The sequence below is a fragment of the Amblyomma americanum genome, chromosome 1, assembly GCF_052857255.1.
Source record: "Amblyomma americanum isolate KBUSLIRL-KWMA chromosome 1, ASM5285725v1, whole genome shotgun sequence".
In the NCBI taxonomy this organism is placed as follows: Eukaryota; Metazoa; Arthropoda; class Arachnida; order Ixodida; family Ixodidae; genus Amblyomma; species Amblyomma americanum.
Genome location: NC_135497.1, coordinates 21,083,541 through 21,155,629, shown reverse-complemented (window position 1 = coordinate 21,155,629; position 72,089 = coordinate 21,083,541). Strand labels below are relative to the sequence as shown.

Genomic DNA, 72,089 nt, shown 5'->3' with positions numbered 1-72,089 from the left:
ATATATCGTTGGATACCTGAACCGCGCTGTAAGGGAAGGAATAAGGGAGGGACTAAGAGAAGAAAGGAAGAAAGAGATGCCGTTGTGGAGGAGGTCTGAATAATTTCAGCCACCTGAGGATCTTTAACGTGCGCTGACATCGCACAGCACACGGGCGCCTTTTGCGTTTCGCCTCCATCGAAACGATGCCGCCGCGGTACGGTTGGAACCCGGATACTCCGATTTGTGTTAGTGAGCTGAATTCGCTCAAGGCTGTTGTGATCGGGTCTGCGGGAGTCGCCTCAGTGCAGCCGCAAAACAGTAACAACGCCACTCTGAACGAGCGACGGCGTTGGTGGAGTACACGACAGCGTTTCATCAAACGGTCATCGTAAGGAGCTGGCTCTGTACGGACCACGTGCCAACGGCGAGGCGTCGATCGAGAGCCAAAAGATCTCCCAATCCCCCTCACCCGCGAGCTCATTGTTTCCCCACCGGCACTGTTTGGACGCTGTGATTGGGCGCTGTGATTTGCACGCTGCGCCGCTGAGCCGGGATACCCGGTTTCGAACCTGGCTGCGGCGGGCGCGTTTCGTTGGAGGCGGAACACAAAAGGCATCCGTGTACTGTGCGATGTAAGTGCGAGTTAAAGGTCTTCAGATGGCTTAAATTATTCCGGAGCCCTCCACCTGGGTACCTCTATCTATTTCTTCATTCGCTAGCACCTTCGTGCTTTCCCTCATGGCGGAGTTGAGCAGTCCACCGAGGAGTGAGACAGTTACTGTGCCTTCTGTTCCCTCAAAAACTAAATGTACTCAACGCTTTCCCCCTCTCCTCTGCTGACTCGAAGCTTTAAACTTGCAACGGCGGTAAATATTTGATGGCAGTTCTAATGATAAAGCACGAAAACTGTCAAGACTGTTACCACTGTATAATGCGAGATTCGGGGTGATATGTTGAGATACTCTGTTTTCGTAATGTACTGAAGAAACGAAATTGAGAAGGCCATGCATATCTGTAGAGTTATAGACCACTCTTTATTTTTCAGGCATACTCGCTCTCGTAGCGCTTCTATCTCAGTCCTTGATAGTCACAAAGGAAGCGTCGCGATCTGAGAAGTGGCAAGAGATGTGTTCGAGTTGTCGGACCAATGTATAGTTATGCGAGACGAAGTTTATGATGCGTGTCGGGAGGTCATCACGGCAGTTATAGGAGTTACGAGGGAGAGGAACTACGATGTCACACGTCACGTCAGTGGGTTAGGACCACTCAGTGGAGCCAGTTGCCATGCGCATCCTACTGACGTTAGGGCAATTTCCTCTTCCTTCCCTATGGTAACCACCCTCCGGTTACGCCGACTGCTACTACTGACAGTGCTAGTACTACTACTACGACGGCGCTAAACCTAGGGAACGAGCCTCTAACTGCTGTCGTTTTAAACTAAGAAAGGGGACTGTTCACTAAACTGCAGTCAATGCTTACATCCCGCATACAGGACAAGAGTAGAAAATGCTTGGTGTGTGCAGTAATGCATCCTAGGGTTTGCAGGTCCGGCTTCCCCGGCAGCAGTTTTTCGTCAGCACTGCAGATCAGCAGTTGAACAACAAAAGTGGTCTAACCTCAGCTAGATAATGATAAATTCCTTGTGTTTCTTTGTAAGCGCACATTGTGTACATGGCCATCTTTAGCTCATAACTACGTGCACAACCACATAGTTAAGAGATTATGTATGTCACCTCAATGACTTCAAAAGGATAGAAAGATAACCAGAAAAATAACAAGAAGGCATTTCTTATAGAATAGAGAGGCTGCTGCAATAGCAGCTCCCGTTAGCAGAATACTTTCCTGTAAATATCTTTTGCACAATATTTTTTCTGTTGCTTTTTCCCCTTCAAGTCACCTTCACTACGCAGACCAGTATGTCCGTGGTTTTAAATGCATTCTAAAAAAATAGTCTTGTCAACAAGACGCCTTTCTCATTCTCTCTTTCCCTTTCTCTCTTTCCCAGTTACGCTCACCTTCCAAGTGGCCTGGGCGCCCATATCCACGAAGCGGTAGAACGGGAACTTGTTCCTGCTCATTCGTGAGACAGGTAAGAGAGAACACCTAAATGACGAGGGACGATTCAGAGTAACTTCAGTTATCGAGCTGCATGATGTGTTGCTCATATTACTCGTTTTGAGAAGCGCAGGTCGTTTAGGAAGTTTTAAGCTGGGCACATCTTGATAAGAGCCGCTCACACGCGAGACAAAATGCGATGTAACCTGAAGTGCACGTCATGTGGGGTCCTCCCGGACTGCTGCCTCCTAGAGTCTCCGTGACGCGGCGCAGTCCGTCAGGACCCCACGTGACCATACTGAGCCGGGGGAGACCAAAAACTTAGCAAGAGAAAGTGCGGGAGTGGGGCACAGGAAAGGTCTGATTTCGTCATTTCTGCCTAGTTTATAAGCATTCAAAAGCTTAGGAGAGGGTGGTGCAACCTAAGGTCTTCGCGATCAGGCAAGATACCTTCTAGATCATGCGTGCGAAGAGGGGCTTACCTCAGTGCCTCGTAGATTTGTGACACGCGCAACATTTGCCTCGGACTCTTGTGGATACCGTTAGCGATGTGCTGCACCAAGAAGCCTGGCGGCCTCCGAAGGCAGGTGCCCGTGGACAGCAGTTCTCCCAGGGGATCAGGTGGCGCCATGGCCACCGTGCATGTGTCCTCAATACTCGGTTGCTTCCGCCGTCTGACGGTCGACTGCAAGGCAGCTCCTGCGACGGACGGCCAACCGCAACGAATGGTGGCGCCATCCAGCAGTACCGTTCTTTTAAGCTACGCCATTTGTTTCCTGCACAGCTCTTCTAAATTGCGCCCGTTTTCTCCTTTACTATTCCTTTGAGCTGCGCCATTTCCCCCGAGTACCGCTTTTTTAGCACCGGCAATGACTGAACCGCGCACAAACAACTCAAGTCGACATCCAGCAATAGGCGCCGTGGCGTCTCCCTGCCAAGTATTGACCAAACCCAATGTGGCAAAGGAAGTAATTCAGAGTTCAATTTGATGGAAAAGGGTCTGCAATATGAAGTAGATTTTAAAATACGCGTTCAATCACATGCTAATCTAGAGGCTTCGTGTTGGAGGTCATTTTTTTGGTTGTTCTTTCCAGTCCAGATATAAAGACAAAAGCCAGCTACTGCTTCGTGGTAAAAGTTACGATGCTAAACTTCTTCACGGAGAACGAAAAGCGTTTATTACTCTTTTTATCTTAGCTCAAGTACTCACAACGTGGGAAACATAATGCTAGCGGCTCTACCTCACACGATTTATAAATGATTTATTACTTATAATGATTTATAACTATTTTTCCTGCCTATCCGCAGTTACGCGTGGATGAGATCCCGATATTTTAAAAAAGCAGGAAAACATGATGTGCTGCTTCTATCAAAACCCCTCGGTAGTCTTAACGTTTCCGGCGGACATATATGGGATTTAGTACAGGATATGGAGGGGCAAGGGGAGGGCTGCCCAGCGGTGCCAAATTCGCCTTGTCAGCATAGGGGACGACTTGGCAAATCACTCATGCGTCAGATGCTCAGAAAATAAGGAGTGTCGTTTCTGTTAGAGCGAGAAAGACGACCACAATCTTATCACTTATTAGAAGACACAACCCGATACCCAGAGTGTAGGGCTAAATTCGTTAGTGCATTAAAACTGGCCGGCCGCAGCCACCACAGCGCTAACAACGAAAAGTACAGGGTCGTGGGGCAATTCGTTAATTAATATGAAGTAAATAACACGCAAGAACCACGGCAACCTCACTCCAATGCCGCGTGACGTCGCGGAGACTGTACCTGCGCACGCTTTGTGCTGCACTTGTTAAGTGGGTGGGATAAAAGACGCAACCAGTATAACAACACAGCCGAATAATGTCTGCCATCACAGCAGATATCTGCAGTGTTTTGGCCGTGAAATTTAGTAACAGAAAATTTTTTAGTGACAATGAAATTTTCAGTATATTGTGCTGTCCTTTGTCGTACCGCAAAGAACTACATCATCATCATCATAGTCACCACCACAACCACCATCATCATCAGTCTGACTACACCCACCGCAGGGCAAAGGCCTCTCCCATGTATCTCCAATTAACCCTGTCCTTTGCCAGCTGCGTCCACCCTATGCCTGCAAACTTCCTAGTCTAATCCGCCCACCTAACCTTCGGCCGCCCCTGCTACGCTTGCCTTCTCTTGGAATCCACTCCGTTACTCTTAAAGACCAGCGGTTATCTTGCCTTCGCAGTACATGCCCTGCCCTAGCCCATTTCTTCCTCTTGATTTTGACTAGGATGTCATTAACACGCGTTTGTTTCCTCACCCACTCTGCCCGCTTCCGGTCTCTTAACGTTACACCTATTTTCCTTTCCATGGCTCACTGTGTTGTCCTTAACTTAAGCTGAGCCTTTTCCGTAAGCCTCTACGTTTCTGCCCAGTAGGTGAGTACCGGTAAGGTACAGCTGTTGAACGCTTTTCTCTTCAGGGATATTGGTAACCTGCCATTCATGGTCTGAGAGAACCTGCCATATGCATTCCACCCCATTCTTATGCTTCTAGTTATTTCCTTCTCATGATACATATCAGCGGTCACTACCTGCCCAATGTAGACGTCTTTACCACTTCCAGCCCCTCGCTGCCAATTGTGAACTGCTGTTCTCTTGCTAGACTGTTGAACGTTACTTTGGTTTTCTGCATGTCAACTTTTAGACCGAGCACTCTGCTCTGCCTGTTTAACTCATTGATCATGATTTGCGGTTCATCTCCTGAGGTGCTCAGCAAGGCAATTTCATCAGCGAATCGCAGATAACGTATTCTCCATTAACTCTTATCCTGAGCTGTTCCCAGTTCAAGCCTCGGAATACCTCCTGTAAACAGGCGGTGAATAGCATCGGCGAGACCGCGTCTCTTTGCCTGACGCCTTTCGTTATTGGAATTTTATTCCTGACGTTATGGAGGACTACGGTAACTGCACAGTTCCTATACATATCTTCCAGTATTTTGACATAAGGCTCACCTACACCCTGATTCCGCAATGCTTGTATGACTTCCGAGGTTTCCACTGAGTCAAATGCTTTCTCATAATCAATGAAATCTATATATAGGGGTTAGTTATATTCTGCTCATTTATCTATGATCTGATTGATAGTGTGGATATGATACATTGTGGAATATTCTTTACGAAAGCCTGCCTGATCATTTTGTTGATTAAAGTCTAAGGTTGCCCTTACTCTATTAGCGATTGCCTTAGTAGATACCTTGTAGGCAACGGACAGTAAGCTGATCGGTCTGTAATTTTTCAAGTCTTTGGCGTCTCCTTTCTTCAGAATTAAGATTATATTTGCGTTCTTCCAAGATTCTGGTACGGACGAGGTCATAAGGCATTGCGTGTACAGGATGGATAGTTTTTCTAGAAAAATCTCCCTGCTGTCTTTCAACAGATCTGTCGTTGCCTGATCCTCACCAGCTGCTTTTCCCTTTTGCATTGCTCCTAAGACTTTCTTTATTTTCTTTTTCGTTACTGGCGGGATGACGCATTGCTGTGCGCTACTGTCTCCATGATTAACGTCCTGAATGCATACAGATTTGTGTAGAACTCCTCGGTTGCTTGAATTATATTATCCATATTGCTGATGCCATTGCCCTCCTTATGTCTTAACGCATACATCTCTTTTTACCTGTGCCTAGTTTCCCCTTCACCGCTTTTAGGCTACCTCCGTTCTTTAGAGCATGCTCGATTTTCTCCACATTAAACTTCCTTATGTCGGCTACATTGCGCTTATTTATTAACTTGGATAGCTCTGCTAGTTCTATTCGGTCTGTAGTGTTAGACGCCCTCATGCCTTGACGTTTCTTAATAAGATCTTTCGTCTCCTGAGATAGCTTGCCGGTATCCTGTCAAGCCGTCCTACCGCCTACTTCTACTGCGCACTCCGTAATGATATCTGTCAGAATATAGTTCACTGTATCAACTTTAAGATCGTCTTCCTCAGTTAAAGCTGAATATCTTATCTGCAGCAATATCCTGAATTTCTCTATTTTCGCTCTTACCGCTAGCTCGTTAATGGAACTCCTCTTTACTATCTTCTTCCGTTCCTTCTTCAAGTCTAAGCTAACCCGAAACCTTACTGTTGTGTGGTAACTACAACGCACCTTTTCTAGGACTTCCGCATCCTGCAAAATACCAGGTTGAGCACATAGTATGAAGTCACTTTCATTTTTAGCCTCATCATTAGGGCTCTTCCAGGTCCAGTTTCTGTTCTCTCGTTTGCGGAAAAAGGTATTCATGATGCGTAAATTATTTCTATCTGCGAACTCTACTAATAGCTATCCCCTTCTAGTGCTATAACCTATCCCATAGTCGCCTACCGTCTCGTCGCCAGCCTGCTTCTTGCCCACTTTCGCATTGAAGTCGCCTATCGATACACTGTACCATGTTTTTACTGTGTTCATTGTTTGAAAGAACTCCCTAATAGTATCAGATATAACTACTAAAGTGCTACAGAAAAATAGTACAATACTACAGAAAAATCATCTGTTGTTGCTACAAACCTACAGAACATACTGTCGTATTGTGGGCACGATTCGGTAAGTTTTTTCGACTGGGCATTCCTTTATTGGCGCTATGACACTGCGCACTTCCATGGTGGCCACTCTGGCGTGAGCATGAGCTAAGCATACATGTCCGCACACATACGGGACTCTGCGTCAGGGCATTCGGTTGCGGGCGTTTGGCTGGTGCTGATCACAGCTTTATTGCAGGTAGCACCTACACAGCGGCCCCAGATCTACAAGCCAGACGCGATCTACAAGGACGAAGCGGACGGTATCACCTGCGATACGTGTCACCTTTGATGCAAGACGGAGCATGCCTGGAAAACCACTGCGCAGCGTGGTCACTATCACCAGGGCATCGTGCTGAGCGCTTCCTGCCCCGCCCCCGCCAAATTCCAGGAGGATAAAAGACGCCGTCAACGAGCACTGCGCGCAGTCGGTGGCGGGCGGTTGGCTGGTGCTGATCACAGCTTTATTGCAGGTAGCACCTACACAGCGGCCCCAGATCTACAAGCCAGACGCGATCTACAAGGACGAAGCGGACGGTATCACCTGCGATACGTGTCACCTTTGATGCAAGACGGAGCATGCCTGGAAAACCACTGCGCAGCGTGGTCACTATCACCAGGGCATCGTGCTGAGCGCTTCCTGCCCCGCCCCCGCCAAATTCCAGGAGGATAAAAGACGCCGTCAACGAGCACTGCGCGCAGTCGGTGGCGGGCGTTTGGCTGGTGCTGATCACAACTTTATTGCAGGTAGCACCTACACAGCGGCCCCAGATCTACAAGCCAGACGCGATCTACAAGGACGAAGCGGACGGTATCACCTGCGATACGTGTCACCTTTGATGCAAGACGGAGAATGCCTGGAAAACCACTGCGCAGCGTGGTCACTATCACCAGGGCATCGTGCTGAGCGCTTCCTGCCCCGCCCCCGCCAAATTCCAGGAGGATAAAAGACGCCGTCAACGAGCACTGCGCGCAGTCGGTGGCGGGCGTTTGGCTGGTGCTGATCACAACTTTATTGCAGGTAGCACCTACACAGCGGCCCCAGATCTACAAGCCAGACGCGATCTACAAGGACGAAGCGGACGGTATCACCTGCGATACGTGTCACCTTTGATGCAAGACGGAGAATGCCTGGAAAACCACTGCGCAGCGTGGTCACTATCACCAGGGCATCGTGCTGAGCGCTTCCTGCCCCGCCCCCGCCAAATTCCAGGAGGATAAAAGGCGCCGTCAACGAGCACTGCGCGCAGTCGGTGGCGGGCGTTTGGCTGGTGCTGATCACAACTTTATTGCAGGTAGCATCTACACAGCGGCCCCAGATCTACAAGCCAGACGCGATCTACAAGGACGAAGCGGACGGTATCACCTGCGATACGTGTCACCTTTGATGCAAGACGGAGCATGCCTGGAAAACCACTGCGCAGCGTGGTCACTATCACCAGGGCATCGTGCTGAGCGCTTCCTGCCCCGCCCCCGCCAAATTCCAGGAGGATAAAAGGCGCCGTCAACGAGCACTGCGCGCAGTCGGTGGCGGGCGTTTGGCTGGTGCTGATCACAGCTTTATTGCAGGTGAGAGTTGTATTTTTTTGCACTCCCGATTTTGCCTTTTGCCCACCACCGACTGCGTTTCTGTTTCATCGTGTTATTTGTGACTATGTCAACTTGCTGCAAATGTTCGGAAGCATTGCCCTCCGCAGGGAATTACTTAACATGTTCTGGTTGTAACAAGTTGTTTCATTTGAAAAAAAAATGTTCAGGGGTTACTGCAAAGTCTGCTGCCAGCAGAGGGTTTGAAGCGTACGCCGACTGGTGCTGTCTGCAGTGTGGTTCACAGAGTAGTACGGATTCAGAAAATGAAAAGGCGAGCTCATCAAGAACTCTTGAGGAGCTCTTCGACAAGATTGAGAGCTTGTTGCCAATTAAGGACGCCATCAGCTCACTTTCTCGAAGAGTGGATGAGTTGTTGCTGAAAACTAATGTTGCGTCGCTAGAAGAATCAGTAAAAAGTATACACGCGTCTATTTCTTTCTTCTCGGAGAAATATGACGACTTAGTTAAATCCACTGCTAACCAACAGACCACGATCCAGAAGCTTCAAGATGAAGTGCTTACTCTGAACACCACAGTGGCGGGCCAAAATGAACAACTACGACACCTTCAGAAAGAGATTAACGACATGGAGCAATATAGCAGGCTGCAGAACTTAGAAATACAGGGGTTCTCTTAAGCAAGGTGAGCAGGTGTCTGACGCACTAAAAAACTTAGCTCAACTTTCAGCTTCTCTGCTAACTGACTCAGATATTGAAGCAGCTCATTGCCTCCCGCAGAAAAAAGACAAAAAACCAATTCTGCGGGTGAGATTCACTTCTGTCGCTGCGAAAGAAAAATGGATGAGTCATCAAAGCCAGATCATGCCCCTAGTGGAAAAAGGGGAGCTATCTGAAATACACTTTAACGACAACCTCATCACATCAAACAGGAAACTACTTTGGGAGGCTAAGCAGAAAGGCAAGGCAAATAATTTTAAATTTGTTTGGGTCAAACATGGAAGAAATTTTGCTAGGAAGACCGAAGTCTCTTCTATTTTTAGAATCCATGATTCTACCGATTTAGATAAACTAGTTTGAATCATGAACTCTACCTTTTCCCATTGCGCCAATATTGATGAATTTTGTAACTTAGTCTCGCCAAAGGCGGACACGTTCAGTGTATTTCATGTAAACATACGTAGCTTGCGAAAACATTGGAATGAATTTTTGGCTGTTGTTTACCACTCTAAAAATACTATTGATGCATTTGTACTTACCGAAATTAACATCCCTTCCACACTACTCTCCTCTTTTTCGTTACCCAGCTACTCTAGTTTCACTTTAACACGCTCAAATCGGCCAGGTGGTGGAATTCTTGTTTTTGTTCACAGCAAATGGAATGCCTACCCTTTAAAATCCAAATTCTGCTTTGCTGAGTGCGTTGCATTGCAGATACCATTCGTAAGTTCGGAGGTTACTCTACTAAGATTTTACAGGCCTCCTTCCCAAAATGAGAAAGAATTTCTTTCTGAGCTCGACAATTTTTTGAGCTCCCTATTGCCAAATTATTCTATATGCCTCATAGGAGACTTCAATATTGACACCTTGTCACCAGCACGTTCATATGTTTGCGAGTACCTAAATATCTTGGCAAAACATGGTATTGAACCAGCGATAAAAGACTACACAAGAGAAGAGTACCTGGGACATCATTTCGTAGCTTCTTGTATTGATCACATCAATATAAGAGCTCCGTTTGCCCAGTCTTTCTCTTCGGTAATTACATATAAACTTTCAGATCATTACTTTGTAGGTTCTGATATTCTTTTTCCTTCTTTAAATAAATCATACCCCAATAAGGAGCGAATTTCATATACAGACATTGCCACATTTGATAACCTTATAGCCAATTTTAACTGGGTCTCTTTCCTCGAGGAAGTTAATTCTTTTAACGTGTATGACAGGTTTGTGCACGTTGTCAGTTCTATAATAGCCTCATCACAAAAGGTCAAAGTGATCAAAAAACGCAACCCAAACCTTCCTTGGTTAACAAGTGACATTCTGAAGGCCATTGCAGAAAAAGACGCCCTTTGGACACGTTGCAAGCATAGTCCCAAAAACACACTCCTCAAAGATAATTTCAGATTGCTTAGAAATAAAGTCACTGCCATGATTCGAGATTCGAAACGTAACTATTTCAATTCGGCTTTTCGTAACAACCAACACTCTTCACGTAAAACTGGGTCAACTATCAATTGCCTTATCGGACGAAACCCGAAACAATCCATTAGCGATTCATTTGCCAAATCCTTCAAAGATTTGCCCTCTGCGGCATCTGAGTTTAATGCATTTTTCTCTCAGGTTTCCAGAAAGTTTCCTTTATCCCACTATGAGGTTCCACGGTCTTTGTATTGCACAGCTTATTCAGCTTTTCTCCCGACTATTACACCCCAGGACCTTCATAGCATAATCTTTAGCTTCAATTCGAAGAAAGCTGCAGGTATTGACAATACAAGAATGAGTGACCTCCAACGGAATTTTACGAATTTGCAGTCGGTACTTCTTATTATGTTGAACGGTTTCATTACTGAGTGCTTCATTCCACACAATTTAAAAGTTGCCATAGTTAAACCATTACATAAAAGTTGTTCTTTAAAAGATATTGAAAATTACAGGCCTATTTCAATTCTACCTGCGATTGCGCAGATTCTTGAAAAGCACCTATTCCAAGTTATGTACAGTTTTGTTTTCACGAATAATATCCTATCAGAGGCACAGTTTAGTCTCATTGCAGGTAAAGGAACTGTTTTGTTATTAGAAACTTTTACTTATAATATTTACTCATGTTTTGATAATAACCAACTCGCATGTGGTCTGTTTTTGGACGCTAGCAAAGCTTTTGATTGTGTTCGGCATGACCTACTGCTTGAAAAACTTGATGTCATGGGGTTTAGGGGTCCTTTTAATAATTTGCTGAAAGTCTATTTTTCTAATCGGACTCAAGTTGTTGAAATCAGCGGGCATCGAAGTTCTGAATCATTTCTATCGGCAGGTGTTCCACAGGGCTCTGTTTTATCGCCTTTGCTTTTCAATTTATTTGTAAATGATTTATCAAATGCTGTGACAGAATGTTATGTTTTTCAATACGCCGATGACACGTTAATGTTGTCAACAAATGCTTCGTTGCTTCTGGCCATGGAGGCTCTTAGAACAGATGTGGTGCATGTTATCGACTGGTTTTTAAATAATTCGATTTCAAGTAATCAACAAAAACTAAACTCATTTGTTTTCATAATCCTCATAAAAAGATTTTGTCTGTTGAACCATTGTTCTTAGATTCTTCGCATTGTCTTAATTGTTGTTGCATTCCTATTAATTTTTCAAATAGTGTTCAGTACCTTGGTATACTTTATGACAGAGATATGTCTTGGAACAGTCACCTTACTGTAGTATGTAACAAGCTTCGTGGTTTATCATGTGTACTATACAATGTTCGATGTTTATTACCTTTTCAGACTCGCAAGCTTGTTGCGCATGCTCTTATTTATGGTATCCTCAGATATGGAGTCACTGTATATTATCATTGCTCAAAAACTTGGCGAATGAAATTAAATGCCATACTAAGAAACATCCTTCGATCCGTGGCATACAACACGGATGCTTCACCTGACTGCAATTTGTTTTCGCTTTTACAGCTGCCCTCTTTTGATGCCCTCTTCCATCATGTAGTTATTCGTGCTCACTTTTGGGAGAGCGAATTTTTGGTTCCTTTCATTCCTGTTCGTTCTTTTCGACATCACCCCCGTTTTACGGCACCTCGCTGCTACACTCATTATGGCCACTTCACTCGTAATTATTACATACCCACAATTTTTAATTCTTTGCCTGATTCGATCTTTTCAGTTTCTTCGCTGTCACAATTAAGGAACTTCTTAAAAACCCATATGTCGGTTATTTAATCTGTTTTCTTTTTCTTGTTTGCTTTTCATATTAAGGTTTATCATTGTTTGCTTGCTTGTCACACCTGTTTTTCATATGTCATTCTCCGACTGCCGAGTACTGCCCGACAAGCCTTTATGGCTTGGGCAGACTTCTCCTAAGAATTGTAAATGTGCTGTCTGAAAATAAAGGTGTTTAATAATAATAATCAATCAATCAATCAATCAATCTTTATTTTTTCGGTGCCCAGGAACAACCCAAAGGTCTTGGTGCTGGTACATCATTCACACGCACAAAATGTACATTTATTTCACTACAAAGGAAGACACTCAGGGGAGGTAATGCAGCAGTCAAGGCGATAGAAAAAAAAGACACATAAACTAGGCGCGACAGCAAGCATGAAACAAAAAAGCGAGAACAAGGAAACAGCGAGAACAGCGGTAAATGAAAACAGCTAGAACAGGCAACAGACATATAAATAACTAATAAAACAATAAACAAAGAGAATGAACACAAGAACGACCGATAACAGCCAAGTACAGCATATATCAAAATACAAACAAGAATAAAGCCAATACTAATATGAACGAATAAGGGATCTCTGAAATACAAGCTAGAAATACAATCATACACAATAAGAAATGTAATTAGTGAACGCGTTACAGACAATCAGGCGTGAGTACACAGTATTAAAGAAATAATATTAATGAAAACAAGTACACGTGATGTACAATTAAGGAGAGAAAAAAACAATATAATACCGGTGCAAACGCACAAGTGTAGTAAAGACAAAATGCATGAAAGGGGAAGTTATGTATGAGAAAGAGTGCTCAAAGTGGAACGTCACGGACATTCAATATAAAGGAAGGGAGAGAATTTTCGAACATATCAAGGTGAGGACAAAGAGAATTAAACAACTTTTGCATTCTGTCCAGAGGGGAGAGGGAGTGCAGGAGCGCAGAAACTTGAAATGGTCTGAATTCCCTTATGCTCTTTCGCGGTACACGCAAAAGGATACGCGCTAGGAGCTGAGGGCATAGAATGTGACCATGCAGAAGTTTATACAAGAAAATTATATCTGCCCTCACGCGACGGCAGCTAAGAGAAGGAAGCTGCAGTGAGTTACTCCGTCTGAGATGAGAGCTAGAAGTTTTGCAAGAAAACCGATGTTGAAATATGCGTAAAAACTTTATCTGAACTCTGTCGATTTTTTCACAGTTCGACTGGCAAGTGCCGCTCCAAACAACAGACGCATATTCCAAAAGCGGCAAGCATATGGAGAGGTAGAGCTTTAAGAAAGGGAGTTGGGATCGAAACTCTCTCGAAAGCCTGCAGATGAAGCCGAGTGTACGCATAGCCCGTAGAGCAATGCGTTTTGTATGAGAGGAGAAGCTGAGGCTACGGTCGAAAAGTACGCCGAGGTCATTAATTTAATCAACCCTGGGCAGCGGCCTACCATTCACAAAATAAGAGTAGAGAAGACTGTGCGTTTTACGCGTAAATGAGACAACCTTGGTTTTAGATGAATGGAGAGTGAGCCCATTCTTCAAGCACCAATCAGAGAAGGCGGATATGTCCGATTGAAATGACAAGCAATCATGAAGGGTATGTATTGCTTTGAACATTTTTATATCGTCCGCATAAAGGAGAAACTAGGAGTTAATAATAATAATAATAATAATAATAATAATAATAATAATAATAATAATAATAATAATAATAATAATAATAATAATAATATTAATAATAATAATAATAATAATAATAATAATAATAATAATAATAATAATAATAATAATAATAATAATAATCAATCAATCAATCTTTATTTTTTCGGTGCCCAGGAACAACCCAAAGGTCTTGGTGCTGGTACACCATTCACACGCACAAAATGTACATTTATTTCACTACAAAGGAAGACACTCAGGGGAGGTAATGCAGCAGTCAAGGCGATAGAAAAAAAAGACACATAAACTAGGCGCGACAGCAAGCATGAAACAAAAAAGCGAGAACAAGGAAACAGCGAGAACAGCGGTAAATGAAAACAGCTAGAACAGGCAACAGACATATAAATAACTAATAAAACAATAAACAAAGAGAATGAACACAAGAACGACCGATAACAGCTAAGTACAGCATATATCAAAATACAAACAAGAATAAAGCCAATACTAATATGAACGAATAAGAGATCTCTGAAATACAAGCTAGAAATACAATCATACACAATAAGGAATGTAATTAGTGAACGCGTTACAGACAATCAGGCGTGAGTACACAGTATTAAAGAAATAATATTAATGAAAACAAGTACACGTGATGTACAATAATAATAATAATAATAATAATAATAATAATAATAATAATAATAATAATAATAATAATAATAATAATAATAATAATAATAATAATAATAATATAACTTCCCCTTTCATGCATTTTGTCTTTACTACACTTGTGCGTTTGCACCGGTATTATATTGTTTTTCTCTCCTTAATTGTACATCACGTGTGCTTGTTTTCGTTAATATTATTTCTTTAATACTGTGTACTCACGCCTGATTGTCTGTAACGCGTTCACTGATTACATTTCTTATTGTGTATGATTGTATTTCTAGCTTGTATTTCAGAGATCTCTTATTCGTTCATATTAGTATTGGCTTTATTCTTGTTTGTATTTTGATATATGCTGTACTTAGCTGTTATCGGTCGTTCTTGTGTTCATTCTCTTTGTTTATTGTTTTATTAGTTATTTATATGTCTGTTGCCTGTTCTAGCTGTTTTCATTTACCCCTGTTCTCGCTGTTTCCTTGTTTTCGCTTTTTTGCTTCATGCTTGCTGTCACGCCTAGTTTATGTGTCTTTTTTTTCTATCGCCTTGACTGCTGCATTACCTCCCCTGAGTGTCTTCCTTTGTAGTGAAATAAATGTACATTTTGTGCGTGTGAATGGTGTACCAGCACCAAGACCTTTGGGTTGTTCCTGGGCACCGAAAAAATAGATTGATTATTATTATTATTATTATTATTATTATTATTATTATTATTATTATTATTATTATTATTATTATTATTATTATTATTATTATTATTATTATTATTATTATTATTATTATTATTATTATTATTATTATTATTATATACAACCCCACAACCGTAAGCATTTGCTCTTTTCGCTGATTCTCAGTGAAGGACACGGACATTGACTGCTGCATCCCCTATCTGTGGGCCAGGTTTGCTGTGCACAGCCACTAATTTCGCGAGGGATCCAGCACTAACTGCTCAAGTGCAAACACACACACACACCCATGCGCGCACTTTGACGACCATCAGAGCGGGAATCGTCAGTATAGTTCTAGGATTGCGTGTACCTGTGCTTCCGGGGGAGTAAATGGCTCACCAGGTTAAAGGCAATCCGGTAAACCGGATTACCAGCTGCATGTTATGCACGTGAAGTTGTGGCTATGTGGTTAGGTCGAGAGAGCATCTGCGGGGGCAAGTGCACAGTAGACATTCGATATTCCGGTTTACGCCCACGCTGATACGTCTCCGCTGTTCTAAAGCTATCTAATTCGAGCAGCCGCTAGCCGTTACTACCGGCAGAACTTGGAAGCTTTCCGCGTCTACATAAAGGGACCGCTATGGGTTCTGTTCGAGGCACACATCGTTTTCATAACGGGACCTAAGCTGAGGGGTTTTACCATCCTGTTTTCATGGTAACGAATCCGTTCTGCCGACGTCCCTTACCTATATTGGTTCAAAGACTACATGTTGCTCACCTTGGAGACTTGATGCGGATATGTGTATGATCGGTAACACTGCCTAAATGGGATTTTAAATGGCCGGCACGAGTCCACCGGACAGCGCCAGTGGCGCACTGCTCTCACTCACCACGGCGTCTCTTCTTCGTGCTTGGTTCGTCGCAGCGGTGTTGGCGGCCAGGACAAGAAGGAACGTCGCTCGCTGCTTGCACTACGGCGCTCATGTCCGGCATGATGCTGGACACGTAGGCTTTGGAGAGCGCCTCGGTCTCCTGTTCCACCTGTGGCAGGGACGACGAGGACAGGTCACAATGCTCTAGTCTCTGCAAAACCGCAGCTGCAAAGAGAAACTCTACTAACGGAGCTATAAATTAAGCCTACTAATGAAGCCTCACCGAGTAGCCGAAAATGAGAGTAGTATTCGTGAACTCCCCTCAGCACGAGTACTTCTCTGTAACAGACTCCTTTTAAAACTGAAAAAAAAAACAGAGATCGGTCGAAAATCACTTACTATTGTTGCTACAGCACGGAGGAAGGTCTCAGAGCGGAATGACCTGGAAATTGCAATATGTCTCAACCGAAAAAAAACGCTCTTCTACTGCCAGAAAACACGCTGGATATGTGGGCCAAGGCTGCAAGACACGTGGACGGACGCTGTAGATAGCGTCAGCATGTCACGTTATTTTCGGCTATGTAATTATCTTACCACAGATCACGTGACACAATGACGTCGCCTAGAGGGTTCACTCCCCAGCCTGTGCATCTCTTAAGGCGTAACCAGGCCCACCAAGACGACTCTTCGGCCTCTGTCCTCTCGGGTCCTGTGAGGCGAAATGAGCAGAAGCTGGAGTCGAGGATGCCGAGATTGGAGCGCCCTGCATACAGCCAAGCTCGCTCGCCTACTTGTCTTTTAGCTCCCGACCAGATTCCAAGAGCCAGCCATTGTGCTTCGAGAGCGCTCATTTTTGTGAGGCCTTCTTTCATACTGATTGAATTTCTGCAGCCACAACCGTTCATGGCTGTTCCGATGCCGTCCGTAGCCTGCCGCCCCGTGTTGCGTTAAGCCGGCGGAAAAGCGGTGAAGGACACTACTCGGGGCACCGGAGTCTTATATGAGTATCGGTCCCAACGGCCTCCGACTGCAACCTTGCGCTATACTCTATCGGCGCACATGCGAGCCAAAAATGTCTCAGCCGGCCACTGAGCTGTGACAAGCGGTGAGGACCGATACAGCTAGCCCTCGGGGCGGACATATTATGTCAGTTCTGCACCAACCCCACAACAAGATTTGATGTGTAGCAAGTTGGCGTTCATGCGACATGTGCTTGAGGCGGAACAGAGAATGTGCAGGAAATCCAACTGCCATTCGCTTTATTTGTGTTCACTCAGTGTTTACAGGGACACCTACGGCATCGCTGTAAAACGGTACAACGGAGTATACTGAGGGGCCAGTTGGTCAGAAATATTAAACAAAAACGTAGCATATAAGGATGGGACGAAGAAGGGCGAAGACAGGATGGTTGCTACACTTACAACTGAATAGAATGAAATGCGATAGTAAACCGCTCCCCATCCCAGAGCAACAACACGCATGCGCATAACATAAAACAAGGTAAAAACAAACTGATAATCTTAAAACGGGTGTAAAAAGATAAAAAAAGAAGAAAAGAGAAAGAGCGATAGATAATAAAAGGTGCTCAGAAAACTCAAGTGCGATTTAAAAACTTCAATTCCTTCTCCATCATATACACAGATGGGGTGCTAAAGCACGTGCCTTCACTACATTTCGAAATTTCCTGGGCTTCCAAGATTTCCCTAGCCATTTGGGTTTTACCACGCCCTACAATCTTAGTACGATTAAGCAGGGGAAAACAACCATTGCACTTCTTGTAATGCACTGATACGTGCTCCCCAGTTTGTTGGCGAAGTGAAGAGGCATGTTCACCCAGCCTCACGTTTAGACACCTGCCCGTCTGCCCAACGTGCACAGACCCACATCGGAGAGGGAACTGATAAACAATATCTGTTGCGCATGATACGTACGGTTTTCTATGTTTTGTGCCACAACCTGGTTCTCCTTCCCTCTATTGATCTGCTAAAGCACATAGCATTGCTAGCTTCAGGGGCGTAGAAAACACGACGTCAACCCCAAATTTCGCTGCCACTCTCTTCAAGTTGTGGGAGAGCCTGGGTACATATGGCATAACCTCAAACTTCCTATTCTTTTGGTCACCCGGTGTGATATGACGTAACAGGAGCTCTTGTTTTTCTTTTAGCAGTTTCTTTCTGAGAGCAACTGCCACAAAAATCTGCAACTGCCACGAATCCCACCAAGGTGGGCTTGGTGGCTGTACCATGAAGCAGACCACTAATCCGCTTCTGCTCATAATGCAGGTGCTCGCAGCAGTCGTCACACACGCGCTGCTTCCCGCCCTGGTTTCGGCTGGGGTGGAATGCGTGCCGTCAGACCTGCCTGGATACCCCTGCAGTGATACGCATGTCCGTTGTCTCAACGCCATCAGCGCTTCAAACCTGCCAGCGTCATCGCTGGAACCCTGGACACTTCCGGAACCTTGGACACACCCATCGTCATCGACGGCACCTGGCACACCGTGTATAAAAGAGCGGCAATCACCGGCTGCGCTCTGTGGGCTTGGTGGCTGTACCATGAAGCAGACCACTAATCCGCTTCTGCTCATAATGCAGTTCAGTAACCCATACGCCTTATCTGCTAAGAAAACTAGTAATTACTGCCTGGTGCAGCTTCCGAACCCACAGTGTTGTGTCGATGTTGCTATTGAATGTTTAGAAACGATTCGCATCTTGCTACTATTGTCCAAGGACATAGAAACGAATCCGGGACCTGCCAGTGCAGAGGCAGTACTTGCTGAATTGCAGAAGTTGTCCTCAGGTCAGGCTACAATAATTAGTGACGCCCAAGACATCAAAAACACGTTACCAACTACAGAGAAAACCATTACAGATCTAATTCAGAGGATTGCCGATTTAGAGAGCCACTACCAGAACCTGGCTACTTTGAAAACAGATGTCGAATGTATGCAATGCAACACAGAAAAGGCTACTCAACTGGTGCGTGATCTGGAAGACCGATTCGATTACGCCGAAAACCGCTCACGAAGATGCAATCTGATTTTTTACGGCCTTTCCGATCCTACACCATCCGAGTCATTTGCCGATTCCGAAGAAGTCATAATCCGCCACTGCTCCGATCAGCTCGATTTGTCGTTAGATAGTAAAGATATCGAACGTGCACACCGTCTTGGGCGTCACAACACAGAACGCCAGCGTCCCATAATTGTAAAGTTTGCGTCTTTTAAGACTAAACAAATGATCCTCTCAAATGGCCGCAAACTAAAAGATACTGATTTCAGCATTGGTGAAGATTTCTCCCGTCGAGTTCAAAATATAAGAAAGCAACTTGTCGTGTTTGCCAAATCAAAAACAACTAAATTTTCTTTGCGGTACAAAACCCTCCATATAGGCCCCAAACGCTATTTTTTTTATGAGTCTGAGCAAACAGTAAAATAAATCTTCTAGCCACCACGGCGACGCAAGTCGGCACTACACCGTTCCCAAACATGTCCTCGTCCTAATCTTACGTTTTCGGCATTCTTTACCAATATACGCAGTTTCATCCCGAAGCGAGAGCTCGTGTCAAACCTGGTGTTATCATCTGATAGCAACTTGCTTATATTAACTGAAACGTGGCTAACAAATGACATTAGTGATAGCGAGGTGCTTGCTGATCTGCCTAATTTTTCTCTTTCGTTCAGATCGTAAAAACGCACGTGGTGGTGGTGTTCTGATTGCGGCAAGCAACCACTTATCATGCACTGCTTTAAACATTTCATCCGACCTTGAATTAATTTGGCTTATCTGGCGATCCGCACCACATTCCGTGCTGCTGGGTGTCTGCTACAGGCCGCCACACAACACTCCCCGTTTTTGCCGCCAGCTGAACGCAACCTTGTCTAAATTAACCTCGCGGTATCTGAACGCTCACATTCTCCTCTTCGGAGATTTTAATTACCCGACTATTAACTGGCATAACCCGGTGCACTCCATAGATAATCAAGCGGATACAAGAGAATTACTTGATATCTGTTCGAATTTTAATCTTGCCCAACTTGTACTAGAACCTACGCGTGTAGTAAACGACACTGCAAATATTTTAGATTTAGTATTAACAAGCCATCCTGAAAGTTTCTCCTCCATGACTTACTTGCGGGAAATTAGTGACCATAAAGTCATCCACACAGTCTTTAATTTCAAACCAATTCCTCGCCACAGTCCGGGAAAGACAATCCGGCTGTACGATAAAGGCAACTATGAAGAAATAAATAGCGAGCTGCACGCCTTCTTTCCATCTTTTAACGCAACTTTTCAAAGCAGATCTATCCAGGAAAACTGGTCAATATTTAAACAAAAGCTTAACTCTCTGGCAGGTAAATACATCCCGAAGACTACTTTTCATGACACTCGAAACCAGCCGTGGTTCACGAAGTCACTGAAAAAACTCGAAAATAAAAAGAAACGCCTATTCCGCGCAGCTAAAGCCAATCACAGTACCTGCTCATGGGTTAACTATTATGCCGCCGAGAGCTCGTATTTATCAGCTGTGAAAAAACGCTAAGCAACACTTTTATCACGACGACTTGTCGAGAATCCTAAAAAGTAACACAAAAAAGTTCTGGCAAATTATAAATCCTACTAATACGCATTCAGTTACCCTGAATAAAGATTCAGGAGAGCCATTCAGCGATACTGAATGTGCTAATATCTTTTCAGTTGCTTTTTCCTCTGTCTTCACAAGCGAGCCCGATGCGCCCTTACCTATTCTGCCTACAACCATTCCGCACACCATGCCTGTAACCAATGTTTCTGCTAATGGAATAATGTCCTTAATAGATAAAATTAAACTTTCATCTGCAGCAGGCATGGACGAAATAAATTCTAAACTTCTAAAAAACACAAAGTGCATTTCTGCCGAATGTTTATTGTTACTGTTTGCTCAGTCACTTTCCACAGGCACCATACGTGATGATTGGAAGAAGGGAAAGGTCGTTCCAGTCTACAAATCCGGTAACAAAAATTCACCATTAAATTACCGTCCTATCTCGCTCACAAGTGTACCGTGTAAAATCATGGAGCATATCATCTACTCAGAAATCATGCAGTTCCTGGATGGTAACAAATTATTTCATCCTGCACAACATGGATTTCGCAAAAACTATTCCTGTAACACACAATTAGCACTCTTTCTTCACGATCTGCATGCGAACCTCGACTTAAAAATCCAGACTGACGCAATTTTTTTAGACTTTGCTAAAGCCTTCGACAAGGTTTCCCACCGACGTTTGATGCTAAAACTTTCGCAGCTGAACTTGCATCCTAACATCTTAAAATGGATTGAAGCATTTCTAACGTGTCGCTTTCAGTCAGTTGCTGTTAACAACCAGTCATCCCCTTCTGCCCCCGCAACCTCAGGCGTACATCAGGGCTCGGTCCTAGGTCCTCTTTTCTTCTTAATATACATAAATGACTTGCCAGAACACCTATCATGCAATATCCGTTTATTCGCCGACGACTGCGTTATCTACCACTCAATAACTAACACTTCCGACCAAAAAGCCCTTCAGGATGATCTTAACCGCATTGAAAAATGGTGCGATGATTGGCTAATGACACAACCCTAACAAATGCAAGCTTATTTCGTTTCACCGCAGACTTAATCGGTTGTCCTTTTCCTATAGAATTTCTAACAATCCAATAGAGCACATTCATTCATACAAATACTTAGGTATCACTGTGTGTCATGATCTAACTTGGCGGGAACATGTTACTAATGTTATTTCATCTGCAAACAGAACCCTTGGCTATCTGAAGCGCCATTTAGGTCACGCAACAAAAGAGGTCAAATTACTCGCTTACACATCATTGGTAAGACCAAAACTAGAATACGCATCCCCCATTTGGAGCCCCCATCAAGCATATCTAATCGATGCACTTGAAGCCGTGCAAAATCGCGCCGCCCGTTTCATTCACTCCCAATATTCATACGAGGTCAGTGTGACATCCCTGAAATCACTGTCCAACTTACGAAGTCTTTCTTGCCGTCGTCGCGTCGCAACCCTATCTCTTTTTCATAGATTTTATTACAGCTCACTCGGCCATGAACCATACATCTGCGCACCTCTGCCGCGCCTATCACATCGCACTGGTCACCCCCTTCAAGTTACTCGTCCACGTGCCCGTACTGTAACCTTCTCCACCTCTTTCTTTCCACGAGCCGCGTCAGACTGGAACGGCCTCTCCCACTCCGCTGCTGCTATCACCTGCCCGTCGCTCTTCAACACCAATATTGAACTTCATATGTCATCGTGAAAAAATGTACCAATTTTTGATTACCCCACCCCTTATGTAATACCCCGAAAGGGGCCTTTAAGGTAAATAAATGAAATGAAATGAAATATCGGCAGGGAAGCCTGCTTCCTTTGGTCTCTCGGCCTGAATGTCAAAACTTTTTCCCAGTGTGTGAGGGCATGACTTTAGAAGTGCTGACCTAATACATGTAGCTGCTATGCCTCGCTTTATGAGCTTCGAATGGGAAGAGCACTTGAGTTTTCTTAGCACCTTTTATTATCTATCGCTCTTCCTCTTTTCTCCTTTTTTATCTTTTCACACGTTTTAAGATTATCAGTTTGTTTTTACCTTTTTTTATGATATGCGCATGCGTGTTGTTGCTCTGGGATAGGGAGTGGTTTACTATCGCATTTCATTCTATTCAGTTGTAAGTGTAGCAACCGTCCTGTCTTCGCCCTTCTTCGTCCCGTCCATATGCTACATTTTTGTTTATAATATGTCTGACCAACTGGCCCCTCAGTATACTCTGTTAAATTTCATTTCTTCTACATTGGGCTCTGATATTTGTTCTCGTCCCATCAATGAGCAATGTGCGCTATGTGCAACCCTTATTGCAACCACGTCGTGCCGAGCTCGACTCTTCAATTACTGCCTACGGAAACATTGGTGTCCTCCTGATGTCACCGGCATGTTCGGTGTGGTTGGTCCTTCCACAGGCCACTGGAAGCGGATAGCAAAAATCATAAAATCAGAGTGTTGGAGACAAGTTGGTCTTCAGGACTGGCTGCGGTTGCTGTGCCTGAACTCGCGAGGAGGTGGTTCGGCAGGCTTCAAGATGCTCCGAGACTTTCAAGGCAATGCACCAAATTGACGGAGTGGTTGTGGCAGAACAACTTCAAGACCTTCCGAAGAAGTCCAAGAAGCAGGTAGGCAAGGTTCCAGTTACGTCCTTGGGGGCTAGTTCTGTACCAAGCGAAGTTCAGCTGGTTCTAGAAAAAGGCCCCAAGTTTGGCCTTGAGGTAACTGTTCCCAAGCATAAAATCCTTGCTTCAGTTCACAGAATGGCCGACAAGGCGAACCGTGAGGAGAGAGCACATTGCATTTCGGAGGGTTTGACACAATTGACAAGGCGTACAAGCTTGGCAAAAAGAGCCTCACACAGGTGAAGAGTATTGTTGGGCACTTTCGTGATTCAAATTTGACTTTGATGCTGGCAGATAAGAATGGAGGCTTTGTCGTTCTTCCTCGTGAGATGTATGAAGCAAAGGTGGTCAACGCTATTGCGAAGAACTTCAGGCGCTCGCTTCTTAAGCCGGCTAAGGCTAGGACCAGAGCGTTGAAGTTGCTGCAAGAGTGTAAGCTGGACAAGCTGGAGAGCGAAGCGAGCAACTGCAAGGGCAATGCTTTGAAGGTTTTTTCAATGCAAAAACGCACAAGCCGGACTGTCCCTTCAGAGCCATCATCACAGAGACACAGCTGGCAAGCTCGACTAGCCAAGTTCCTCCTGGGTCACTTGAGCAGGCTTGTTACTGTGGACCCTTTCAAAGTCGCCAGCTCGGCTGTGCTAGTTGACATCCTGCGATGTGATTTGTGCGGTGCTAATTCGGCTATTTCTGTAGACACTGAGGAACTTTTTTACTCGGTGCCGCACGACGAACTGTTTATTGCGGTGAGGGAGTGCATTGAAGAGAAGGGACCAGTGTCCTATCAGAATTCTTGTGGTGTCAGCATTGATTCTTTTTTGGAACTCCTGTCTATGTACAACCGGTGACAGAATAAGTCGGGGCACGCGAAAGGCGACCGGAATCAGATAAAACTGCATCGCCGCGCCATCTGACGTGGCACTTCTGGTGTCGAGACATCACAGTGGCCGTTCGCCTCCTTTATTGCTCACAGCCCTGTCTTTTTTCTCGCCTGCAGGGGACTATCTGATTACACCCACCTTTTGGCGTTAGGCATCGCTTTCTTCATTCACAGCGTGCCGTTCGCAGTTCGGCGTGCGCACGGCGAGGGAGAAGCGTGTGCTGCCCTACTTTGGCCGGATAACATATCTTAACGTTTCTGGCTGACAAACCGGTACCTCACACAGGATTACTCCGCTTCTTTGCATTTTTGTGCGAAAGCATTTTTCCGATGGGCGCTAACCCCGAGGGAGATGTTGCGGTCTTTGTGTGTGCCAAGGCAACAGCAACTGCGTCAGAGTAACGCTATAACATAAGTGAGTGTGCGGCGATTCAACTTTAGAAAAGGGCAACGCAGCGCTCAGTTCGGTGGCCATCACCAAAGTATGCTCGGGCCACCCCCAAAATTTGGCCCTAGCTACCTGAATATTGACGTCGGCCAAATTAATATCTAGTTATAATTAACCGAGCTCAGTTCGATGGTCGCACCCAAATTTGGCCTGGGCCACTCGAAAGTTTACCAATATAAATGCACCGAGTGAACCATGCTTCCGCTCGAGTTACCGGTGTATGCACGCTCAGCCGCTACAATTTTTCTTTTTTGGTTTAAACATTCTGTGGTGTGTTGAAATAGGAACGAGCGCACACAAACCGAAGAGTGAGCCGAAATATCGTTTCATTTATTGCCGTCAGATGAAACGGGATAGGCAGGTCACTTTGCACATAGAATAAAATAAGTAAGTAGACACGTAATAAATTCCAGGAGGTATCGCCGTAGCCATAAGTTCGACGTGAGAGAACAAAATGAAATCAAGGCAGAAGTCAAGCAAAAAAAATAGCATCGCCGCTAAATGTGTCCTTTGTGTCCCCTGGTCATTATACAGACTTAGTAGCGGGTGAAGTTACCGTCCGCTGAAATGTTGAGAAAACGAAGCAGCACGAAAAAACGGGGACGAAAAAGACACACATACGACAGGACGAATGCTGCACTTCCAACTGATTTTTATTGAGAATACCAAGCTTAAGTACAGCGCTACTATCGCCTCGTGGCAATCAACCGCAATGATTCAAAAACGCCATTTCATTATCAAGAAGAGACAAGGAAGCGGTGCTGACACACTGACCACCTACTTTTATGATGTGATATGCTTCAATAATCTCTTTCCATCCGATCTCTTCCACGCCCAAGAATTTTAGCTTTCCGAAATATGGGTTTACACTAAGAGATCGGATGGAAAGAGAGATTATTGAAGCATATCACATCAGAAAAGCAGGTGGTCAGTGTGTCAGCACCGCTTCCTTGTCTCTTCTTGATAATGAAATGGCGTTTTTGAATCATTGCGGTTGATTGCCACGAGGCGATAGTAGCGCTGTACTTAAGCTTGGTATTCTCAATAAAAATCAGTTGGAAGTGCAGCATTCGTCCTGTCGTATGTGTGTCTTTTTCGTCCCCGTTTTTTCGTGCTGCTTCGTTTTCTCAAGATGGATCATTACCAACTGGCCCAAACTTCGGTGCTTCCGCTGAAATGATTTCCGCCATCCGCATTGGCATCGAGTCGTACAATGAGACTACATATTCGCGATCAGTTCGAAGAACTTCCCACTCTTCGTGAATGGCGTTCCACAGCACATCTGCTGTTGCTCTGGACAAGTTTCGTGTGGACAGGCACGACTTCATGCGCGCCCACACATTTTCAATGGGATTTGCGTCCGCGCCATTCGGAGTCCACATCAACGTGCGCACGCCAAAGTCTTCGAGAAGGGCTGTCACCTGACGAGCCATGTGCACGGGGCTTTTGTCCTACTGGAACACGAAGCACCCGTCAGGAAAGGGCCCATCCAGCTCATAAGGAAGCATGGTATCCTGTAGTAGAGCACTGTAACAGGAGGCCGTGAACCTCCCATCAATGCGCACAAGAGGCCCTAGCCCATCTTTGCTCATGGCCCCCCAAACGGAGACTGCACACCGGCCACTTGAAAGAACACTCTTTGTATAGCCAGGGCGGTATCTGCAGTTGTAAAAGAAGCACAATGGACGGGTAAAGATGTAGAAAAGTCATTGTGCGAACGGTAAATTAGTCTTCAATGCGTTTTTTTTGGCTTATACATCATTGCATTGTGCAAAATCTTTCAAATATGTGTATTCGACCTAGTGCTAATAAGAAGTTATTGATGCACATTGCTCTGACTTCTAGTGCCCTTAGTTCTTTATTAAGGTTTTCAGATAAATACACTGATGTTAATATTTTGATAATTCCTGAAATATCAGATACACAAAAGCTTTAGGCTTATGCAAAAGCAGAAATTTAGCCAATGTCACCAAAATGTGAAGGCAGTGGTTACCTGGAATTCATGGGCCGCCACACCTGCCTGTGTTGATCCCACCTTGTGCAAAATGTGGACTCATCCGAAGAAATAACATTGTGCCATTCATCTAAGGTCCAGTGCCGATGCTCCTGTGCGAAGCTCAGGCGTTGCTGGCGCTGTCGTTGAGTCAGGAAAGAATTTTGTGCAGCGGCACAATTTAAAATTCCAGCTTCTTTCAAACGGCGGCGCACAGTGGTAGCAGAAATATCCAGTGACAGCTCGTCGCGGATTTCTTTAGCGTTCATGAAAGGGTCAACGACAGCTGCGGCAACAATCAATATGTCGTCCTCATGGTTCGTGACTCTTGGACGGCCAGACTGCTTCGCATCCGCAAGTGTTCCCTCATCTCGAAAGGCGCGGATAATCCTGCTCACCGACGTCTTCTCACCTACCAGTTCTTCGGCATATCTCACGCTGCGGTACACTCTCCACAAAAAGCCTGGCGATTAATCTCCGGTCTTCAATCGGAACACGTGGTGCCATTTCGGTAGACGACGTATCTTTGTTCGGCCTTACACGCTTTTATACCTTTAAGAGGTATCACTGGCCAATGAGAAGTCCGAATACATGACGAGGGGAAAAGGTAAAGGAATGGCGTGACAGCCGCATTCGGGTGGGACCAGTGAAAACTAGCTCGGTCACTGCATAGATGAATTTTCATGCTGCTTCGGTGCCCTCCTTCAGAGCCTTTATATGTTTTGTTTTGTTTTGTTCTGCTGCTATGCGCTGTCTGTTTCATGAGGGCAACGCGAGCAGCGAACGCTTCACCCTTTCCATGCGCCCGCCGAAGTGCAAGCGTGACGTCGGGAATAAAGGAAGCGACGCCTAACGCCAAAAGGTGGATGTAATCAGATAGTCCCCTGCAGGCAAGAAAAAAAGACAGGGCTGTGAGCATGAAAGGAGGCGAACGTCCACTGCGATGTCTCGACACCAGAAGTGCCACGTCAGATGGCGCGGCGATGCAGTTTTATCTGATTCCGGTCGCCTGTCGCGTGCCACGACTTATTTTGTCGCCGGTTGTACCTAAATTCCACGATTGTTAACCATATACAGGATTTCTACACTCAGAAACATGGCATTTGTATCGGGTCAAATGTCGCCCCTGTGCTTTGTGAAATTTTTCTAGCTAAGTTTGGACGTTGCTTCAGTCTCAGTTGAGTGACGAGCACATTGTGCGTATTTTTAGATATGTCGATGATTTTCTTGTTGTCCTCAAACTTTCTCCTAGAGATGACTTCGTTTTAGTAACAGACTCGATCCTAACTCGTTTCAAAGGACTCATGAATTCATTGAACTTCTCCATTGAACTACCGGCTCATGATTCCATTCAGTTTTTAGATATTCACGTGTATTTTAATACTGGTGGGCAAATTTGCTGGGCTTACGAACCTCGATCCAAAAAGGCGCTTCTGCCTTACGACTCTTCCCTTTCGAAGCTCATAAAGCGAGACATAGCAGCTACAAGTTTTAGGCCAGCACTTCTAAAGTCATGCCCTCACAGAGTGGGAAAAAGTTTTGACATTCAGGTCGAGAGACTTAAGGAAGCAGGCTTCCCTGCCGATGTTCTTGTGGCAGTTGCAGATGCTCTCAAAAGAAACTGCTAAAAGAAAAACAAGAGCTCCTGTTACGTCATATCACACCGGGTGACCAAAAGAACAGGAAGTTTGAGGTTATGCCATATGTACACAGGCTCTCCCACAACTTGAGGAGAGTGGCAGCGAAATTTGGGGTTGACGCCGTGTTTTCTACGCCCCTCAAGCTGGCAATGCTATGTGCTTTAGCAGATCGAGAGAGGGAAAGAGAAACAGGTTGTGGCACAAAACATAGAAAACCGTACGTCTCATGCGCAATCGATATTGTTTATCAGTTCCCTCTCCGATGTGGGTCTGTGTACGTTGGGCAGGCGGGCAGGTGTCTAAACGTGAGGCTGGGTGAACATGCCTCTTCACTTCGCCAACAAACTGGGGAGCACGTATCAGTGCATTACAAGAAGTGCAATGGTTGTTTTCCCCTGCTTAATCGTACTAAGATTGTAGGGCGTGGTAAAACCCAAATGGCTAGGGAAATCTTGGAAGCCCAGGAAATTTCGAAATGTAGTGAAGGCACGTGCTTTAGCACCCCATCTGTGTATATGATGGAGAAGGAATTGAAGTTTTTAAAACGCCCGAGTTTTCTTAGCACCTTTTATTATCTATCGCTCTTTCTCTTTTCTCCTTTTTTATCTTTTTCCGCACGTTTTAAGATTATCAGTCTATTTTTACCTTGTTTTATGATATGCGCATGCGTGTTGTTGCTCTGGGATGGGGAGTGGTTTATTATCGCATTTCATTCTATTCAGTTGTAAGTGTAGCAACCATCCTGTCTTCGCCCTTCTTCGTCCCGTCCATATGCTACGTTTTTGTTTATAATTGGTACAACCCCTTGTTGCGAAGCAAGAATGCACTTTCTGCTGAGCGCAAAGACGGCAGCACGTAGACATTGCAAGCGAAGGAAGGAAACGCTAGGAGTACGCGGGAAACGACTGATTAAGTATCCGCAAAAGTCATGTCTGTCATGACTGTCATTCTGTCATGCAAATGAAGAAAGCCATGTCATGCAGAATGCTTCTCTGTCAGACTCCTGTAAATCTCGTAGGAGTGAACGCGGATTTGATTTAGTGAATATCATAGAGGTAAGAATAATACAAAAAAGGCCCATCTCGTATTCTTGTACATCACACAGACCTCGATTATTCATATAAACAGGAGACATAACTCACGAGAAGTTCGAATAGAGTGATCGACAAATCGATTACCGAGGTGAAATGATTCTTAGATATGAAAAACTGCCAAGCTTGAAAGGCAAGGTACAATAGCCGTTTATTCTCAGCTAGTTTTCTTTCCTCAAGCTCAATCGATTCATTCAACAGCATTTCACTTTGGCTACGTCGGACCGCATTCTGTTCGGTTCGAATGCTCTCTTTCAGAGAAAAGAATGCAGGAAAAAATGTTCAGTCGAGCCCGGATATCTCTAATCCGGATATTTAGTGTTATGGGCTGTATCGAACAGACAAATTATTTCCTTGAAAATCACGTGTGAAGGTATAGGAAAGTCGCGCATCATATTTAACTTTCCGGTCGCTCCATATATCGAACGGCGCACCGCGCCCCTGCAAGTGGCGCTTCTCCTAAAGACGCTCTTCAATAATTTTTTTTTTCGGGCGCAGGAATGAGTCAGCGTCGTGTTCTTGGGCGCCTACTTACAGCTGTGAAAGTGTGTATCGAGGTGAAAGGAGGGGGGGGGGAGGGTAGAGGTTGGCTTTCGGTCTCTTGTATTCCTTTTCAACGCCTGTTCACGTCCGCGCGGTGAAGCCGTCCTAACTAATGGCTAGCAGCGGCTCTCGTCTTGCATGCTACCATGTCTTCGCTGACAAAGGCGTTGCGGAATCCAACTGCACCTTCATTTTACCGAACGATGATTCTATAAACTGGGTACTGGTAACAGGGTTAGACATCTTATATGCAGTTCCAAACAACTGTCCGCTGCGGCTTAGGTGCGAAGCAGGTTATGCAGTTGCGCTGCCAGTGCACCGGCGAGCAGAGCGTCAGTGCAAGGAGCGCTTTACTAGCGTGGGCGCAATGTACTCTTGCTTCTAGTCTGTAGATAAGCTTATCTTTTGACATCTTTTAAATATCGAAGCATGGATACATCGAAATATTTTGCGATCCCCTTCGAGTTCGGTTGAGTAGGGTTCGACGTTATAAAAACTCAGTTTCAATTCGTTGCAGACATTTTTTGACATCAAATATTTGCGCTAGTTCCAAGACTACGCCACGACGGTTGCAATAGCACACTCTTCAAACTGGTTTGTGCACAGAGTACACGTCAATCGGCCAATGTGTCAACATTATACAACACTTGCGACTTGATAGGTTTCGTCACAAAATCTGGTCCTTACTTTCTCGAATAAAATCAATCAAGCGTCTTTGTGGACGTCACTTTCTGACCATATAAAACGACTCCGCTTTTAGTTGTTGTAGTGCGTGTGGTGCTACATTGCCACGGATTATAACCAACTCTTATTTTGTCACCCGGATTAAGAATGCACTTCTAGAAAAATGTTACAGTGGCGCATGCGGACACAGAATGAATATTCTGTTAATTTCGGCTACTTCTGACTCCATATTGCTGCTCACCCAAAACTTCTTTCTCATAGAATCAAGGAAGGCTTTCGTAACATGAAGATTCGACGGCGAGGGGATTCGGAAAGCGCGCTGGCCCCGACACTACGTTTTTGCTGGACAACGAAGACTTCGATCCAATGGATTACAAGTAAGAATGACTAATGTGGTTAGCGTGGCACTGTGAGGCCCTTAAAGCTTGATATGTACAAGAAATACAAAGTGCTGTTCTTTTCCGACAGTCTATTCGGGTAACAGAGTGAGCACCAGTTTTGCACAAATTTTCGCCTTCTCGGTAAGTGGCTTACCCGCAAACCTACTTTTACGACAACGGTGCACACTTTACAGGCAGCTGTGATTATTCAAGGCAGCACGAGCGGTCCCGAATCTGGTGCTACATCAGAGGTTGTTTATCTGGGTTCCGGATAGTGTCTGTGCTCAACACGGTGGATGTCCTGTGTAATTTTCCTAGGATGCAATGCGGTGCCAACCAGTTAACGTTACTGTGTAAAGCATGGTCTCAGTGCCGCCGGCACATCACTCGCGGCCCTTTATATGCGTGTGGTTTCATTTTGAACAGGCGGGAAAAAATTCTCGGCGCCTCTTAAAATATTTTCTGATAATATGTTCAGGAGGCAAAAATCGGCGCTTGCTAGGCTTTATTTAGTTTCGGTAGCTCTTATAAAATGGAAAGTTTAACGACGTGTTTCAAAGAAGCCGCTGTGCCGAGTTCTTAACTCATCTCGACTCACGCACGGCGTGGATCGTTTATTGCCAGATAGGGCGATACCTGCAATAATCACCAGTGTATCTAATGAGGGCTGTCAAAAATCTGATATGCATAAGGAGTTTGGGACGCTGACAGAGCTTACGTCGTAGCTTGTCGTAGTCCTTGTCACATTGAGTCTTTGTCCTTGCCTTGAGTTCTTGTCACAAAGGGATCCAAATATACGCTCCAGCTTTCTTTCTTCCTTTCTATCTTTCTTTGTTTCTTTCTTGGTTTCTCTCTATCTTTCTTTCTTTCTTTAGGTTTTTCTGCCTTTCTTCCATCCTTCCTTTCTTCCTTTCCTTTTTTCTTTCTTTCTTTCGTCCTTTCCTTCCCTCGTTCTTTCCTTCTTTCTTTCTTGCTTTCTTTCTTTCTTTCTTTCTTCCTTTCTTTCTGAAATGACGATTATGAGAAAACTGAAATGATATTATGAAAACATTATGCTCAGAATGGCACTACTCGTGCTTAATGTCACGCAGAAATAAGAAATTTAATTATAAGCTATTTACGCAGGAACCTAGGTCGCTTTGCCGAAATAGCTGTTTGTCCGTACCTCTACGAGCCAACTGCCTCTTCCGCAAAAGCGTTTCCTTGATTCAGTTCAAACAGGCACCATTGTAATTCATGGTGCTTCGAAATGAGAATAAATATCAGTTTTCTGGAAAGAAAAAGATTTTATCATTTCTAGGTGGACGTAATAACCACGCCGTGAGGAAAGGAGGAAGTGAAGAAACAAGACACGCATACACCCGTGGTGCAGGGCTCCGGTTAAATTTCGACCACCTGGGTTTCTTTAATGGTGCTACGAGTACTTAAATTTTGTAGATTTATCAGAGATATTGAAAACGGTGCTAGAAAAACACAACACAAATTATAAGGACAGCACGCGAGTTCTAGCCTTGAAACTCAAATGAGCAGGCCGGGTCGCTAATATTCCGTGTTACCCCAAGAAGTACAATTTCTCCGCATTAAAGAAACAAAGAAAGAATAGGGGCAAAATGAGAGGTTGGTATCGGGTTCTGTCGTCTCTTACAGCATTAATATTTATTGTAGCTTCCCATCTAACTTCGTGCCTATTTTCGAGTTGGGGCACATGTTACCCGAAAATTCGACGAAAACATCAAACCTTGAAGGCGGAAATGTTCACCATCCCGCCCGGTGGTTCGGCGGCCGGACAGCATTTACTTATGAACGTCCTTGCCAAACCGTACACGACTGCCAGTGTGTAGAAAAGTTGCACTCCCAAGAAACTGATTTGCTCAAGTAGCGTATAGACAACAGCAGTTAGAAAGACATCCTAGGCATTCACAAACAACCCCTTGTTCACAAACATTGCTTGTAGTTATCGTTTGCCTCTTTTTGTTTATTTCAGCCTCGGCGCGATTCAGAGAGAAGCCTAGTACTCTTTCGTGACTATTTCCCTGTTTTATTGCCATCAAAGGGAAGTGCTCCTTAAAGCATCTCGACCTTCCTTGATGCCTTCCTTGTTCCCAAAACGACAGCCGATGATTGCCTCTTCTTGAGGCCGGTCGATTTCATGGCACGCGATAAAGAAATGGTGAGTGCTGCCACGCAAACGTATCAATTTCAGGACAGATTTGCTACATGTCTCGAGCATTTGCTTTCACACTGGCTCGTACTTCACGAGATACCGGTGCGCTTGTCTGCGTGTCTTCAGATGGTAGTAGGGGGCCCCTTTCCGAAACATGACTGGACGCGGGCGTACTAATAAGGCATTCTTTGAATTTACATGCGCGCTATAATTAGGCGCGCTCGATGTGAGGCAACAAGACGGTTAGAAGGAATCGCTGTTCTTATTTTGTCCAGGAGTAAAAGGGACATCCGTGGGATCAGCTTATCTACGGCCAGAAGATTCGGCAAGAGATTAAGCCCCGGTTTATCTGACGAATCCTACCAATCTGCTGCGTAAGCGACGCTTGATTTTCCGGCTTTTATGGTTTAGTATTAAATAATTTTTTTAGTAACGAACTTGTATTCTTTAAAGAAATAAAATTATTCTACAACAGTCAATTCTAAGCACAGCATTAATTTAAATGCAAGCTATGCAAAGCATTCAAAGCACACCAGCCTGAAATGTAATTCATGTTCAAAAATAATGAGAATGTCAACTGCTGTGTTCACACTCGCAAATGCTGAGAACGCAATTTGGGAACTCAGAATTCATACTCGTACAGTGCCCCAAAGCTACACTTTAGCACCAAATCTCCGCCTTTTGAAGGTGCGCAGACAAGAACTTTCGAACGCAAGAAAACGGCATGATTTGCTTTATAGGCGTAACGCGGTGCCTTCTAGCAAGTTTCAGTTGCCGGCATTGAGCGGAACATACAAGTAGTTTAATGGTATTTTGAATGTTGTCCAAGGAGCCGCTTGGCATTCCCACCCGCATCTTTTGACGCCAAGGTGCACTTTCCCCAATTATTGTGACGTCACCAGGCACACTTGTTGTTCACAGAAACAGCCAGTTCTTGCCCGCGAAGGCAACGTCATCACAAATGTGATAGTCCAGGTTAGCCGCTACACTGTGAGAACTGGCGCCGACCGAGACCGAAATTGCCGGTACAAAATCGTGTTTAATTCATTGTTCACGCTGCGCAATGATGTTCTGGGCTCATTTTCGTGATCATTAGGCCCCTAGACCTCCTTTGGGGCGAAAAAACGAACACCTTAAAACTTTGTGTCTGCATCCCGTTAACCTTTTACTTGTGCCCAACGACATAGTAAAAATGTGCTCCACAGGATAATTCGCCGAAGTGGCGCTCCTCATACACAAAATTAGCGATGAAATTTGAAGCACGAGATCAGGTGACGTGTGAATATATCTCTGCTTACCTGTCGTCTGCGCACGAAGGTGCCTTCTTGAAACGTGTGAAAGTCAACAGATCCCGGAAGGCTTCGTGCGAAAAAATGAGCTTCATGTGCCTTGCTGGTGCGCTTCTCGCAGGCAGCCAGCCGGCACTTGGCTAGCAGAGGAGGTGGCCAAGGCAGACTTAAATGGTGAGTGTCCCGGAGATTCTTCACCAAACTTTGGTTGGTAAATTGTATGGCATAAATATAAACAAAATGAAATTCCAAAAAACAGCAGTATCGTACCATGAACAACGAAAAAATAAAAGAAAAGCCAGCCGTTGAGCTGAAGTCCTTGCACTCAAGCCTATATAGCAACGTGTATTCGGGGCTCTTCGTTTTTCGGTTTATTTTTTCCAGAATTTGGGGGTAAAACTCGGGGAATATTTTTCGAGCTCAAAAAGAGAGGTGTTCAATTCTTGTTCAAGTACTAATGGCGGAAAAATGTGAATACGTCCTAGGCAGGTGAGCGACCAATGACTCGTATAGAACCTCATTTAGTAAAGCTTGGCAAATCGCTTCAAAAATTACTTTGACGTTATAGATAAAGTCCGATGGGTAGTACCAGCACTAAAAGACGCTTCGGGTTGCTTATAGTCCACAACGACACGGAAACAAGCCTAGTGTTCAGTGGGTTAAGCGCTGGCGCCAGACAAGGTTTTATTGTTTTATTCTATCGTCTACGAACCAGGGACTGCCGTAATACCGCGGTTCATCCGAAGGGAGCCCTTGAGAAAGGCTGCTTCTGAGAGCTGCACGAGATGCAAGTGCAGCAGCCAGCTTTTCATCAGACGTGGACTCCGAACCACGCCGGTCAGCTTTTTGCTTTGGTTTATTTCTCATATGAATAATACTTGTTTGCCTCAGGACCGCGGCTAATAATCAGGGAACCTGAAATGCTATAAAACTCAAACTAAAAGGTCTTTCATAATTCTACAAGCCCTCCGAAAAAGTACCATTGTCGTTAGCCCATTTTATGCCGGGTTCGAGGAATCGCGACATGCCAACGTTTGCCATGTATTGATTTACGCATGGAGCTTTGACGCAGGTTTCGGTGTCAATATGTTCCCGGTAGGCAGTGCTTTGTAAACATATGAATGGCACCACTGCGAAGATATTGAGCGCTGGAAAACGAGGCGCGCATTTACGAGTGTTAACCAGTGCTCAAAGGCAGTTGCGGATAAGAGTTAATGGAGAATGCCTAAATAATCTGCGATTCGCTGATGACAATGGCTTAGTAAGTCACTCGGGTGATGAAGTGTAAGGCATGATCAGACTTATACCCTTGTCACACGGCGCGTGTAATGTCATTCACAAGAAATGACAGGCAAAGTGAATGTCATTGCGATCTGACGTTTCCTGTCTACACGGCCCTAGGGAATGGGTTTCACTGTATTTTCAATTGATGACGATGTTCATCGGCAAACTAAGATGATAACAAAACGTTACAAATTATGCTTTTTCCTTACGCATGCTCTGTTTATTGTGAGCAATATATTGCTTAAGATTGACAGGCTATTAAAGAATATATTAGAATGCTAAAGGTCAGCAATAGTTCATGACAGAGCCGCTTAACCATCCAAAGCAAGACAGGCTGAAAGCCGCTTGTGATACCTCCTGTAGTCAGCAATATGGGGAGGTGTGGAAGTTTTGGCGAAATTTATTTATTTTTTATTTATTTATTTATTTATTTATTTATTTATTTATTTATTTATTTATTTATTTATTTATTTATTTATTTATTTATTTATTTATTTATTTATTTATTTATTTATTTATTTATTTATTTATTTATTTATTTATTTATTTATTTATTTATTTATACATACTGCAGCGCAATTATATGCGCTATGGCAGGAGTCGGAAAACACATAAAAATGCAAGTAAACAAAATGCAGCAAAATGTACAAAGTGAGCACTACAAAAAGTTAAAATCACAAATGAAATATCAAACAAGAAAGGAACTGTTAACGACAGGGTAAGAATACACAGCTATTATGCGTCTTCAACGGCAGTTACAAAGTTTTGAAATGGACAAGAACGAATGGACCCGGGTAGAGAATTCCAGGCTTCTATTGAACGGGGAAAAAAACTTAATTTGAACGAATTAGCATGCGCAAAATACGGTATCAAATTAAGCTCGTGATGACTTCTTGTAGATGATAATGGTGCAAAGTTAATGTAGTGGTTAGCTGACAGCCTTACTGAGGAATGGACGACACAATGTAAGAATTTTAATGATTCAGTGTGGCGATGAGAGAAGTGTGATGAGAGAAGTGTAGAAGAGGGTGAGAAATCGCGATCATAGCGATGACATATAAAACGCACAGCTTTCTTCTGGACTGCTTCTAACATGTTAATTTCGAATTGCTTGTACGGGTTCCACACTACAGCTGCGTAATCAAGAACAGGGCGGATTAGAGATTTATACAACAGTAGCTTTGTGTCTTTTGGTGAATTGGGTAGCGTGCGTCGTAGATAACCTAGTTTTTTTAGTGCTTTATTACATACGTATTCAATGTGTTTAGACCAAGACATGTTATGCGTGAATATGACACCAAGATATTTGTACTGCGAGACCCTATCCACCACACGGCCATTGAAAGAGTAACTAAAGTGGGAAACGGAAGATTTGTTACAAAAAGACATGAGGACGGTTTTGTCAAAATTAATTCTCATTTGCCAGGTACTACACCAACTACAAAACATAGCAAATGACTCTTGGAGGTGACGATGATCATTAGGGCCATTAATTACTTCGTATAAAACGCAGCCATCCGCGTAAAGACGAATGTTAGAAGAAATGTTTTGCGGCAAGTCATTTATATATATTAAAAAGAGTAGTGGTCCAAGGACGGAGCCTTGAGGCACACCTGACGTTACATCAACAGCAGTAGAATGAGAAGAATTATAGGATACGAACTGGGAACGAGATGAGAGAAAGCTAGAAGTCCAATCAACCAAGTGAGGATTGTTTAGTATAGCATTTAGTTTAGCAAGAAGCTTGGAATGTAGAACAGTATCGAATGCTTTCGAGAAGTCTATAAAAATGGCATCAACTTGGTTACCGACATCGAGGTTATGTAATATATCATGAGCAAATTCTGTTAATTGTGTTACCGTACTAAAACCGCGCCTAAACCCATGCTGAAAGTTAGATAGCAAATTATTGGATTCAAGAAAAAGCATGTGACCGTGATGAATGATGAGCAGTTCAAGAGAGCATTAATTGTTCTCCAGCTACTGAAAATTAAACGTCGGAACCGGCTGATGCGAGTGAGGCTTGCTATTGGTGAATCCGCGAAGACTACGAGGGATTTGGAACAGCGTCTGCTGGCCATTACTTTTACGTCGGCCGCTGTTTGCGCTTCTAATTCGTCAGGAATTATCCGAGAAAGATGGGCATTTCCAAGAAATGAAAACTGGTTTGAGGACCCTCTGCCTAACCTGGGTGACCATCATTTTAAACAGGCCTTCCGCGTGAGCCCTGCCATGTTCAGGTACGTGGTGGAATCGCTGCAGTCAGTCCTGCAGCGCCAGGTCACGAACATGCGCAAGCCCATTACTGTGGAGAAACGCGTTGCCGTGGGATTTTGCCGCCGGTGTTCCAGCGCTGAGGACAGGACAATTGCACATGTTTTTGGCATTGGCCGGTCCACTGTGAATACTGTATTCAGAGAATTCTGTCAAGCAGTCGTCAATAACCTTGATAGCACCTGGCTGCACATGCCACGGCAGATGGCCGAGCACATGCGGTAGTGCTACGCCGTCACTGGTTTTCCGCAGGCCATCGGCGCGCTATACGGGTGCCACTTCGCCATATCACCGCCCAAGAAAGATGCAGCAGACTATTACAACTATAAGGGCTGCTACGTTCTTTTATATTACCTTTCAGTTTGTTAATAGCAGTGCAGGGACAAAACAGTAAATGATTGAATTGAAAACGGCATTAACCAAAAAATTCTTGTTTATAAGGTACCATGACATTAAAGGGGCTCTGAAACGCCTTCCGAGGAGAGCACATTAACTCACTTAATCACTGCACTGTGTTGCCATGAAAACCAGAGCCAAATAATACTCTTCTACACGTAGCAGACGACCCACAATCACGCGTCAAAGTTGGCGAGCCCTTCCCGGCGACTTTTTCATGCTCGCGCCCTTCTCCGTCCCCCGCATCTGCGTGGACGAGGTGAGAGGTGGCCATTGGTTAGATTCTTTCAGACTTCAGGCAGCTACCGTGGCCGCGGCCAATAAGCCTCTTATCTCCGGCGGATCGGGAAGCTGCGCTCCCAGAGGGGAGCCGGCGAAGGAGCGCCTACCTTCCAGCGTACAAAAAGTGACGAGAGGAGAGAGAAAGGCGCGAAGACGCTGAAATTTAAATTTTAACTACAGGTAACTCAGCTTCTACAAAGAGCATTTAAAAAATCCTTGCTGGACACTTTTCGTGAAGTGGCGTGCTTCAATATCGCATGCATGCCGTAACTTTATTAGAGCCCCCTTCACAGTTTCTTTAAGGTTTCCTTTTAAAAAAATGTCGATTTTCATGCAGAATCATATGCAGTATGTCTACTCAAATGCATAATGCTGTATCAGCTCTTTCACTGACAGATGAGCATTTTTTTTCTGCGCATGATAAATAGAACACACATCCTCATTTTTTTGTTTTGCCTGATAAAAGCTAGCATTTGTGCCTTTTTCTCCTTCAAAGTAATGCAGTAACCATTTTCGATAGACCTACCAACCCAAAGTGAAATACTAGTTGCTTGAGGTGGACATTTCGCTCACAAAAGAAAGCGTCGACAGGAGAAGCATCATTCATTATTTTTCAGGTAGTAAAATACATTGCCTAGGAGGAAACCGCTGTAAATCCAAATATTTCTGTATATACACTCTTGTTCTCACTATTTCTAAACTTGATGTTGACAAAATGATCAAAACTTTTTAATTCACTTCGGACAGTTTCTGCACCATGCTGATAAACACTTCTTACATGCAGGCCCAGCATCATACTGCTGGCGATTGTCGATCACCAGTACCGGTTCCTCTGCTTGAGCGTGGGAAGTCCAGGCAGATGCCATGACGCCCATGTGTATGGGCGGTCCAAGCTGAAGAAAATTGTGGACAGTGACCGCTTCTATTTTACAGTCTCCGTCATTGAAGGGACACCTGTTGCACCAATTATTCTGTGCGACCAAGCCTTTCCACTCACATAGCATTTGCTGAAGCCGTTTTCAAATGCCCCATGCTGTTCAAAACAAGCTCTCTTCAACTATAACCTATCCAGGTTGAGGAGAATTGTGGAAAATACATTTGGGCGAGTGAAGGCACGCTTCAGGTTCGTTATGAAGAAAATGGAGTGTAAACCGTCAAATGAAAAGCAGGTCATTAAGGCGTCCTGTACTTTGCACAACATCTGCGAAGCCTCTCGAAACAACTTGGACGAGCAGTGGGTACAAGACCTGCACACACTCAATGCACTGTACCCGCAGCCGTCTCACAACAGTGATGCATGTACTGGAGACGGCCAGGACGTGAGGGCTAGACTTGCAGAGTATTTCTGGAAGCGGGCCCAGTAAATTTAGTGACCCATGAGGAGCTCAAGAACATACTTTATTTCTAATAAGGGAGTAATTACTCATTGGCATCCACCCAAGTGCAGCCATATGGCATTGGGTGGATGCCAGTGAGGAATCCCCCAAGGTGGAGTAGGATTGTAATAAGGGAGTAATTACTCATTGGCATCCACCCAAGTGCAGCCATATGGCATTGGGTGGATGCCAGTGAGGAATCCCACAAGGTGGAGTAGGATTGTAATAAGGGAGTAATTACTCATTGGCATCCACCCAAGCGCAGTCATACGGCATTGCGGGATACCAATGAGTAATTACTTCGTTATTACAATTCTACTCCACCTTGGGTGATTCCCCTAATAGTTCCCCTAATAATTCTAATAATTTTAAATGGATATAAAGATATATATAACCCTACTATGGAAGCATTGCGTGAATTATTTCTTCAGAAAAAATTCCTGACTTCTTCGTGCCCAAGTACAGCTGTTCCCTTGTATGTTTTTGCAAATTTGATTTTTGCATTTCCGTATTTTTAATTATGATGATTTTGTGCCTTTTGACTGTCCTGTTTTTGTGAAAACTGCAACCTGACTATGTGTTCGCTTTTTTATTTTGTGTATGTAAAGATTTTCAAGTGTATCTGCTCGTTTTTTTTCTGTGCATGTAACGATTTTGAACTGAGTCTGCCGCTGCTTCTTGTAACGGCTGCCTGGGCCTCGTCAAGCTGTATACCTACAGATTTTAGTCCAGGCAGCCAGCAAGAATGTTCTGGGAAATAAATGGAATTGAATTGAATATGACCGTACTTTATTTCTCCAGGAATTTGAAGAGTGCATCTATCAACCGTTTCTCGGTGGCTGTTGATTCCCAGAGAATTTCCATCTCCATTCTGCTCAACTATATTTCTTCTCTCCGGCTTCTTCTGAGGTCGGCGCACAACTCGCGATTTGGGTTCACAAGGTCTTGTAAGAGACTTTTGTGTGGCATGCCTGCTTGGCTTCACTGTTTGGTGGGTCTTTGTGGTGGTTTTTGGTGGTGGCTGTTTGGTGGTGGTGTTCGATGGCTTCGCTGTTTGGTGATGCGGTTTGTAATCTGTGGTCTGTGCTGGGTGCTGCCGGTAAAGGTGAAGAGGGTGAGGGCAGGGCTCACGGTTGGCATCTCGAATCATGTGGTGGTGGCGAAGGTGGCTCGGAGACTGCAGCCTGAGTTATCGACAACTCATCATCAGCTGGTGACGGTGGCTCCTGCTGCATGCTGTCTATTCGCTGAAAAAGAGAAAAAAATATATATGTGTGAAAAGGCGGCTTGCAATGACTCTCCTGGATGTTACTAAGGAAGTGAAACACAGCTACGTGTTGCATGCATTCCTTCACCTCAGCACGCATAGTGTGCGCATTTCAGTATCGAATATTCTATCTTACCCTGGCATTATGTGGCTGTGACATTTCCCTTATGCTCTTACCATGACCAATTTGAATTCATGTGCACAGTTTTACCCAGCCACAAGAGGTGCTGAGGGTGATGAATCAATAAACAAGCCATGTTTATCATGTGCCATGCCACCAGACGAACACTATAGATCAATGTGTCATATACCTGAGAAATATCTCTTACTGGGTTTGCAGAAGCCCTGCACTATTCTACAGATGTACTTAACATTTCAACAGAAACATTTTTGTCATCCCCTGTTTCATCCATCAGGCTGCTGTCGTTGACGGGCAGGCGACCAAGAAAGCGGGCAATTTTTTTGTAATAGCGCCATGTAATGGCACCTTGACCAGTTGTCTTGAAAGTTTGAAAGTTTATTGAAAAAGATGCATAGGTAAGATGTACATAAATTGATTATTACAGAAGGAGGTCCCAAAGTGGAAACTGTCAGGGGGACCTCCTGTAATTAATTGCATATTTGAAGTAGGATAAATATATGGCAGATAGAAATTACATAGCGGAACACAGGTGCAATGAAAAGTAAGATCTGAAATAACAGTTCAGTCATGCTAAATTTTAAAAACACATTTTGCAAACACAAAAAGAGAACATAGAACAAGCACTTAGGCAATAGAAGTACACAATACTAACAGGTTTCACTGGTGTGGCAATTGAAGGCAATTATACTGTACATAGTTTTTCAAGTTTTTATGGAATTGTGCTTCGGTGCGGAATGATTTGATGGTTACGGGTAGCGAGTTCCAGACAGTGATTGCTGAAAATAAAGCGGACTGTTTGCCATAATTAGTTTTGACATTCGTAAGCAAAAGATTATGTTGTTCAGCGAATCTAGTATTATTAACGTTACACAAACAGCAACCTGTAAATATAGGGAGAGTAGTGCTATTGTGACGGGCGCGATAAATTAATAAACCTAGTTTCAGTTGGAGTGAACAAAGGAGAGGTAAGATATTGAGCCGGCGGTAAAGGGGAGCACTGGATGCGGTGTATGAGCTGAATGTCATTATTCTAACAGATTGGTTTTGAAGATGACACAAAGAAGAAAGATGGGTATAGTAAGTGTTACCCCTACGATGATAAACAGTAATTGAGGTGGCTATGAATGAATGCATAATAAAGTGAGCGAAGAATATGCTGTTGGAAATAATAACGCGTTCTAATTAGTATACGTATACCGAGTGCAACTTTTTTGCTAATAGATTTGGTGTGAAGGTTAAATTTTAAATTTGAATCAAGCGTCACACCGAGAAATGTTACAGAACTTGATGGGAGAATAATGTGATTATTTAGGTATACATCTGGAACGCTGACAAGTCGTTTGTGTTCTGAGTGAAATATCATTAGCTTTGTTTTAATTGGGTTTATTTGTAAAAGATTGCTGTGGCACCATTGCATTACATGTATAAGGTCGGCATTAATTTTTGATGTTAGGTCACTTAAGTTATCGCTAGAAGAAAATATGGTAGTGTCATCTGCATACAGAATGCAGTCAGTGTTATTGAGGCATTTTTGCAGATCATTAATGTAAATTAAGAATAGAAAGGGGCCTAAAACAGATCCTTGCGGAACTCCTTGATTAATTGTAATTGGTTGGGATAAAGTATTCGATATTTGTACAGACTGAGTTCTGTTAGCGAGGTAATTACGTAGTAAAGAAAGGTATGCAATTTCTGCCATGTCATTTATATTCTTGAGAGGGCTCTACAACATCCCTAGTACTAGAAAAGCATTTACCCATTATTGGTATGCTGTCTAGTAGTGATATTTGCACAGCAATGTATTGCATTCATGCTTTTTTCACAAGAACTAGTCAAGTGCAGCTTTTCACATATTTCGACACTTCAGCAGTTTCGAATAAGATTAATTTGCCCGAGTCATGAGAAAAGGGTGGTCGTCGGACGCACAATGCAAAACTAGAAACACTGGGAAAGGAACTAGTACTTCGGAATCAGTCAAATTAACGGAGGTCTTGTAATAAAAAATTAAAAGCAAATGCAATAACGATGCGTTTGCATACCCAGATGTAGTAAATGTATCACTAGAAAGTAGCGGCGCATGTGCTGGCGTGACAAAAGGAATATACGGAGTGATTACATCACAGATTATTTTTAATAACCACCGTGTGAACGGCGAGGCACATGCCCATTGTTCTTCAGTGCCTCTTTTAAAGCGTGTGCGCGTGGTACCGTACATTGTCCCGACCGCTGAAAACGGCATGAACACGGTGACGGCGCCTTGTAATGTAGATGGTTTGGTTTGGTTTATGGGGTTTAATGTTACAAAGCGACTCCGGCTATGAGAAACGCCGCGGAGGAGGGCTCCGGAATTTCGAGAACCTAGGGTTCTTTAACGCGCACTGACATCGCATAGCCCACAGGCAACACGGGCCCTGCCATTTCCGAAAGCCTCCATTGAAATGCGACCGCCGCGGCCAGGATCAAACCCGCGTCTTTCAGCAGCTGAGCACTTGTAATGTAGGACGTAAGTTTTCACTTACCGGTACCCGTTTCCGAGGTTTTCGATCTTCGATTTTATTTCTTTGACTGATTTTTGCACACCTTGCGCGCGCAGACATTCGGCCATGGCGACGTACACCTGCAGGTTGCGCTTCGCGCGGCGCAGATCGCCGATATGATCTTCCCAGACTTAGAGGAATGCGCGCGTTTCCTGATCGGTCCAATGCGCCTTCTGCTTGCGATTTTGCGCTGACGAAGCTGTACAGCTGTCTTCCATGGTAGATGGCGCGTGAAAATCCAATACAAAAACGTCCTATGGGCGTGTGTGGAAACATTTATGTCCGTCAATGACCTTTTATGAACGTCTATAAGCACCCTAAGAGGTGCTTATTGCCAGCTATTGAAAAATCTGTGCCACTAAAGCTATAGCTTTGGAACCATACAACTGTCTTAAGCTCTGTATAGAAAAATATATCAGCCTGTATATACAGCTATAGACAGAAATAGGAAAGGTTTATAGCTATTTGGGCCAAAATCCTATAGACGGCCATAGGACATTTTTGTATGGGATGTAGTCACGCCACCCACGCTTCGTGAGCACTGTCAAAACCGAGAACGAGTTGTAAACAAACATCGTCGACAGGGACAGTCGGTGACTGGGAAGAAGAATATAGTTGTACAAATTTCTTCAGACATCCTCCTGTACGTCAAAAAAATTTTCAAACAGAATATAAGTGCAAACAGTAAAAAGTTTTTATTGTTTATATTATGTTTTCATTATTAGTTTCGTAATTTTTTATCAAGTCGCTGTCGTCGAGATTACACAGGTCGCGTGTGCACGAGTTCGGGAAACTCATTCACTGGGCGAATATCGTTAGCTATGAATCCCATTGACTGTGCCCGTGTAGCAGCAAAAAAAAACGCATTTCAAATGTAACGTCATTCGCTGCGAATGACATTCAACGTCTCGTGTGACAGGGGTATTAGACAATCAGAGGAGAACGGTGGGTCTAAAAATATACATGCAGAAAACCAAAGCAGCCTTCAAAAACGAGCTATTCGTATGATAACTTATTCAAACAATACACACCCCAGCAGGCCACTCTTTCAGCAGCTTCGTATCTTACCCCTATCAATGGCATATAAACTGAAGATAGCTGAAATAGTAAACAATGTAATAAAATCTAACAACCCCCTGCCCCTTAGTTTATTTAGATTACCAATGAAACAAACAAGAGCTGCAACTAACAATCTATTTAATTTACCACCTTGTTACAATATGTACGGCCGGAGACTCCTAGAATACAGTGGAGCCCATGTGTGGAATGAAATCCCGAATGAAGTTAAAGAAAAAAATAACTTTTCAACATCTTTAAAACACTATTTAAATTCCATGAAAATGTAGGAATCAATTGTGTGTGTTAATCTTGAAGTTTTTTATTTTACACGGTCTGCGGTAGTATTGTGCTTGTGTTGTATTTGGACCCCTCACTAGCCGTAAAGGCTATGGGTCCAACCAACAGTTTGTGTACTGTTTCTGAGAATAAAGAAAGAATAAAGAAAGAAAAAAAAATGTTCAAGAGTATTGCAAGAGAACATCAGTTCACAATTGGCAGCGAGGTGCTGGCAGTGGTAAAGGAATCTACTTAGGGCAGGTAGTGACCGCTGATCTGGATCATGAGAGGGAAATAACTAGAAGGATAAGAATGGGTGGAGCGCATTTGGCAGGTTTTCTCATATCATGAAAAGCAGGTTACCAATATCCATCAAGCGAAAAGTATACAACAGCTGTATCTTACCAGTACTCACGTTTGGGGCAGAAAGGTAGAGGCTAACGAAAAGAATTCAGCTTGTTTAAGGACAACGCAGCGAGCTATGGAAAACATGATAGGTGTAACATTAAGAGAAAGGAAGAGGGAATAGTGGGTGAGGAAACAAAAGCAGGTTAATGACACCCGAGTCGAAATCAAGAGGAAGAAATGGGCTTAGACAGGGCATGTAATGCGGAGGCAAGATAACCGATGGTTCTTAAGGACAACAGACTGGACTACAAGAGAAGGCAAGCGTAGCAGGGGCGTCAGAAAGTTAGGTTGGGGGATGAGATTAAGAAGTTGGGCCACAGCGGCACAGGACAGAGTTAATTGGTGACATGGAAGAGGCCTTTGTCTTGCAGTGGGCGTTGTCAGGCTGGTGATTATGATTATGACGATTATGCTGATGATTATGATGGGTTCTTTAACGTTCACTAACATCGCACAGTACACAGGCCTCTAGAATTTCGCCTCCATCGAAATTCGACCGCCACGGTCGGGATTGAACCCGCGTTTCTTGTTAGAAAAATTCGACCGCCGCGGTTGGGATTGAACCCGCGTTTCTTGTTAGACTTCAGACCCTTAGCTGTAGTTCAGGATAGGGATTCGATAGTGTACAATGCCCATTTCCAATCCATCTTTACGAGTGGTGGACCTTGAGTCTGCGCGAATGGCCCTTCCAAAACTAGAGAGCTGTACACGAAGTCAAGCGGTTTGGACTCCTCGCGAGAGCGTTGTCTTCGGCGGAAGGTCTTCAAACACAGGAGCTTCTGGACGTTTTTGCACTGAGGCTATATATAGCCGTGTGGAGGCACGCGCTTGTGTGCAGCTGACGGGGCTTCTTTCTAAATTCCTATGCTTTGCAGTTTGACCCTTCACTGTGAGAGCTTAAAGACAAATTCTCAGTCAAACTGAGAACGAATAGGGCAATGAACTCACCATGCCAAAAACTGAGAAAACAGTTTTGAAACTGCTCATAGATACGCTTCCGCCAAGGGATAAACAAAAATCTATCTGCTCGTCTTCCACAGGCGTATATTTCAGTCATATTTTCAACATTTCCGTTTGTATTTGTCAGTGAAGATGCACACAATACTGCGGAAATAAGCCACATCATGCACGAATCACTATAGTGCTAAAATTTTTGCCCCACTTCACTCATGGCGAGAAAGATTATGGGTCATCCCCCAGGTTTTTATAGTTGTCGTACTGACTAAAGCAAGGAAGCCAGAAACCACATTACCTTGCAGCTAAGACGTCTCAAAAGCGGCTGAAACTTAATATTTATCATGAAGTATCAATATTCTGAATAATGTTTGCACACTACACGCATTTTAAGTGGGAATTGTCTCTGAAATGGTACTAAGCCTACATATTGCCACTGCATCGAAGACGACGGTGCCTGAGAACACGATGCTTAACGATAAAAAATAAAGCCGCAACGCAGGGTTGTTGGCAATCACCACATTTCGCACCTTTTCAGTAAGCCCTTCCATGAGGATATTCCTTGCAAAAGTGACAATATGCATTATTCGATCCTGCATTTTTGAAGGAATTTGGACAATTTCTGAGCACTAAGCTTTAACTAATTACTCACCACGCTCTAATATGTAATAAGAACGTTTTAATATTTTACATATGCGAACTTAGAGAAATTTAAAAAAAAAATTCAGGTAGCTAAGCCATTGTACGAGGTCAAAAAAATACGCACTGTTGTCAACAGGATAAATTTGTGGAAATAAAAGTAAAAACCTAAAGCCCATTTTATATGCCGAAGTCGAGCAGCTAAGCGGCACGCCATAGTGGAAGGCTACGGAAAAATTTCAACCCCCTGAGAATCATTGTGCACCATAACCTCGGTGAACGGGTGCTTTGCATTTCGCCTCCTTTAAAATTCAACCGCCGCTACTGGGATCGAAGCCGCGACCTCGTTCGTGCTCAGCAGCCAATCACTACAGCCACTGTGCCATTGTGAATTCACGTCTAACAGATTTCCAAGTGTAGAGCAGCAAAAGATTGATGGAGGAGTTGAAGTGATATGCCACGATGAGAATTCTAAGCATGAAAACATTGCAGCATGACCTCGTTCGTTCCACCCTGCCTATAGCTTGGTGGTGTCTGCAAATGCTGGTTGCTAAGGTATAGACGGACTTTAGCGGCTGCAATCGAGTGTCGTGGGACACAGTTTTACGTTCACACCCTCTTTCCTATCCAAGTGGCGAATTTCCAAATCGTTAGGAATAGAGCACGCTATAAGCAAGAACGTGTATATCGGAGCGAAAGTCGGATACTACTCAAGAACGAAGCGGTGTCAGATGACATAACCCCCCCCCCCTAAAAAAAGTGACGTCGACCTGATATAAGGTCGCGGACAATCGCCCTGCACATACTAGCGTGCAGATGCTAGCGGTCGTAGCAGGTGCAGCGTGTTTGAGCGTGCCGACGTGACCATAATTCGACCCCACTGACTGGAGGGTAATCTATTAGGGGCGCTAACTCCGAGTCCGTCCTCGAAGCTGCGCCATCTCGGAAGTACTGACAGCGCCTAGGAAAGGAGGATAATCGGTGGTTTCTTCAGGATCTATTGCGAAAGGTGCGCGCTACAGACAGTCCGCATCTCGATGCTTACGTCTCACCTTGCAGACGATTGTTACGCAGCACACTTGAAAGCGAAGGCTCCATCGAGCCAATCAACCTGAAGGGTCTTTGAGGCTCGGCAGTCAGCTTAAGAAGTGGTGATCGCTGACAACACGGAAGAGGCTCCCATAGAGGTATGGTCGGAGCTTGCTGATGCCCATATTACTGGGAGACATTCTTTCTCAGCCGTATAACAGTTTGTCTAGGAGCACGCGAGTGTTTGGCTCGCGTATCTGATGAGCCGTTCTCCACCGTCTTGCCACTGTATCATAACCGCACCGAGACCAACACTGCTGATATCAGTGTGAACTTTCGTTACAACGCGTTCATTGAAGTGACCGAATATCGGAGTATTTTGTAGACGGCTGCGAAGCTCCTGGAATGCGGGCTCTTGTTCGCTTTTTCGAAGGAAGGACGTGTCGTCCCGAGTCAGTGAGTCTAACGGTTCAGCAATTCTCGGCAAATCTTGAAGACAGCGTCTCTAATAAGAGCACAGACCTGAGAATCGCCGATTGGCATTCGTGTAAGTAGATCGCAGAAAACCAGAGACGGCAGCGGTCTATTCAGGGTCTGGCTGAACACCCTGGGTGCTGACAACATGAGGGAGAGAGCGCACTTACATAAAGCCAAAATGACATTTCTCTGATTTTTTGGGAGCTGTGCGGATTTGAGAGCCTGTAGCAAAATACCTAAACGCTACAATTATTGGTGACAGGTGGTACAAAATATAACGACATCGTCCAGGTAGGCCATACAAGACTGCCTCATAGAATGGTATCCAGCAAGCGTTGGAACGTGGCCGGCGCTGAGCACCGGCCAAAACATGACACCTTAAACTCGTACAGACCGTCTTCCATGGAAGCCACGAAAGCCGTCTTGTCTCGGTCTCTCTCGTCCACCTTTGTAAGCCAGTATCCACTTTTTGAGATCTAGTGACGACAAGTATCTGGCATCCCGCAGTCGGTCAAGTGCGTCATTGATTCTGGGCAGTGGGTAAACGTCCTCTTTTTTCAAGTGATTAAGTTTCTTGTAATAAAAACAGAAAATCAGGGTATTGTTTTTTTCGATATTAGCCACCAGCGTTGCCCACGTGCTTGCAGACGGCTGAATGGCCTTGTCGGCAAGCACTTCAGCGACCAGATTCTTAACGGCTGCTCGTCTTGTCGGGGAAGCACGGTATGGGTGGTGGCAGGCGAGTCGCGTAGCCTCACCGGTGGTAATAGGGTGCTTGTAGGACGACCTTAATGAAAGGGTGAAGGAGTCTGCAAAATCTGCTAACAGGTCCGACAAAATATCCTAAACTGATGGAAAGTCGGGGTTTATTTTGATGGACTGAATAAAGTAGCGTGGACAAGCATCGGCGTGATTGGATCCTCAAACGGCGCATGAGGCTGGGAATTCACAACCGTCTTGAAAGGAGGTGACAGCCGTGCCTTTAACGAAGTGCTGAAATTCGTTTCTAAATATTATGAGGAAGAGGTTGGTGCAGCAATCACGTAGTTGGAGGGCCTCAGGCAAGTGAAAGCCACCTCTCATGCTGCAGCGGAATAGGGATGTCCGACATGTTCTCATAGTCATGGAATAAGTCGCTCCGCCCAGGTACAATGATGCTGCATCGTGGTGGCACCTCGACGTCATGCTCGAAAATACGCAGAGTGTTGGTGCTGGCTTTTTTTTGGGTGTCAAAGCGCGCCACGACCCGTTTGGACGAGACCATCACCCGCACGTCCTGAAAATGAATTACCGTGCCGTCTGCCTGCAGGAAGTCGATCTCTAGGGTCAAGTCTCTGGAACACTCGGCAATTCCGACAAAGTCGCCGACGTACTTGAAACTCCGGATGCCGACTAAAGCTGTGCACTTGCCCAAAGGAGGAAGTAGGTAGCGCCAAAGAGTGCAAATGTAGATCCCTGTCCCGGTATAAGAACTCTTTTAAGCTCTCAGGCGAATGCCCTGCTCATTACGCAATAATTAGCGCCGGTATCAAGTAGCACGGTCACCTCAGCACCGTTTATTGCCAGATCCAAATCGGAAGCAGCGTATCGGATACTTTCGTTGCCGGACTTCATCAAGGTATCGCGCACTCGGAGGTTTCCCGATGGAGGACCTTGGCATGTCCAGACGTCAGCGGCCTTCCTCCAGAGGTCGCGGGTGTGTTTTCCCAGTGGGGTTTGAGGAACGATGGACAGCGAAGCTGTTCCGGCGGCCGGGCTTAGCGAACGGTAACGGAATGGCGAAGGCGAACGGGACACACGGCGCCCGGAGTAGACAGGGTTTTTGCGCGCCCAGAGGTGCTGTTCAGCCTCATGTGGCCGCTTGCCGTCCCAGGGAAAGGGACAGGGCGCCTCGGGTCTGAAACCGCGAAGGTGACCGGCCTCCTCCTAGTGGTACCAAAGGGGCCTGCGGTCTGGTGTGCGCCGAAAATCAGCCTTCGGAGGGCGTGACACAGCGGGAGCAAGTGCGTGATAGGGAAGATTGGCCTCATGTCAGGCGTCCGGTTAGTGGGACCGTAGCCAGGCGTCTTTCGTAGAACAGTGTGGAGTCTGTCAACCAGCGGCGGCTCATCTGGAACAGGTTGTTCTTGTGCAGCCTGGCGCAATTCGTATTTGACGACTTTGGCCAGCGATGCAAGAGGCACAACTTCAGGCAGACGGAACCGTTGGAGTTCCTTCCGAACTATGGACCGAATAAGTTCACGCAAGCCGCCTAGGCGCAAATCTGGTGACGTCCTAATTGTAGTGCAGGGCCCGTTGTTGGAGCGTCATCTTCATGGTGGTCGGCTCCGTGAGGACTTCAGCAACAGTCCGCGATGGGCTGCGCACGGGGCCCGCGAACAGCTCCTGCTTGTCTCATCCACGCACTAGGCCCAATCCCTCTGCGGGGGATTGGCCAAGACACAGACGGCGTATGAAAGATGCTAAAAAACGTTAAAAGAAAGAATTGCAGATTGTGATATTAAAGTTAAGGACAAATCGGTTCCCCTGAGATCGGTGACTGAAAATGTGAACAGGTTTATGGCTTATGGGGATCAAAAATTTACTTCAAGAATTCCGCATTCATCGAATTGGACCACCGAGGCCGGGATCTAACCCGTGTCTTTCGGTTCAGCAGCCCAGCGCCATAACCACTGAGACCGCGACTGCTTGAAAATCTGAACAAATGTCAATGAGCAGTTTTTGGCTTTTGATTACGGATTATTGTTCTGCATGAGCAGCCAGAGGTTAGGATTGAGAAAGATTTCAGGACTGGAAAGGTCACAGCACAAGAGCGGGAGGCAGCCAACTTTTGTCTATACTAATGCATGCATCAATATTGTGCACCTGCCTCCTATTACTCAGAATTTCCCGAAGCACTTAAGCTCTGCTTTATTTCAGATATTTAAAGGATGTCAACAGGTTTTAATGTGCTATGATTGCATTTTAGGCAACTGGCACACCGCAGTGCTTGGCTGGAGTTGAATTCCGACCTCCTAAGGTTCTTTAATATGCACCAGTCTCAAGTACACGAATGTTTCGCAATTTTCCTCCAGCAAATTGCGGACACTGTGGCCGGGTTCGAACCCGTGCCCGGCAGCAGAATGACCCTGAGCCAACGTTTTCTTTTAATGCAAGAAGGCATTAAACGTCAACAGCTTCGTCTCACCATGTCAGCAGTGAATTATTTGTCCGCCCATCTGTCCGCACTACTAGACAACTCTTAAAAATAAAACACACGAATTAGTCGCACCCACCACAGGAAGCGTATAGGCTATCTCCGCAACGCACCTGTGCTAGTATTTTGAGTTTCAAAATTCCGTTGTCTGCGATGAGCGTAGAAAAGGAATGAATTCATGGCAGAAAAAATAAAATTTAAAAAATAGAACAGACCTAAGAGACACAGGGGGGGATGCTGCATGGACCACGAAAAAGTTAAGTTAGCCGCATTAAAGAAAGCAGAAAAAGGTGGAAAAGAAAAAAAAGAAAAATGAAAAAAAATGCTTATCCATTTCCTTGTTCCACTTACTGCGCCGTCTTGCATATATAGCGAAAAAAATTATCTGAGGCAACATTTCATGGATAACCCTTCCTCTGCGCACTTCCTAATGCGAGGTTTGGGGAAGACAGGAACACTTAAAGAGTGAGTTAATACAAAAGATACCGCGGAGTAGAGCCTTTGGGGTTATGTTACGACTGGCAAAACGTTTCTCCTTGTTTTATTACCGCATCTTTACAAGCGATAGCAGTACCTCTGTTATCGGCATGGTGCAGAGAAATAAGGTTCACATTATTTCGACCTTCTGGTTTCTTTGACTTGCGCCAAGGTGTCAGTACAACAATAAATTCGAATGTTTAACGGCCAATGGAAAGGCGCACAAATTCTCGCACTCTGAATAGATGCCTGAAACAAATCGTGAGAAAATGAATCATAATAAATAGCTCGGAGAAAAAGGAAAGGTGCATTAACTGTCTCAATCAGGGTGAACACCTAAACTGCGCCATGAGGAAGGAATGTGGATGAAGCTTAAGAAGAGAAAAAGGCTCCGCTGCGGGGGTCTGTAATTCCCGGCGGTGTATCAGGCACGATACAAACTTCTGAAATGGCAATACTTCGACTGAATATTTCATGCCAAAAGTACTAAAGCTCATTTATATCACAAACACCGAGGCGACTGTATGGCACCTTTTTTCCTTTGTGTTACTTTCTGAAAGCAATACTTTAAATTTGTTTTGGCACAAGATGATCAAATTCTCATAAAAAAGCGCAACCCTCATTTTATAAACAAAATTATGAAAGCAAATTGAAACTCTAAGTCGTCAGAGATGCTGAAATTTCCCCCACTGCAAAAGCTAACCCGTATGGTAAAAACACCAAACATTTCAACGGCCGCAGAAGGTGAGACGATTTTGAATATTGCGGTTGGTTTACTGTGTGTGTTGGAGTACTTGTGCTGATTTATCATCCTTGAACGTTCACAAATTGGCCTAATTAAATCATTTTATGTTCACAGCAATTTGCATTTATACAAGATAGGGCCAGGAGCACCGAAAACTATAAGCTCAGAAATATTGGGATTAAGATTGTGGGTTGGAGCGCATGTGGTAGGTTCTCTGAGATCATGAATGGCAGTTTACCTCAATCCCTCAAGAGAAGTATACAGCAGCTGTATCTTACCAGTACTCACCTACGGGGCAGAAACGTGGAGGCTATCGAAAAGGGTTCAGATCAAGTTAAGGACAACGCGGCGAGCTATGGAAAGAAAAGTTATAAGTATAGCGTTAAGAGACGGGAAGCGAGAGAAGGTGAGGGAACAAACGCGGGTTAATGACATCCTAGTCGAAAAAAAGGGGAAGAAATGGGCTTCGGCAGGGCGTGTAATATGAAGGCAAGATAACGGCTGGTCCTTAACGGTAACGGAGTAGATTCCAAGAGGCAAGCGTAGCAGGGGGCGGCAGAAAGATTGGTGGTTGGATGGTATTAAGAAGTTTGTGGGCATACAGTGGGTGCAGTTGGCAAAAGTCAGGGTTTATTTGAGGAACATGGGAGAGGCCTTTGCCCTGCAGTGGGCGTAGTCAGGCTGATGATGATAATTAAACACTTTCCGAGGGGAGCCCATCAACTCGCTTAATCATTGCATTGTGTTGTCATGAACACTTGAGCCAAATAATACAGTTCTACACGCAGCAGAATACCCAGAATCACGCGCGAAAGTTGCCGAGCCCTTTCGGGTGACGTTTCATGCTCGCACTCTTCTCCGCTGCTCCGCTGCTGCGTATACAAGTTGAGAGGTGGCTATTGGTTAGCTTCTCTCATATTTCAGGCACTTACCATGGCCACGGCCAACAAGCGACTTAGCTCCGGCGAGACAGGAAGCTCCGCCCCGGCGGTGGGGCTGGCGGAGGGGCGCCAACAATTCAGCGTGCAAAAAGTGACGACAGGAAAATGCGAGAAGACGCTGAAATACTAATTCTGACTACAGATAACTCAGCTTCTAGAAAGGGCATCAAAAAAATTTGGCTGTGGCTTAGCTCTGGTTAACCCTATAGTTGAATTGCAAAAGTTTCGTTTCCTCTGCACGTCATCTACACAGCGTATCATTCCGACGCTCTCGAAACTCCAATCGGTATCTTTCGCAGTGTATATATATATATATATATATATATATATATATATATATATATATATATATATATATATATATATATATATATATATACCTGCGAGGCGACCGAAATGGCTCGATGGCTGATGTAAAGCGGATTAAAGGATGGTTTCGGGCCCTGAAGATACCTTGAACGCCTGACCGGCGTTATTCTTTTTCTTTGTGCAGGATATGCAATTTCATCGCAGTAGAACTTGTTACACCTAAGACGAAACCTGCAACTCTGCAAAACTGGTACTCTTATAAAGGGAACTTTATTTTCAGTGCAAACAACCATAAAAATGTACACACACTCCATGACTGGTGGTACAAAAGATGCATACAGAGCGGGTGGCCACCCAAAAAAAAATTATTGAATGCCTTATGTTAACCCACTGTCTCAAATCCCGAAATCACAGGTGCAAAAAGAGAAACAGCCCTGCAGACGCAACGAGGCAGGGGGGCAAACAATTTCAGGGTAATTCTGTCACAAAACTAAACAAACATCCTAGAGAAGACAGCGTAGTCAGGTTGGGGGGGGGGGGGGGGTTCAGCCTGGCTAATACCGTAGCACCGGCATAGCCAGCCGACCTTCTTGCACAACGAAGAAGCGTGTGTGCCAACGTCCGCAGAAGCCGTGCCTGCCCATCCAGTTTCGGTCTGTCAGATAGGTACTGCCAGATGATAAGGCGCAGGCTCTGCAACGTGGGGTACACCGATATCTGAGACAATTACTGCGCTGTTCCATTTACTGAAAAACCCATTTTTATTTTTCAGCGTGCAAATGTGCTTGAGCAAAAGTGCCGCATGAATATTTTTAAATGTGGGATTGCACATGACGTCTTAAGTCTGACCTCTCTGCAAAGGTCTTGAACAAAAGAAACATTTATGTGGCAGCTTGCGCTTACAGAGAGGAATGTGCGCTGTTAGATTGCCCTTTGCTGCAAAGCTGTGGCTGCAATACGAGCACTTGTACGGCCTCTCGCCCGTGTGGGTGCGAAGGTGCTCCACCAGCCTGGAATTCCATTGAAATCCACGACTGCAATAGCTGCACATGAAGGGGAGCTCTGCAGTATGGGTCCTCTGGTGGTATTTAAAGCTCCTTCTGATATCTGTGGAATAGTCACACTCATGGCATACAAAACGGTGTCCTCCCATTTGGGATCCTTGTTGAGATGGCTCGTCACAGGAGGTCCGAGTTATGGCAGATCCTGCGCAATAGGAGAAAATGCGAGAAATAAATTAGAGCTGGCCAACATCTCAAAACGTTAGTTCATGAGAAGCATACTTTCACACACACCATCTTGTGTAGCTGGCAAATGTGGAGTGAACTTGAGCGAGTCAAAGTTTGAGAGACCTCGATCTTCAAATAAAAATTTTCCGGGTCAAAGCTGGCATGCATTTATAATCAGCATAACAGTTCACAAAAAACCTGTCATCTCAAAATGATGTGTTATGTTGCAGCTAGGTTAAAATTAGAACTTTTGAGACACTGCATGACTTCTGATCACTTCAGTTAACAAAAAGAAAGTGAACATCAAACCACACACTACCTACAACTGCTTTACATCAGAGCTTCATATCATATATGTCCCAAAATCGTGATCACATCCAAAAGAATAATTTCACATGCGAAAAGCCCCTACTTTCACCTAAATTTTCCAAAGACATCCAACTGCAATGTCCCAGGAGGGGGATCGTAAAGGCAGTTACACACAATGAACAGCTGCAACTCTACCAAGAAACAGTTTCACTGGAGCACGATCTCATTACCAAACTCTGTTTCTTCCTTTAGGTTCTGGAACCAAGACATGCAACCATAAATGGTGGTTTAGGCAATGCGCAGCCTTGCAAACAAGACTTACAGAATGAAAATGACATCACTCGCTTACATTCACAAGCTGCACTGATTATAAGTGGGCGGTGAGGACACACAAAATAGGTTTGCTTTCACAAGCAGACACAAATCGAAATCTTTGTCACAGAGCCAAACCTAACACTAGCAATTTTTCTTTATGTGCTCAACCATGCGTGCTCAATTGAAAAGCTGAGCAGAAGACATGAATGCACACAGGCAACATCTAGATGGGCAGATAGGAGAATGGAATAAACTCCTTTTCCCAGAGTCACAGATGGCATTAGGAGTGGGCATTGGTTACATGTTGTAACCCGTCTTGACTGTTACGTTTTGCTTTCTGCATGTGCATAAGTATGAGACATAAATCATCAGAAAGTACACCATGAACAGAAAGGCTACAGCAAATAAGCAAAGCCTAACACAGGTTTAAAAACACAAAGAAAAATCACTGTCCTGTCGTCGAATTAGTGTTAACAGCATCAAATAATTTATCAGTTGTCATCATCACCACATTCACGCCTAACTAAATCTTACCACCACAGCTATCAATTTTGAGATTTTCACTCAGAAAATCTGTAGCATAAAGCCCCAAAAAACTGCACATTGTTCATTCTGGCCAGACAAGTAATCTTAGAGATTTGCGGAAGGACTTGCAAGTAAAATATTAATATACACTTAACCAAAAAGTACTTTTGGAGTCAAAACTAGCTGCAAATTTTGAACCACGCCACATTGCATGCGAACGCCACTTGCCGATGCACTCCTGATGTTGAGATTGGTGCAGTGTGCTAGTCTCGGCACCAGGAGTAAATCGTCAGGTCATTCCCGGATGCAATGTGGCACAGTTCGAAACTTAGAGTGGGGGTTGTTAATTTTAGCCACGATAGTACAACAGGCTGCGGCAACTTAATTATAGGAACACTAGGGGAAAGAAGACTACAGAATATGCATATACTCTTGAACCTGCATTATTTGAGAGAAAAAGCATCCAGCAGCTATAACTGCCACTGGTGTTTTTTGGATTCATAAAATACTCATTTCACTTCCCCATGGCCCCTTTCGTTTCCCTGAATTTTAATGCCAAATACGCTATAAAGCCCCCTTTGTTCGGAGGCACAAATTGTGAACCTTTTGATCCAATCCCTGTTGGCAGTCTTGCGGTGCTCCAGCAGCACAGACCCTGTTAGAAGCCTGCCCCAGAAAAATACAATGGTAACCCAAAAAGCCTTAATATTGAAGCAATGTGTCATTAGGTGATTCAATAATCAAATTTAGTAAAATTTTCCATCTTTTATATTCAATAGCGGCAAAACAGAACCAACAATGTGACTTCACTGCTGATCCACTTCTTGTTTAGCATATGTAAACATCTCTGTGAAAATGTACGCAGTTCCCATCCAATAAAAAAGTGCAGCTTGAACACCCTAAACAGGAAATGGCAGAACAATTGTTGCTACTGAAAGGGTTCAATGAATACAGCCGAGATAAATATGCGTAATGGATCATGTAAAATGTGAAGACAATACAGGCATAACATTGTCACAACAGACTGTGAATGTGTGATGCACATTAGTTAATGCTAAGACACTCTTCACAGATCTGTAGACAGGCTTTGCTGTGAGCAATTCACAGGCCAGCAAAATGGAGATTTCCACTTTGTCAAGCACGTCAGAAGATAGCTTTCCCACCTGAAAAAGAAGCAAGAAAAAGAGGAAATACATTGTTGGTACCAAAGGCTTTGCTCCAACTTGCTAATAGATTATTCCTATACAGACATTAAGCACACCAAAAAAAGAGGAATGTCAAGGCTTTTTGGTGGTCGCGCTGCAGAATGCAAAAGTAATTAGCCAGAGGATACATCCAATGTCTACTGAAGAGTTCAAATACAATACAGGGATTCGGACAGGAAGAGTACTGGTTCCTCTGAGTTATTGTTGAAGCATTGAGATTGCTTTGCTGTACATGCCAGCTTATATGGAGTACATTAATCTGCAAAGTGCCCACATTTGGCAAAACCACTGGCTTGTTGTTGCCATATATAAAATGCGAAACATATACTGCAAACTTGACTTCCTTTACATGTACTATGAGAAGGAAATAAGAGAATGAAGTCTTATTTGCCGCTCCCAAATGCAGTGTGCACAGTAGCTGCAAATCATTTCTTTCCTGTGCTACTTGCTCCTCTCATTAATGAGAGAAATTATGGTTACTGGGCACAGGCAACAAATAAACCATGGCATTAGAAGGTAGCCCAACTGTTGGAGGAGAGCGAGAACAAGAGGCCTATCACAATGGCAAAATGTGCGAAGTGCCCTTAAACATAGCGCATTTCTAGCTACCAGATGCCCGGAACAAGCCCTTGTTCATGTACAAGGACAGCTGCATTAACATCAAAGCCCTGCGCAAACAACGGTACATGTGTGTGCGCCGGGAAAGAATGTACAACGATTATGAACTGATTTTAATGGTAAAAAGGCAGCTTGACTAATTACAGCTGCACAAAGTGGGATCAAAGACCAATATTCCCAAGCGTTCTACACCAGAGGAGCAGAGCACCACGCCAGAGGAAAAAGCTTCTGCCAAGTGCAGAGTACTTGGGGACTTGACGACAGTGAAAAATAATGCGGTTGGACAATAATGGGGGTGGAAAATAATGAGAAAGATGGGGTTAGAGGGTAACCACAACTAATCAGCAGGGCATCTGTTTACTGAAAACCGAAAAGCAACAGAAGACAAAATTAATGCATGGATGGCCCCACGAAAAAAGGCTTCTTATATTGATTACCTTTATTTCTTGACCTCATCAGTAACTATATATTTCCACCACCACATACATATTATACTTAAGGATTGAAAACTCAACATTCTTTTCAAATATAAAATGCTTACGCTAAATATTAAGACAAAAAGGGCTTCATTTTCTGCTCCAAAATGTAGAGCGCACTTCTAAAACATTACCTTTATGTCCCACACCAGCTCATACAAATGTGAAGTATTATGTATATTAGCCATTGGCGGCAAACACAACCATGAAAGGAAGACAGCAAAAGCGTTGGAAGCGCTAGGAGAAGCTTATCATGGCAGCACAGCACTGAGAAATGCTTTACTTTACACAGACTATGACCGATTACAACAGTTACACACAACACGGTCATACCAAAGTCAACATCTTGTTAACGTTTTGAGAAAAAGGTACTTTAAAAGCAAATGTCCCGGCCTATGTCACCGTTCACATGCATTGATTCCCAAAGACTCAACTGCACAAAAGTAAGCAAATAAATATGCCAGAACAGCGCTACACAACAGGAATCAGGAAATCAAAATGAATCAGGAAGACAGCCATTTGTTAAGAATCAAAAGAAAAACATGAACAATAATGAATGCAAGGGCCAGCGAGCACCAAAATGATGGGCTCAGTCCATGAATCTTGTCTTGTAATAGTGCAGGCTAGCAGATATGCCAGACATGGAAAAATAAGAGACAGAAGATAAGGAACTGTTCATTGTGGTATGGTAAGAAATATTAAGCCCGATGCAGGATGTGCACTTATACACATAGAATTTTAGAAACAGATGCATGCTTAGCTGTAGCAGCAGAGGGCGTTCACAGCTACGGCAATACCACTGGTACACAGGGAAGAACACAGGAATGCCACATTGTGCTTAGGTACACCATACACAATTTTACATACTATGATTTCAAGCTACAATCAAACCATGAATATCGGCTTGACACATTTTGTAGCAGCATCTTCCTTCAAGCCCGTATTTATCTTCCTGGTTGGAGCTTCAATGCCTGCGAAAATAAAAAGAGCAATACAGCATGTTTATAACAAAAACCAAGTGCTCATAAGCAGCTGTGCTCAATTCCTCCGTGTTCTCCAGAAGTACATTCTTGGTGCCAGTCATGCATTTGGAAGGCAGATTCAAACAGCACAATGGAAGAGCTTCTGTGGTTTTCGAGTGAAGCAACTGTGACTATATAAATAAGGTACAGGGTTTTTAGTGCGAAAGTATTACTTCACTAGTGATCCAGAAAAATCGATGGGTCCGCTAATCGTCGACCTCCGGCCTTTGACATTTAAATGAAATGACTCAGATATGGTGTGGTTAGGGGAAGGTCATGTGGCTACTGTATGATCATGTGCATTACAAGTTAAATCGGCTTGCTTACGGTGATGATAATGTAATGGCCACGTGGTATCAAAGTTGCCTTGTATACTGTGTGGTTACAGAAACGATCACGTGGTATGAAAGTTAAATACTGTTGCTACTTGAACGGTCATGTGATATGACAGTTGCTAGATCACATGGTATAGAAGTTACTTGTTTGTGTGGCATATCATACAATGTTTCATGCTTTACAGCCAAGCATCCTGCAGCTATAACTGGCAGTGGTGTTCTTCTGGATGCATATATTCATTTATCTTCCACATGACCCCTTTCATTTCCCTGAATTTTAATGCCAAATATGCTGTAAAGCCTCCTCTGGTCGGAGGCAAAAAATTGTGAACCTTTTGATCCAATCCCTGCTGGCAGTCTCGCGGTGCTCCAACAGCACAGACGCTGTTAGAAGCCTCCCCAAGAGAATACAATGGTAACAAAAAATACCCTAATATTGAAGCAATGTGTCATTAGGTGATTCATTAATCAAAGGTAGTAAAATTTTTCATGTTTAATATTCTGTAGTGGCCAAACAAAACACATAATGTGACTGCGCTGGTGATCCATGCCTTGTTTACCATATGCAAACATCTCTGTGAAAATGTATGCAGTTGCCATCCAATAACAAAGTGCAGCTTGAACACCATAAACAGGAAATGACAGAACAATTGTTGCTACTGGAAGTGTACAACGAATATAGCCAAGATAAATATGCATAATGGATCATTAAAAATGTGAAGACAATACAGGCATAACATTGTCACAACAGTCTGTGAATGTTTGATGCACATCAGTTAATGCTGAGACCCTCTTCATAGATCTGTACTGAAGTGAGGAGTGAAAGCGAGTAAGAAGGGCTTCGCTGTGAGCAATTCACAGACCAGCAAAATGGAGATTTCTACTTTGTCAATCATGTCAGAAGAAGCTTTCCCACCTGAGAAAGATGCAAAAAAAGAAGAAATACATTGTTGGTATACGAGACATTGCTCGAATCTTTCTAAAAGATTTTTCCTTTTCAGACATTTCGCACACCAAGAAAGAGGAGAATGTCAAGGTTTTTTGTTGGTGCCGCTGTAGAATGCAAAAGCAAACAGCCAGAGTATACCTCCAATGTCTGCATAGAGTTCAAATACAACGCGTGGTTTCGGACAGGAAGAGTAGTGAATCCTCTGAGTGATTGTTGAAGCATTGAGATAGCTGCGCTGTACAGGCCAGCTTACATGGAATACATTAACCTGCAATGTGCCCACATTGGCGAAATCACTAGCTTGCTGCTGCCACATTTAAAATGCGAAAAATAGATTGCAAACTTGACGTCCTTTTAATGTGCTATCAAAACGAAAATAGGAGAATGAAGTCTTATTTGCCACTCCAAAATGCAGTGTGCACAGTAGCTGCAAATCATTTCTTTCCTGTGCTACTTGCTCTTCTCATTGAGGAGAGGTATTGCGGTTACTGGGCACAGTCAACAAATAAACCATGGCATTAGAAGGTTGCCCATGTGTTGGAGAAGAGCCAGAACAAGAGGCCTATCACAATGGCATAGCTGTGCGAAATGCTCCTAAACAAAGCACATTTCTAGCTAAACAATGCCCGCAACAAACTTTAAGAAACCGATTTCGCCCCTATGGAAAACAGGTCCTCTAAAAGGCAATGCTCTTGGCTATCTAAGATTGGTCATGTACAAGGACAGCTGCATTAACACCAAAGACCTGGGCAAAGTACGGTACATGTGTGGGCACCGGGAAAGAATGTACAATATTTATGAACTGATTTTAATCGTACAAAGGCAGCTTGACCAAGGAGTCCTGCAGCAAGTAGGATCAAAAACCAATATTCCCAAGCGTTCTAAACGAGAGGCGCGGAGCACCACGCCAGAGGGAAAAGCTTCTGCCCAATTCAAAGCATGTGGTCACTTATCGACAGTGAAAAATAATGGGGTTGGAAAATAATGGGGGTGAAAAATAATGGGAAAGATGGGGTTACAGGATATCCACAAATAATCAGCAGGACATCTCTTTAGTGAAAACAGAACGAGCAACACAAGACAAAATTAATGCATGGATGCCCCCATGAAGAAATGCTTAACTTGATTACGTTTCTTGACCTCAACAGTAATTATATATTTCCACCACCACATACATAATATACCTAAGTATTGAAAACTCAACATACTTTTCAAATATAAAATGCTTATGCTAAATATTAAGACAAAAGCGACCTCATTTTCTACTCCAAGATGTAGAGCACACTTCTAAAACATTACCTTTATGTCCAGAATGGGCTGTCATACTAAGGTGAAGTATTCTGATTATTAGCCATTAGTCGCAAACACAACCTTGAAAGGAAGACAGCAGAAGTGCTGGGAAAGAGTCGGGAGGAGCTTATCATGACAGCAGAGCACTGAGAAATGCTTTACTTTACACAGATTATGACCAAATACTACAGTTACACACAACATGGTCATCACCAAAGTCAACATCTCGTTAACGTTTTGAGAAAAAGGTACTTTAAAAGCTGGATAAGCAAGCTACTGAGTTTAATTTAGTATCATCGACTAAAAAAGCCAGACAACTTCAGTTATTATTCAAGAAGCTTGTGTGGACGAACCAAGTACAAATACTGACTGTCACATTTAAATCTTTACACGAAACCAACCAAAGCAAGGATAGCGCTCAAAGTGGATCACCAATTTGACGAAAGGGAGTGCCTCAGCGTAGACGACCAACTTCTGCGTTAAACAAGAATTTATCAGGCTAGCCGCTGCAACCGCGATGAGTGCGGCAATATCGGGGACCGCTGCAAAGCAGACAATGCAGGTATGACCACAAATTTGGTACACATTCATAAGTTGGAGCGGCGCAAACGAAAACTGGGTTCCCAATGCCACAGAAGGACCCATAACTCTGGAGAAAAACTCATGGATGTCTGGCTTCGCTCGTATTAGGTGATGACTTCTTCCCATCGCTCGGAAGCAGCAGCGTAGGGTCAGAACAAGATTTACAGGTGCGGCGCGCCCTTTAGTTGACGGACGTCAAGCGGCGGTGGCCAGATGATGGAGACGTTTAACTCCAAAGCACTCCAGCACAACTTCCAGGTAAACGCCAGTGACACCCAGCTACGAATTGGCGAGGGAGCACGCGGCAGTTTTCAGGACGGCCCATCATGATCCTCTGGTCGACATGCTGACATAGTACCCGCTGTACAAATTGTTTCTCTTGCTATCATCTCGAGTGCATTGGATAACTGTTCGTGCAACATCCCTCTTTGTACTGTAGCATCTGTTTAGTGCTCTGCATGCGTTGCATTCATTTTTTCTAGGAGTACTCAGTAATTCCGCTGGTATCATCTCTGGCTGTACAAAGCTTTGCTTTGTTTGTGAAGCTTTGATTCCGGCCAATTCTCCAGGTTCCGACAGCCGAAAGCTGGACACCAAAGGGGCACCCCTTTGCCATTTGGTGGCTAGATTCCACTGAGCTTCTCACGTTGAGTTAAGGGCATCTCCTGAGCGACCGCAACAGGTACTCTCTCACTAAGTGCGACTGAGGACACAAACAACCAGTGCCTATGTGACAAGGCGATCTAGTAACGAGCCCCAAGTGTTTCACGAATCGATCCACGTTATACCGTGTATGACTCTCTTGCCATCCTAAAGAATTCCGCAGCAGAAGACATCCTTGTATACTTATACAAACTGGACACGAATTTCACCATGCGACATGAGGCAAGCAACAGATTGTTTTCTTGACAGGCAATTGCAGCGAACAGGATTATAATTGGCATTCCTTGTTTAAAGCAAACCCACTTATTCTGGGTACTTTCTAAAATTGCGATCAAAATATTCGACAACACGCAAAGCAACCATGGCCTCATTCCGCTGACGAAAGCTTAGAAAAAAATGCTGCTCAGACATGAAACCAAAGCTAGAGAAAGAAAGCATCTTGGGTGATCTCTGCCGCAGCGACAACATGAACTTATGACTACGAGCTTAACTGCAGGCTGAAAAGAGAGCAAACTACCCAGGCCTCCAAACTAAGCCACATCCCTGTTCCTTATGTGAAAGGCAGCAGTGAAATGCCCGGGCACCTGTTTCATGAGCAGGAAATGCAGGTTTGTCACACGTCATTTTAAAACATCGCGAGCTTCAAGCCTCGGCCGACATGCACTAATGCTGAATTTCTTTCTCTGTGCTCTCAGGGAGCATTCCGACAACTTGGATCATCCAGCCGATTTTGATAATTCGAGGGTCACTAACTCAAAGGCCAACCCCACCGGTGCGATAGATTTGAGGGCCCTGGAATATGCAAACACGCCAGGCAATTTAAACAAATCTGCCGGCTACCTTCCATCACCATACACCCCGAAGCTCAGATTAGCGTCTCTCGCACCCCATCCCGTCAAACCTGAAGATAGTAAGTCAGCTTCGAAAGGTGTGTTATCTCTTCAAGTGACTTTGGACGGAGTGTCACGCTCCTTTCCTTCTAAACTGAATATGAACAAATTCTGTCTTTAAGGCGGAGAGACTGCCTGTTGTTAGCTCTCCTTCATATCCTTCTCTTCATAAGTACATCGTTTTGTACTATACTTGCCACATGGCTCGTTGTTTGTACACAATGAAGTTACTTGGAAAGGCAATGAGACAGAAGTAGAAAGAAATGAAATGAAAGCTAACGCGACAGTGCAGAGCAGACGTTCAGAAGAAAAGCCGTTCACGTTGTGGCACTAATTAAGGATTGATCTACAGCGTTATGAAGGTCACATGTTCACCTGTGGAATGAAAACAACCAAAACCCCTATTTTTGTTTGACTATGGGGCCTTAGCATGCCTGAAATGACATCACAACATGTAAGAATGTAAATTAAGTATGCTTTAAATAAACTGCTGAAATATACTGGTAATCGAACCATGACACATGGGTTGCAAGTCAGATATACTATCCCTAGGCCAAAGAGGCACTTTTGTTCGACTTGGTTAAGGAAAGTCTTCGAGTGTCTTCTTGTATTTCACCTGTTCTAGTGCACCTGCTCAAATATGGTAATGAGTACGTGTGATTAGAAAGAGGCGTTAATTACGAAAGAATGGAGCAAATAACGATTAATGCTTTGGCATCATACCCTTAAGGCATAGCTTAAGTGTCCCCTAATTTTTTAGCACGTTGCCTACAAAGTCCATTCGTTGGTGCCAGTTTAGAACTTACTAAGAATTCTGCGAGGGCTGAGTGTCACTATCTCGGATGCGCTAAGGCAGAATGATAGCTTCTGCCTTACAGCACTTGGACACGATATGTCTCAGTAGCAGAAATACTGACGTCCGAAACCACAAAATCCGCACCAGCGCTGGAGGTGCCACTTTTAGACGTGCTCGCTATGCATCCTTCTGATTCGAAACTTCAAGCATACAGTTCTATGATTAATGTACACATATACTTGCTCCGATGTAGAGGGGAATCCCCAAACCCAAGGTGGAGTAAATTTGTAATAAGGGTACATTGCTCACTGGCATCCATCCATGCGCAGCCATACGACTACAAAGGAAAGATATTCAGCTTTCTCAGAAACTTCGCGATCAAAGAAAAATTCGTCCTGGTCCGGGGTACGAACCCGGAGCCAAAGCTTAAGCGGAAAAGTCACTCTATTACTCCCGTTTCAAGCATGTCGAATCCCTCAGTCCCCCTCTTTCGCCACCTCTTGCTCCCGTCTCCGCTTTGGGCCTTCCCTGGTGCTTCCTACTGCACCGCTACTCCTGGCTGGCAGAAGTGATGACGGAGAAACGTTTTCTCCTGCTTACCACCTTAGTTGACAGGATGCCGAGCCACCGAGGTACAGCCAGCGACTGCAACTCAAGTTGCCGCATCTCATCGCACTGTTTTGTGGCATAAGAAGTTTTCGGACCATACAATGCCTGGTCACATAGCATCTCCAAGCTGAGTGCCAGAACTATGCTTGCTGTCGTTAAAATCATACAAAACCAAAAAGCACACATTTCAAGAAGTATAAACGCAGCCGACTGTTCTTCGGTTTCTGTTTTGGTGCGCTAGACATTCGATGCTATTCAACTACCCCACAATAAAAATGATGCTTGCATTGAACGCCTGATTTTACAAATCTTACAATGATGATACAGCTCTTGACAAATCAGTCGTACTCTAACGCAACTAAGGTTCTAGCAGTGATGAGAAATTATAATTAACCTGATTTCACTTTTTAAACGAGTACAAACTTATCTTTTCTTTCGTTTACTGATCCATCTCTGTCGACGTTCCCGTAGCGCTTCTTGATGTCATCCGAGGGCTTACGACATGTTTCGTCCGAAAAGTATGCAGGCTTCCAGCGATAGTATTCTTAGGTGGCCATTTCTGCTAACAAAATGAATAGAAAAGGAATAGCATTGATAAATGTGACACACGAGATTAAGTATTTTCTTAAATAAAAAAATATGCGCAATGTGTCCCTGATGATAAGCCTTGCCACTGGTTCTTGTCAACAGTGAAGTGACACTGCTGCAGTGAAGCAGGGTAGAGTCCAAGCAGGAGTCTCTATTGAATATCGAAGCAAATGCAGCATTGCTTGCATGGAACACGCCTGTGCGCATATATCGACATGCACGACCCAATGCTTTAAAGGACTCGAGCTCACATGACAGTTCCCGCAATGAAATCGACACCAGCACGGTAAAGGGTTCCCTGAGGAGAGGCGGTCACGAACGGAGGCAAGCTGTTTTAATCGCGGGCACTTTCGTCGACGCTGTGAACGGTTGATGGAAAAAAGTATTGAAAATTGGAGCGCCACAATATTTGGGAAACTCAAAAATCATGCACACCTTAGAACGTATGTCCTGGTAATGCTCGCATCAGTCATCTTTCAAGTGGCTGCTGTCGACACACAAAAATGTGGAGTGTGAATGGCGTGAATTTGATCTAGCTGCAATGATGTAAATTTCAGAGATAAGGTATACCCTCTGTGCACTTGTTTACAGCTATGGAAGCTCTCCCTTGATGCACGAAGTGTGAATTGTTATGAATCAACAGGCCTCGTGGAGAGAATAGTAATTCTAGACCTCACTCTTCTGCAAATTCAGACTTCCACGGATGCTACAAAAGCCATTGTACAGATTGAAAGCAGACCTCATGTGCACTAAACTTTGGACAAAGGCTGTACCGGTATCTGCGCCACATCGCCACCATTGCCTCCGCAGCTTGCTCGCGCCCGTGCCGGTTTCTGCTGCAATTCACCATTTAGATTAAATACAGTTCAAACCTGGCGTTCGCCTTATTCGGCTAGAGCGCCGATGCCCTAGCCCCGCCTATAGGTACCAAGTGTAGTTTCTTAATATCTATTGCGTGGTGCATGTCCGTAACATTCGTTATAAGCTCGCGCCGAACACAACCAAGGGAGGAGACACGGAGAGGGCAAGAGAAGCAAGTGTCCCGCCTTTGCCACACACCGCGAGCTACCGGGAGCAGCTTTTCCGGGAAGCAGTCAAAGCGTTGATGTCGATGATTGCAGTGGTCATCAATGTCAATTATTATCATGAAGATAACAGCTAGTACTGCTGGATCATGATGACGTGTACTGATACACTAGTACTGCTGGATCATGATGACGTGTACTGATACATGAGTGCCTGTGCAAAGAGGCTCAGAATGCGATTTCGCAGCTAGAGTTTTTAGTGTCCATACCCTCGTTTCATGGCATGTAGAAGTGTCCTCATAGCAAGACATATGAAATCATTTAAAAAGCGGCAATACTGTTAGAGGTGCGACAGGCGACTTCAGGTTCGATATAAAGGCAAGCTTTAACTGCGCATCGTCTAATGTTATCGACATGCTTCGATGCTCCTCTTGTCCGAAGCAATATATCGGGTAAACCGGGCAATCAATGAGCGCCAGACTAAAAGTCATCGAGCTGATGGCCAGGAGCCTACAGAAGGCAAAGGCGGAACAATTTATTCATCATCATCATCAGCCTGACTACACCCACTGCATGGCAAAGGCATCTCCCATGTCTCTAAAATTAACCCTGCCCTTTGCCAGTTGCACCCAACCGTTCCCTGCAAAATTCCTAAACTCATCCTCCTAACTAACCTTCTGCCGCACCCTGTTAAGCTTACTTTCTCTTCAAATCCACTCCGTTGCCTTTAAAGACCGTTGGTTATCTTGCCTTCGCATTACATGGCCTACCCAAACCCATTTGTTCCTCTTGATTTCGACTAGGACGTCATATACCCGCGTTTGTTCTCTCACCCACTCTGGCCGCACGGTCTCTTACCGTTACAACTATCAGTTTTCTTTCCATGGCTCACTGCGTTGTCCTTAACTTAAGCTGAATCCTTTTCGTTAGCCTCCATGTTTCTGCCCTGTAGGTGAGTACCGGTACGATACAGCTGTTGTACACTTCTCACTTAAGGTATATTGGTAAATTGCCATTCATGATCTGGGAGAACCCGCCATATATATGCGCTCCAGCCCATTCTTATTCTTCTAGCTATTTCCCTCTCATGATCCGGATCAGCTGTCACTACCTGCCCAAAGAAGACGTATTGCTTTACCGCTTCCAGCCCCTCGCTTCCAATTGTGAACTCCTGTCCCTTGCTAGACTGTTGACATTAGTTTGGTTTTCTGCATGTTAATATTTAGACCCAGAATTCTGCTCTGCCTGCCTAACTCATTGATCATGATTTGCAGTTCACCTCCTGAGTGACTCAACAAGGCAATGTATCAGAGAATCGCAGATTATTTAGGTATTATCCATTAACTCTTATTCCCAACTGTTCCCAACTCAGGCTTCATAATACCTCCTGTAAACAGGCGGTGATTAGCAATGGCGAGATGTGTTTCCTTGCCTGACGCCTTTCCTTATTGGAATTTTATTGCTCACTTTATGCACGAGTATGGTAGCTGTGCAGCTGCTATATATATATATATATATATATATATATATATATATATATATATATATATATATATATATATTCCAGTATTTTGACATAAGGCTCTTCTACACACTGATTATGCAATGCCTGTATGACTGCTGAGGTTTCCACCGAGTCGAATGCTTTCTAGTAATCAATGAAGGCTAAATATAGAGGTTGGTTATATTGCGCTCATTTCTCTATCATCTGATTGATAGAGTGAATATGATCAATTGTGGAATATCCTTTATGAAAGGCTGCCTGACCATTTGGTTGAATAGTCTAAGGTTGCCATGACTCTATTACCGATTACCTTAGTAAATATCTTGTAGGCAACGGATAGTAAGCTGATCGTTCTGTAACTTTTCAAGTCCTTGGCGTCTCCTTGCTTGTCAATTAAGATAATATTTGCATTCTTCTAAGCTACTGGTACGGTCGAGGTCATTTGGCATTGAGTGGGCGTGAGAACAGCACCAGGATGCGGCCACCTAATCCGCTCTGCTTCTTCGTCCAGGTTAGTTCTGTTACTTTACTGTACGCTAAGAAATCTAATGACGTGTGCCTGTTGCTGTTCCCACGCCCGGGAGTTTTGCTTTGTGTGTTCAGTGAATGCTTTGATATTGTAAACCAACTGCTGGCGTTGTCCGGGGATGTCGAGCTCAACCCTGGGCCTAACACGAGGCATCAGGTACAGGACTCTCTTCCTGACGTCCAGTCTAAGCAGTTGGAAGATATGTTTGCAATGCTGGAGACTTTGAACACGCGAACTGCGAAAATGCATCTGGACCAAAAGGCTTTCATAAAGTCTATTGATGATCTTAAGAAGTCCCAGCTGAAGTTAGGAGATTTGAGCGAAATGAACAAAATATTAACTAACGTTGAGCGCAAAACTGTTACCATTGACGAAACCGAGAAGGAAGTACATCCTTTTCAGCAGTTAGTTGACCAACTTTCTAGTGAAAACTCTCAGCTGCGCGCGCGCCTGTCTGAACTTGAAGACAGGCAGCGACGCGATGACCTTCTGTTCTATGGCATACCTGACGCGCAATCAGAGTCCTGGGCTCAGTCAGAAGAAAAGCTAGTCAAGGTTCTTTCATCCTGCTTGGAAATTCCGTCCTCTGAAATTTTGATCGATAGAGCGCACAGGCTCGGTGGGTTCGCATCGGAAAAATGTCGACCAATTATTGCCAAATTTTCATCCTTCAAGGTAAAGGAGAGAATACTGCTTAACTGTTCTAAGCTCAAGGATGAAAAAATTACGCTAAGCGAGGATTTTTCTTTCGCCACCCGTCACGCTAGAAAAAAACTGGTCGAATTTGGCAAATCCCAGCCGCTCACATTCAAGCTTCGCTTCAATAAGCTTTACATAAAAAATAAATGCTACTCCTACAATCACTCTGATGACGCCGTTCATGAAATCCCAAGCGCCTTCCCGTTGCCAACCGACCGTTCTGAGGACCCTACGAATGATACCCACAGCGCCTCCGCACCACCGACCGAACTTGTTACCAATTAGCACTACGCGAGGAACAGTGGAACTAAGTCCCCGGCCATTACCCCACTTTCTTTTTTGTTCACAAATATTCACAGCATAATACCTAAACGAGATGATCTTTGTTCTGTAATTGAGGCTTGCGATGCTGACATTGTATGTCTTACTGAAACCTGACTATCGGCGAAGATAGATAGCTGTGAACTTCTTACCTGTAAAGAGAGATATAACATTTATCGGTGCGGCAGGGGTTCTAGATGTGGCGGAGGCGTGCTTGTAGCTGTTGCTGATACTGTTATGTCTTTTCCGATCCATTTTGTAAGCGCGTTGGAACTTGTACTGGTTGAAATTCGCACATGCTCTAGGAAATTGATAGTGGGCGTTTGCTATCGTCCGCCGTCTACCTCCCCCACCTTTGTAAACGATCTTCATGATGTCATTCATATGATTACAGTCCGTTATCCGAGCAGTCCCTTTATCTTAATGGGTGATTTTAATTTCCCTAACATAGTGGGGTCTAATGTGAGTTCTTATTGTGAACCTTTTTCAAGTGAATGCGACATGTTCTTGAATTTGTGCAGTGATTTTAACTTATCCCAGCTTGTAACGCAGGCAACTCGAATTTCACCTACTGCATCTAATATCCTCGATCTGGTACTCACCCAATCGCCTGATTTTTTCCAGCCCATATCATACTTGCCAGGGTTAAGTGATCACCTTCTCCTTCATTTTGCTTTGACCTGCGCAGTTCCCCATCAACGTAACCACAGTAAATATAACCATGATTACAAAAATGCTGATTTTGATGCTGTTAACCTTGAACTGTCTGTTTTTCTAGACCATTACTTGCTAAGCTTTCCTGATCGCTACGTGAATGCTAACTGGAGCCTGTTTAAAGAAAAAGTTGCTGCGCTCACTGAAAAATATGTTCCACGCTTAGTCATCACCTCTAACCGTAAATCACCATGGTTCACTAAATCGTTAAAACGGCTCTGTAATAAGAAAAAACGCATGTTCCGCTCTGCAAAACTAACCGGTTCCCAAGAACGTTGGACTGCTTATCAGGCCGCGGCCCTTGAATATAAAAGTGCACTGAAGGATGCCAAAGATTTGTTTTTCAATGACACATTACATTCCCTTTTGATAAATAACCCTAGGCAATTTTGGAGCGTAGTGAACAAAAAAGACAATTCATCCATCAGCCTTAAACACTCCAGTGACCAACTAATTCATCCTAATGAATGTGCAAATGTTCTAAACAGTGTATTTGTTTCAGCTTTTTCCAAAAATTAGTGTTCGGTAACCCCTGCTTATAACAGTGCTGACTTTTTACCGATGGATTCTATTGTCTTTGATCCTGCTGGAGTGAAAAAAATAGTCGA

The 72,089-nt window shown here is 44.2% G+C and overlaps 2 protein-coding genes across 2 annotated transcripts; both read left to right on the top strand.

Annotated features, from left to right (window-relative positions):
• Window positions 1-6,637: 6,637 nt before the first annotated feature.
• LOC144120436 (uncharacterized) lies at window positions 6,638-19,350 on the top strand. The gene is made up of 7 exons (XM_077652866.1): window positions 6,638-6,672; window positions 6,967-7,128; window positions 7,241-7,402; window positions 7,515-7,676; window positions 7,789-7,950; window positions 8,063-8,144; window positions 18,196-19,350. Exons 1-7 carry the CDS (start codon window positions 6,638-6,640, stop codon window positions 19,348-19,350), a joined length of 1,920 nt encoding a protein of 639 aa, XP_077508992.1.
• An 18,386-nt stretch (window positions 19,351-37,736) lies between these two features.
• Window positions 37,737-70,731, top strand: LOC144120369 (uncharacterized). The gene is made up of 3 exons (XM_077652743.1): window positions 37,737-37,744; window positions 39,241-39,429; window positions 69,822-70,731. The coding sequence occupies exons 1-3, from the start codon at window positions 37,737-37,739 to the stop codon at window positions 70,729-70,731; spliced, it is 1,107 nt and encodes a 368-aa protein (XP_077508869.1).
• Window positions 70,732-72,089: the final 1,358 nt, after the last annotated feature.

Excerpts from the sequence above, each read along its gene's own strand:
- LOC144120436 (XM_077652866.1), top strand. The coding sequence starts at position 6,638 with ATGACACTGCGCACTTCCATGGTGGCCACTCTGGC. Across the intron at positions 7,129-7,240 it reads GACGGTATCACCTGCGATAC|GAGGATAAAAGACGCCGTCA; the intron begins GTGTCACCTTTG and ends GCCAAATTCCAG. Across the intron at positions 8,145-18,195 it reads TGATCACAGCTTTATTGCAG|GTGCTCGCAGCAGTCGTCAC; the intron begins GTGAGAGTTGTA and ends CTCATAATGCAG.
- LOC144120369 (XM_077652743.1), top strand. Across the intron at positions 39,430-69,821 it reads CCTGTTGCACCAATTATTCT|TGAATGCTTTGATATTGTAA; the intron begins GTGCGACCAAGC and ends TTGTGTGTTCAG.